Genomic DNA, 72089 nt, shown 5'->3' on the forward strand with positions numbered 1-72089 from the left:
GAGATCAAGACAACATAGCAATACCCCTATCTCAAACAACCTTTAGAAAAAAAGGCAGCTTCACATCATTGGGTGACTTGAAGGATTTCACATTCTCTTTCAGTTTTCAGAGGATACATCCTAATCTTTCCGTTGGTCTCGAATAACACTTTCACAAATCTCATTCTGTGCTCAAACAACCTAAACTAGCAACGAGGCGTGAGGTTTCACTAGCATAAGCCCACACCTGAGCTGGCACAGGGGCCGCACCTGTCATCCCCGTACATGGGAGGCTGAAACAGGAGGTTCGCAAGTTTGCCAGGGAGGGGTAACTTAATGAGATCCAGTTTCCAAATAAAAATAAAATCGGGCTGGGAGTGTAGCTCAGTGGGTCCAACCCCTAGTACCACAAAACAAACAAAAAAGTACACACTCACTCCCCCTGGGACTGGAATGCAAGAGAAAAAAAGGAAGAGAAAGTTCTCGATCCAAAATTGTGGGTTCCCGTACATAAAAGATATGCTAATTGTAATCGCATGCCATAATTCGAACAGAAGAGAAGAAAAACAGGAAAGGGTACACACGAAGGATTCACGTTCAGATCCCCCTCGCATTAACAAACCCACACCCCAAAAAAAAAAAAAATCTCCTTTAACTTCATAATGAAGTTTCTCAACCTTCTATCGGGGAGGATCACAGGGAGCAGGGGACGAGGCCAAAACCGGTTCCATTTTCTTTCTTTCAAAGTGGGCTCTCAAAAGAGGTTTTAAAAAGAAAAAGAACGTTCCAATGTATTCAAGAAGCCAGAAAACAAGCCATTACGACTCGCCTTACTACGTGTTCTATGAAAAATTTCTACCCCCACCGATTCCGAGCCAGGCACATTTAAGGACAGTCAGCAATCGCAGGGCAGGACGAGGACGGGACACTACCTGCGCGGTCCCCGGGCTCCTGGGAGGGCGCAGGGGACGGAGGGTGTCGCGGCGCCCGCCGAACTCGCAGGTCCCGTCCCCGGGCCGCCGCCACCTGTCACCGACGTCCCGCGCGGCCACACCCCCGTCGGGCTCGCGCGGTCCCCAGGGTCCCCGGCGGCGACACCGCCAGCACGCCCCGCCGGGCGCAGCCTGTTTACAGCGGCGCGGGACGCCCACTGCCGGGTCACGTGACGAGCGCCACGTCGTCACGTGGCCGCCACGGCGGCGCGGAAGCGTTGCCCGGAAGCGTTGCCCGGGTGACCGCGGAGCGTCGGGAGCGGCGGCCACCACGCCCCCTCTGCGCCACCTGTCGGTGGGAAGAAAACGGTGCTCCCGCCCGGCCTTGCCATCCAGGGCCCGGATGAAATGCAGGTGGGAAAAACAAATAAAACACAGAAGAGCAGTGCATCCGTTCACAGTGAGACAATAGATGTGGAACAAGACCCTCTAAGCCCATGAAGACTGGGAGAACCGTAACAAATATTTGAATGGCTGACTTTTTTCCAGATTTAATGAAAAAATATAAATCTGCAGGACCAATACATTCAATGAACCCCAAACACTTAGACACTTGGAGAAGACACACCAAGACACATGCTTAATAGCAGCGATAGGGAGAATATCTTGAAAACAGACAAAATGAAAAGACACTAAATACTCAAAGATACAAATTATAGAGGAATTTCTGTTGACTCAGTGAAAGCAAGGAGACTGTGGAAAAGCATCTTTAAAATACTGAAAGAAAAAGAATTCAATGTAGAGTTTTACATCCAGTAAAAGAAGTTTTCAGTAATAAAGATGAAAAATAATTCAGAAATATGACAAGGATCTCATCACCAGATATATATATTCACACACAACAAGAAATATCACTGGAGCGAGAAGGAAAACCACAACATGTGGGAATCTGGAATTTCTCAAGGACTAAAAAAAGCAAATAGCAAAGGTTGCTGAGGTGTGTGTGTGTGTGTGTGTGTGTGTGTGTGTGTGTGTGTGTGTGTGTGTGTTTTCCTGGGGAATGACCCACCCCCTTGAGTATGCCCCCTTGGGCATGCTAGGTAAGTGCTATACCCTGGCCCTAAAACAAGCTCTGGCAAAGAATAATTAATAAAGAACTAAGAGTAAGAAGCATTGCAAGGAGGGGGGAAGCACCATGTGGTGCAATCAAATAATCCTATAGAATAAGATTAAATAAACACTGATTGCCAACATGCTTAAATCAACAATTTAAGCTGGGCATTGTGGTGCATGCTTGTAATCCCAGTACTTGGGAGGCCGAGACAGGAAGATCACAGGTTCTCAGATAGCATCAGCTCCTTAGTGAGGCTCTCTACAATTTCGTGAGACCCTGTTTCAAAATGAAAAATTGAGTTGCGGGTATAGCTTGGATAGTATGCCCTAGAGTTCAATCCCCAGCACCACAAAAACATAACAAAACAAAACAAAAACAACTTAATACTGGAATTCTGGATGATACCAGAAGAGTAGAGTGGGGGGAGGAACAGCAGAGGAAAGTAATCATTTTTTGCCTTTGGTAGATAAATGTATCTTTATGTATGCATTTAAACATGAAGAGTAACTTATTAAAACAGCAAGAGGGAAATGTAGAGATTTCATCCATAGAGAAAAAAGAAGATGAAACAAGAAAATTCATTTAACTCAGCAGAAACAGAAATGGGGACAAAAATAGAAAGAAAGATTGACAGGATTTTTTTTTTTTTTTTTTTACTGAGAATTGAACGCAGGGGCATTCTACCTCTGAGATATACCACAAGCCCTATTTTTTATTCTTTATTCTGAAAGAGTCTCACTAAGTGCTAGAGCTAAGTAGCTGAGGTTGCCTTGTGAACCTTCGTTTGGTTCCCAAGTTTTGGGATTACAAGCGTGTTCCATCCTGTGGGGCTGGTGAGTATTTTTAATGTTGACAATATCAAGTGTTAGACAGAAGCTGTGCAGAGAGACCCCTCATATCCCAGCACTGGGAGTGTATATGGTTGCAGTCAATTAGGAAGCCAATTTAGGGTATTTATTAAAACCAAAGAATCTGTGTTTGTGTTTAAAGAGATTGAAGCCTATTCTAGCAGCATAACTTACAGCAGAGAAATCGTGACAACAGTCTAATGCTCCCCAATTAGCCGGATTCATGAACCACGCCATGTTCCCGCTACAGAATACTCTTCAATATTTAAAATGAGTAGTGTCGATTTATTTTTATAATATAGATAGGCATGTTATGAATGTTTTAAAATTCACATAATGAAAGGTATAAAGTTATTCTATATGTGTAAAGCCACATGAAACAAGAAGGTATATGTGTATTGTTATTGATATACCTATGTGCATAAACACCTTGAAAGAAATAAAAAAGATTAAACATCAAAGTCATGATTGAGATTGCTTCTGAGGAGGTGGAGGAGCAGATGAGCAGAATGTGTCAAGTTGAAAAGAGTTTGCAAGCCACATGTGAGGAATGTGGTATTCTTAGCAAAGGCTGACTACATTTTTGAGGAAACTAAAATTACTTACGCATTACTGGTTGGAGGACTCAGATGAGGACCAGGTTCTCTCTTTCCTGGGTGGCAGGCCTTGACCCAGATGGAGACTTGCTTATCAAAACCACATGAGGGCAGGTGGCCAGGGAATGGGCTATGTAGATTCCTGGCCTCCCTCCCTTTCATCTCACAGTACTCACCCAGCCAGAATCTTAGGGAAGGTGAGGAGCTGCCACACCTGGGCTGTGGGCTCATGGTCTGGCACCTACTCTAGACGCACAGGGACTGAGCACCCTGCTAAGCAAGCCTGGTGTGAGTGCTGGTGGGAGTCCTTCTCTCAGATGATTGGAGGGTTAGACTGAGATTAGATTTCAGAGAAACAGTGAGCCCTCTAGCCAGTAATCCGGTTAGGTTCTTCTCTGACCCCTTGAGCTATCTACATTCTGAACTCTGACACAAGACACCAAGAATGGGAGAGAATATCTCTCCTGAAGTTTGGCAATGAAAAAGAACAACTCTATCTCAGCTTCTCCCCCGCCAATTAATCATAGACTTATGCTTTTCGCTACCTAAAAGTTTTCCTTTGAGCCAGGCATGGTGGCACTCCCTTGTGATCCCCGTGTATGGGAGGCGGACACAGGAGGATCCTGCAGGTTTGAAGCCAGGCTCGCTGGCTTAAGAGACCCTGTTTTCAAATAAAAATATAAAAAGTAGGTGTCTGGGAGTGTAGCCCGGAGATAGAAGGGTTTCCAGGAATCCCAGTCCACCAAAAAAAAAAAAAAAAGTTTTCCTTTATTTTAAATCAGTACTGTATGCATCCTTCGGTTGGACAAATCTAATTAGAGGCATTGTAGAGTGATTTAGGGGAAACACTCAGATCAACAACAGCAATACTTTTTTTTTCAATTTTTTTTATTGGTTTATTGTGTTCATACAACTTATTGAGGTAAAAAACTTGTGTGTACAAACATGTACTCATCGCTGATTTAACCCCTACCCAACTCCCACCCCATTCCCTCCCCGTCCCTCCCTCCCTTGCTTGGCTTAGTGGTTGACTTCAATATGTTTAAGTACATTGTGTGTTTTAGAGATTTTCCTCTTCCCCCCTCCTTTCTCCTCCTTTAGGTTGTCTTGCTTGCTCCTCTATAGGATTTCCTCTTTCAAGAGTTCCTCCTATGACCCATTTCTCCCTAACTCTCACATATTAGGAAAAGCATCTGATTTCTTATTTTTTGTGACTGACTACTCTCACTTAGCATAATGTCCTCCAGTTACATCCATTTCCCTGAAAATGATGTAATTGAGTTTTTTTGATGACTGAGTAAAATTCCATTGTGTACATATCCCACAGTTTTGTAATCCATTCATCTGTTGATGGACATCTTGGCAACACGCTTGTAATCCATTCATCTGTTGATGGATCACGCTTGGCAACAGAGAGGAAAAACACGATATAAGAAACGACAAAGCTCTTTTGGGGATAAGATGTAAGGACTTCTCTGAAAGGCAACATGAAGTCATCTTCCAGGTGACAAGACATTAAAAACAGCAAGAGAAGAAATGTCAATGTCACACAAATCTAGCACTCCCCAAATCCTGCAGGACTCAAGAACTCGCTAGCTGAAATCACTGGCCTCCCCTTTAGCATGCCACAGATCCCCTGCCTGCCCCTTTTCAGGGAGTTACAGAGAATCACAGAACCTCTCCTGCACCTACAATCTCACCCCGAGAAAGGCTGCAGCTTCACGTCTCTTTTTGAGCCCACTCACAGCACTAAGTGGGAATTAATTTTCACACAGCCATCATTTCCAGGGAAGCATGCAGCAGGGTGCAACCACTAACCTCCAGAAACTCAAACAGGCTTTTCGAACAGCTGGGGCATAGTAGGGACTGGTATTCTGAAAGGAGCCAGGCCCTGACCTGGCCAGACTCAGGGGCTGTTTGCTTAAGGCTCAGGGTTTCTGATCCAAGAGATGTAACATGTGGCACCGAGGAGGGGACACTGGGGTAAGGTCGGCCTGGGGAGTCATGGGAGGAGCGGCAGAAGTGAACAGAGAGCTGTGGGGCCAGACAAGGATGTGGAGAAGATGAGGGTGGAAGGCAAGTTGAGGACAGGGCAGGGTGGCCCCCACAAGGAAAGAAGAAGACAGGAAGGAGCTGCTGCAGAACAGCCGCTTCCCACATTCATGGGGTGGTGGGGTGAAAAGATGAATAAACACAGGGATGGCAGGGGCAGCAAATGCTTAAAATTGGGGCTCCCAAGCTGGGAAGCTGGAGGTACTGTTTTCTATTTTCTGTCTTCTAATTTCTTTATGCAAAGTGTACTTATTTTTAGTTGAGAAAAGTCAGTTTGGCCTTTAATATGTGTAGCTTCTTCCTCTTTAAAATTTTGTTTTCCAAATAGCAACAATACTCCATTCTCCTGGAGAAAGCAATGACCCCATCACTGGCTATGGGGTCCCCTCACTTCTTTTTCCTGAAACTTCACATATTAAAGCAAGGCGAGGCCATGGAGGTGCGTGCAGACAGGCGAGGGGCGGCTCCTGGCAAACCCACCTGCAGGCATCCCCTGAGGCGGACCCCGACACGGGGGAGGTGGGGGTGCGCTTTTCAGACAGTGGAGAAGGACAGTCCAGGTCGCTGTCCTTCTCCGCTGAGCAGAGGGGCGCCCGCAGGGCCCTGCACTTGAGCTTGGCAGACGTGCTGTCCTCGAAGACGTCGTCATCACCCATGTCGTCTGAGCAGAAGCCCGCGCTCCCTGCCAGGCCGCTGGAGGACTTGGCGGTGTGTAGGTGGGCGGCCCAGCTCTCCAGCTCGTGGAACCTGTGCAGGCTGCTGGCGCTCGAGGCGCGGGAGAGTGAGAACAGGTATCGGAGCAGCCGCCGCCTTCGTGAGCCCACCTCGCCATCCACCTTCTCTTCCAGAAGCGGGGCATGCGGGCCCCCCTTGCCGGCATCCACCTCTGAGGCAAGTGAGCGATTGGCAGAAAGGGACGACACACAAGATGGTTTGGAGCTGCCAAGGGGTCTGCGGTTCAGCACCTTTTTTTCTTTCCAACGGAACCTGTTACCTTGGAGACAGGGGTCCTGAGGAAGGACCAATTTGCCTTCAGAACAGGTTCTTTCCACATAGCCGAAGTTTTCCCGAGCATCCCGGGCCCTCTCACCCACATCGTTTAGGGACTTGGAGAATGTTAGTGTTCTTCTGGCTTTAGTATCCTCCTCAGGCTTCAAGGCCTGGACCCATTCTGATCCGAAGAAACTGCTCTTGGATGCCTGCAATGTGTCTTTACAGATAACTGTCACAGTGAGCCCTTGTGTCAGAGAACTCTGGCACTGAGGAGCTTTCAAGACAACAGCAGACTGCACAGGACCGTGGCGACAACACTCAGAAAGCGCTGCACTGGAACTGCATACAGAACAGTGGGATGAAGCACAGAAGGTGACACATTTCAAAAGAGAGCAGACATCAAGTGGAGAAACGAGCTTGTGTGGTAATTCTGTGAGCAAACAGACATAAAATTTGGCCGGTATTCAGACTACAGGAAGCATGCTTGAACAAAAACCGAGAGCCCACGCACACTACTGCTCATCTCCAGGACGACACGCGCCACGCTGGCACAGGAAGCCAGGGTTACCTGCAGATGTCCTGGTTGGACGGCGTGACAGAAGTGCGAGAGAAGGCGGACACTGGAGCTGACGCCGAAGGAGGACTCCCAGCCTGGAAAGACACTCAGTCAGTGTTCAGGAGGGGCCATGAGAACGGGAAACACCACCGCCTTGTGCATGGAAGTGGGTGGAAAAGCCAAGCCCCACTGCTTGGCAAGGAACTCGTACTAGGTCCTGCAAGCCTAGGCAAAACACCTACAACAGCACTCTTGTTTCTCATCTGCATGTACTGTCCTTAAGGAGATGGGGGGGGCAGTATATGTCCCTGAATGTCCCTTTTCTTCTCCCCAAAACCTACTCGCATAAAAGGAACAATGATAGTGAGCCTGGACTGGACCTCCAGATACATCCCACCCTGAAGGACACTGGCTTTCTCTCCTGCACACTGGGAGGCAGGGAAGTATATGCTGCTGCAGGACAGTTGCTTTCGGCACACAGGCCAGCACAGTTGCTCCTTAGGAACCTGGCATGCAAGCAAACTGATGTTGATGATGTCCCTGCTTCTGTAACCTAACCCATGACATCCAACCCCTCCCTGTATAACCGGTGGGGATCCAGCACTATGGAGAGAGAGGGGCTCATCCAGGCAGCTGTTCCTACACAAAGAGCAGAGAGGGACAGAATGTGCTGCTTTCAGGCAAGGTATCAGAAGCACTGTGTGTGGCAGAGGTACACCTGTCTAGCCTGTTGCCACTGGAATTTCCCCTTAAACATTTCTCAATTAACTCTACGCTTCCTACACCATCTCTGGGTATCTTCCTTGGTCTCTCAGCAACCTATCCCATCACCCTAATATAACCGGGCTGTGAACCTGACACAGTGGATAAAAGTGTATCCAAGAGATACCTGAGACCACAGAGCATCACTTCCCAGCTCTCGCAGATTCGGTGGCTATGTGTTTCCTAAGCATCTAAACATACTCAGTTCATTGGTAAGCCAAGAAAGCAAGTACTAGAAAGTGCTATGCAAGTGTAAAAGACTTTTGAGGCACCATGCCTGCCAGCACTCGCTTCCCTCAGTGCTTCTTCACTCAGTTCCTAAGACAATCCTACTCCTGGCTCTACAATTTGAGGGCACTCTCCTACCTCACAACCTTAAGCACAGTGCCCATGTACTGGTCCATAACACCTCACAACTCGGTCACGGTTCCCTATGCAAAGGGAAATAACCTGACTACAGGGCCCCCAAGCCACAGCTCAGCCCAAGGCCTAGGAAATGTGAATTAAAAATAACCAAGAAAATTTACAAATGGCCAACAAATGTATGAAAAAAATGTTCAACACTATTAGCACTCAGGAAATGCAAATTAAAATGACTCAGAGATTCCATCTAATTAGTTAGGATGGCAACCATCAAGAATATAAACAATAATAAATGTTGGTAAAAATATGGGGAACTTTTATTTACTATTGGTGGGATTATAACTGGAGCTCAAAAGACTAGAAATGGAACTACCATATAACCAGCTATATCTCTCCTCAGCATTTTTCTAAAAGATTAAAGTCAGAATACTATAGTGATACATGAATATCCATGTTTATAGCAGCACAAGTGCGAAATTATAGAACCAGCCTAGGTATCCATCAACAGACAAATGGATAATGAAAATGTGGTACATGCATACAATGGAATTTTACTCAGCAATATTGAGGAACAAAGTTGTGCATTTGCAAAAAAATATATATATATATATATATATAATCTGATTGCATATTTCCTACACATATATACATATATATGTATACATATATACATATACATACATACATACATATACATATACATATACATATATATATATATATATATATATATATATATATATATATATATGTAGGAAATATGCAGTCAGATTAGCCAGTATCAGAAAATCAAGAGTTGAATGTTTTCTCTCATATGTAGAAACTAGGAAAAAAATAGGAAAAAAGGGGAGACTTCTGATAAGACAGACAGACCAGTAGAACAGTAGAAGACTGGCAGAGAAAGGCTGAGGGGGAGAGGACCGATGAAGGAAACAGTACAAATAATGCTACCCCATATTATGCTCACCTTCTCCAGGCCCTGCTCCTTGATTTAGGGGAGCTCTACCCAGCCCATCATTTTCTCGTTGAGGCCAAGGCCCACGTGCTCTGAGTACCACACCAGGATACTCCACCTGTGGGACCCATGGCACCTGTTCACCAGAACGACATTGCTGCTACCTACCCTGAAACCCTGCCCCACCATGCAGCAAATGCGCCATCCTAGAGAAAGCCAGGGCTGGGTTGCTGCTCCTTCTCCCAGTGTGCAAGATTAAACATCGTTTTAAGTCTCAATGATCTCAAGAACCTGAGCCAGGGAGTCCCCTGCTGGCTTGCTGCATGTGTACTCCAAAACCTCTCACTGTTACTCACAAGTACATCTTCTGAATCACCAAGAACCCACATCTATTTCCTAAACAAATGTGCTATGAACACTGGTCAAGATTCTTAGGAATCTGAAGTTTATCTGGAATCATGAAAATGACCTCCCTAAGCTGGGTGTGGTGGCACATGCTTGTAATCCTGGCATTCGGGAGGCTGAGACAGGAGGATCCAGGTTCATGGACAGCCTCAGCTACTTAGTGAGGCCCTTTGCAACTGAGTGAGATCCTGTTTCAAATTAAGAATAAAATATAGGGCCTGAATGTAGCTCAGATGTAAAATGCCCTGGGTTCCATCCCCAGTACTGGAAAAAAAAAAAAAAAGATCTCCCTAAAGTAGCCTCCATTAGCACCTTTCATGATTTTTCCTAAAAAAAAAAAAAAAAAAAAAAGGAGGGGTCTCAGGACCCCTGTGGACAGGGCGCTGCTACTCCCTCTGTGTCTCACAGGCCCAGCGACAAGAGCTACTTCTTCTCTCCCTGCAAGGAAGGCTCCTCCTCACTGGGCATGAGTTGGTCCCTACATAGCTCCCACCTCAGAGACATGGCAGGGACTGACCCAGGTGTGTCTGCACTGGCAGCAGACACCAAAGCTGCCAATATGGTGGCAGCAGTCCCAAGGAAAAATGGCCTCACAGCAGGGCAGGGAGAGTCTGCCACTGCTCAGTTTTTATTTAGGAAACAGGGATACTCTCATCACCCTCTACTGATGTTCCTGCACTAACTTCATCCTCTCCCACATCCAGAAAAATGTTACAAGCAACCCTCAGGGGGTCATGTCAAAGCCTCCACGAGACCTTCAATGACAGAAAAAAGTCTCTTCTTTATCAGATAATAGCATTTCAAGGATTTAGAAAGTGAAGAGCATTTCTGTTTTCTCTTACCTGTGAAAGCTAGGAAGAAAATAGGAAGAAAAGGGACTTCAGAAAAATTAAGGCAGAGATCAGTAGAACAACTGATCAGGAGAAGGGGATTGTGGGAGGGAGGTGGGGAGGACAAAAATAAAATTGAACTGGGTCCATATGTGAAGGTGTCACTACCAAGCTCAGTAACATGTAAGAAGAAGGAAGAGAGGGGAGCGGGCTGGGATGTGGAGGGAAAAACACTACATGCTGTGCACATGTGTTTCTATCACTCTATTTCACTGATATATAGTTAAAATACACCAATAAGAGGATAAAATTTCAAGGACATTTTAAAACTCTGCGTACTATTATTTTACATAAATATGAACTTCAACAAATGCTGACTTCCTTTCTAACAAGAGTAAAAAAAAAACATCCATCAGGGCTCTCAGAAGAGGCCCCTTCTATGACCAGGCAAAGAAGAGCAGATGTCCCAAGGCTCACAATCCATCCATGCAGAACCAGAGCAATTTTAAAGAGCTTGATTTGTTGTTGGTTTCGAGATGAGTAAAATCTACTAATTTTCAACAAGGATCTAGAAGGTCAGTCTTCTAGACCATAACAAAAAAACCCAGCATCTTCCACAGCTCTTGGGGAGGTCAGGGGGTGGGGGTATCAAAGGTCAGCAATTCAGCAGGCGGCTCCCCAGCACAAGACCTCGGCAACTCTCTGGCTCTTCCCGAGAACAGCGCGCAGGTGGCACTCAGAGCCAGGCTGGCCGCACTGCTGTGCCACACAACGCTGATCCTCAGAGCCAGGCTGGCACTGCTGTGCCACACAACGCTGATGCTGAGTGTCTGGCTCACCCTCCATGGGGTCAGATTACACAGGCTACTCAGAGAAGTTACAGCTGCCCATTATGAGAAAAGCTCTGTGTCCCAAGAAAACTGAAGCCCTCCGATTGATTCCTGAAGCTTCCTGCCGGTTCCCAAAAGAGACTTTCCAAGCATTAAATGAATGTAAGGGAGTCTCAAAATAAACTAGTTTTCATGAAAATCCCCTCTTGCTACGTTGTGATGAGTTCTACCAAAACAAACCTCTGGATTCTTTCCACGCCCAAATTCCAACTGGTGTTATTTGCCAGGAATGACAATTACTTCAGTCTGTTTTGCTAGAACTCGGTCTCTCTTTTTAAAGTATCTTTTTATTGGTCATTATACATCATAATGAGATTCCAAATGACAGAAACATGCACGTGCACCGCACTTAGTGTGCTTCCCTCCAGACTGCACCCTGTTCTCTCCTCTCCTCATTCCTGTTTGCAACATGGGTGCTATTTTGTGTGTGTGTGTGTATGTGTGTGTGTGTATATATACACACACACACATACACACACACATTATTTGAACTGCTTCCTCTATCGAGTCTCTTAATGCCTTTCCTATCAGATTCAGTTTTGAATGGTTTTAAGAAGGCACCAATGAAGACTTACTACAGAGCCCTGGGAATGGGCACCTCTCACTCCTGTTTCCTTCTGGGAGCACCTGCTGCCTTGGGGGATGATGACTCTCCTCAGCAGACTCCATACTGCCTCCTCCCTGAGGACGCCAGGTGACTTCTTGCATCACTTCCTTCCCTGGCTCCTTCCCAGACTGTCTCCTTCTTCCTTCTCTACCACCCCTCCTCCTCTTTTTCATATTTATTTATTTTGGTACTGGGGATTGAACCCAGAGATGTCTACCTCTGAGCTACACCCCCAGCACTTTTTTTTTCAAATTTTGAAATAGGGTCTCACTGAGTTGCAGAGGCTGGTCTTGAACCTGGGAGCCTACTGTCTCAGCCTCTCAAGTACTAGGATTATAGGAGTGTGCCATGCCCGGCTCCACTCCTCCTCCTCTTGTTGTGAACCCCATTGTACCTTCTTTTCGTGAGCCAGTAAAGCTACATGTAAACACTGGGGTCTCAGGCCCTCAGCCTGTGTAATGTTTAGCAGCAGATGCAGGACCACAAGGAATGGTCTGGTTGGATGAGCTTGTCTTTAAGCTGGAATATGAGAAGAGAGTTGATAAGAAGGGTAAGAGGCAAGCACAGCTCACATTTACAAGTGACCTCCAGTTATAGGACAGCAAATTGATGACCTAGTAGAAAATAAGACAACCGATATATAGAGGGCTCTCCAGCACAAAGAGATGCTTCACCTCACTCACAATGAAAAGTAACAAAAGAAATGCAAAAATTAAAATCAAATGGTGTACAAGGTGGTGGGATAGTGAGAGTGTGGGGAAACCGGAGTGCTTGCACATTGCTGTAAGACAGTGAGCGGCAGAGCCACCTTAGGGTGGAGGCAGCCTTTAGAACGAGGGCACGTTCACTTTGTCCAAGCAATTCTCCCTTTAGGGATTTTCCCCCCGCACATCTGCACCCATGGGCCAGGTGATCAGATCGACAAAGGAACACCCAGCTCCTGGCAGGGGCGTTGACTCTCCCCATGGACCCTTCAGGAGAGGTATGCCTCTTTTATCCTGAGCAAAAAAAAAAAAGCCTATGATTAATAGTTTAGGAAGTAAAACAAAACTACAGACAGACAACCAACTGTGACAACTGTCTAACTTCAGGATAACTGGTGGAAAAGCAATAGATTTGGCAGGTCGTGGCCTATACCTTAAAACACCAAATAAAAGAGTAAAAGAGAAGTGCTCAGAGTGCATCTGACATGCTAAGGAGGAAGTTCTGTCTCTGGGCTGGGAGTGAATGGATTCCAGTGTGAACCTATGTCTGACTAGAGTTCATGATCAAAGTAAATGCAAAGCCACGGTATGACTATTTCTACAAAGAAAACACAAAACATCAAAATTAGTCAAAGAAGGTGGTTAAATCAAGAGGTCACGCTACGCTGTCAACACACAGATGTGCAGACAAATGGCCCTGCTAGCTCCCAGGGAGAAGGTCTCTCCTCATCAGTGTGAGGCCTCTCTTGCTGGGTAAAAAAGCACCACAGACTTGGCGGCTTGGACTTCTCAAGTATACCATCACACAGCTTCAAGGACCCCAGAGTCCAGGCACAGAGTGCTGAGGGTCTCTGCTCAAGGTCCCCTTCTTCTTGGAGGTGCCTCATCACTCATTCAGCTTGTTGGCTGAATGCTGGTCAGTGCAACTTGACGACAGAGGGTCCTGCCCACTTGCCTGCCACCACTCAAGGGCCATGTGCATGGCCCATCACAGGACCCTTCCCCGTCTCTAGTACCATCCATCTCTCTGACTTCCCCATCTGCTACCAGCAAGAAAAAAAAGATCTCTGCTTTTCAGAGTTCATGGGACTCCACTGGTGTCTGTACCCTAAAATAATCTCTCTATTCTAAGGTCCACTATCAGGACACTCACAGGCAGTGTGGCAGGAAGATGCTTTAGAAATCCTGTTTACCAGACTGCCATGGGAGAAGACAGATGATGTCTTCTGACATCATCTGTCTGAAAAGATGGTCTGAGGAGTTTCCAGAGATAGGGAGTCAACTCAGGACCAGTGGGGTCTTTGACGTATATGACAGCAAAGAATTTCAGCTTGAGGTACAATAAAAGCACAGATGTTTCTTAGGGAAGTGAGGAGTACATATTCACGGGAAAGTGTGGCCATCTAGAGAACAAAAGGTACATTTAGGGAGTTCCCAGCTCTATTTCTTTTCTTTCCTTCCTTCCTTCCTTCCTTCCTTCCTTCCTTCCTTCCTTCCTTTCTTTCCTTTTTTCTTTCTTTTTTCTTTTTCTTTTCTTCAGTACTGGAGATGGAACCCAGGGCATCTGCCTCTGAGCTATGCCCCCAGCCCTATTTTTTAATTCCTTATTTTGAAACAAGGTCTCACTGAGTTGCAAAGGGCCTCACTAAGTAGCTGAGGCTGTCCATGAACTGCAATCCTCCTGTCTCAGCCTCCCGAATGCTGGGATTACAAGTGTGCCCCACCACGCCTGGCTCCCAGGTCTTTTTTAAAAGGACACTTGGCGGGGCAGGTATGGGAAGCTATGTGGGGATGACATCAATCCAGTGATCTCAGAACAGTTGACTGTAGCCTTGTCATTCTCAGGATTCTTTAGCTGACATGGTCTCCATTATCTGATCAGTAACTCTTGAAGGTCCTCTCAAATTATAGGTTTCTCAAAATATCATATCTCTTTGGTTAAACCATTTGGTGGGCCAACAGTACACAAGGCAAATTACAGATTTACCAGAATCTGGGAGTGACAGGTCTGGAAAAGTATTTGGCACTTTAAAATTATATTTCCTTCTTTTTCCTTTATGTCTCCTTTCTACCTGTTTTTATTTCTTCTATCCTACCTTAAGACCACCTTTTAATTAGTGCACCCTGCCCAAAAGGTTGATAAAGATTACTATCCTCTCACTCCAAACTAAGAGGCCGAGAGCTCCTGCTAACTGCCAGCTCAGCCTGATTTTGGTGGCACTGACAAGTGCTGCCTCGCGTGGCATTTAGACACTGAGACGTGCAGACCATGATCGTGTCTCAGCAAACTTTCTGCTTAGCATAGAAGTTACTCTGTTAAAACCAATATTTCAATCATGAGAGTCTGATTTCTATAAATACCCAGTTGTATTTGACTCTAAAAATGAGAATAATTATAGGAGGAGAGGCTACTCTGTGGTCGCTCTGATGGACACAACGTGGACTCTGCTGAAGGACTGCCAAGAACAAGCTCTCACAGAAGCATTTAATAAGACTGACCACAAAAGTAACAAATACAACATAGGATTCATGGAGGAGATGAATGCCCAAGGACACCCATGATAGATGGCTCTTATTAGCCTTGCCTAGCAGCGAGCAGCACTATCACTAAGTTCTTCTCATCCTTGGCCTTTCAGAGAGAGCTGCAATAGCAATGTATCTACAGCACAATGTGTGGCATGTGTCACCGCCCTGCTAGAGCCAAGCCAGAGCCCTAGGGCTTCTCAGGGCCGCCTTCCCTAATGGGTCTCTCATCGATCTCAAAAACCTTTTACTACTGTGACTTTTGCAAATACAATTGAAACGTATTCTCACTGCCAAGAGCTCTCCTTTGGACGGATTCTGAAGTGGGAGCTCATAGTGCTCCAGACTCCTCCCTGGAGCACACCACAGCACAGGGGTTCAATCACTGAAAAATCATGTCAACAATCCCCAGGCCTACTGCAGGGATCAAACAAAACCCAAAGAGACACAAACGCCACACACCATTCCACGTGCGCTTCATTGAGATGCTTCCACTCAGACCCCCACTGCTTGACAGTCCGGACGGGGCACTACAGGTTCTGTATCTGCTATATACAGATACATCCCCACAGTTGCAACCACCATCCACCCGCCTGAGATAGAGCTTCTGCCCAAGCTGCTCTTCGGCTGGGCTTGGCTCAAGGTAAATGGCATGTCAGAGATGAGACGACAGCCTGGAGCACAGGACCCTGACTTCTGGGCTCTTCCTCCAAAGCCATGTGAGGTAAAAGGTGGCCAATGAGCCAGGCACAGTGATGCACATCCGTAATGCCAGTACTTGGGAGGATGATTCAGGAGGATTGGAGGTTTGAGGCCAGACTCAGCAACCTAGTGAGACCTTGTTTCAAAATAAAAATAAAAGAAAATAGAAAGGGCTGAGAGCTGCCAGGTGTGGTGGCACACACTTGTAATTCCTGCACTTGGTAGGCAGAGATAGGAGGATCACACAGGTTCGGAGCCAGCCTTGCTGGCTTAAGAGACCCTGTTTCCAAATAAAAGTATAAAATAGGTCTGGGAGTGTAGCCCGGAGGTAGAAGAGTTTCCAGGAACCCCAGTACCACAAAAAAAAAAAAAGGAAAGAAAGAAAAAAGAAAGGGCTGAGAGCATAACTCAGAGGTACAATGCCCAGTAAGACATGGGCGCGCACGCACATGCGCGCGTGCGCGCACACACACACACACACACACAATGGCATAAGAAATCTGTCTTCTTTTTGAAGCACAAGCTCACTCACACAATCTAAAGGAAGGTTCAGAGACCTGCCTGAAACCTCCACACTGGCCTCCATCCTGGCTGTCCCTAGAGGGGCCTCTGTACTCCACTGCTAGCCAGTGGCCCACAATTCTCAGCCCAGGACCCCTACCTCCTGGTCCTCCAGAATGCTCCTACACCCACCTGGCAGGCCTGGGGCCCCCCACCACTTGCTGTCTGTGTACCCTGCTCATTTCTTCCACAGTACCATCAAGGTGTTTCTGGAACAATACATCAACTTCGTTTGAAGATGTGGAACAATACATCAACTTCGTTTGAAGATGTGGCTATCTAGCCTGGCACATAGCAGGTGTTAAATGAATACTTTTTGAATGAATCAAACAACTATATTCTGGGGAGACCGCCTCTAAAACAGTCTAAGGACTGCTTCATACTCTTTAAAACTGCTGTGCCCTTACCCAATGAGCTTTTGCACTCAATATTTACTGCATTAGGACATATTAAAACACAAGAGCATATTCCACTAGGGTCTGATGGAAAATGATCTCTTACCTATTGCTCAGCGTGTGCTCCTAAGAATGTAGTAGAAAAAACAAGGAAGAACTCAGTAGCATCATGAAACTCAACCCCCTACTTCCAGAAGATCCTGAGTCAGTCTTGGAAAACTGCTAGCCTATCACTTAACCCAAAATTAAACTGTAAGTAATAAGAAGAAAGAAATATGCAAAAATATGATCCTTTGACCTTATAGAAGAGGACCCACATAGCAGGCTTTGCTCCCTGGGCTCTGCTGGGATGCAGGCGGGGCCAAATGGTACCCATGATGCAGATGGAGCAGGCTGCTGCTGCCTGGTACTGCCAATCCCTTCAATGCAGTCCTCTTGCTTTTGTTGCATAAAACAAGTCTCTTGTCTTGGAGATAACTATTTTCTCCAGTATAAATTAAAAACACCCACTGTCTCATATGTACACCCAGGAGTCCAAGTAACCTTGCCTGTCATTGGTCAATTCTAGAAAAGAGAAGCCAACACTGGCCTTGACAACTACATCTGGGTGTGCCTCTAAGGAAAAGCAAGCCAGCAAGCTCCCTCCTGAGGTTGTCCATACACCTCACATAGGACATCCTGCTATATCTTATTTCTGTCTAAAGGAAAAATGACCAGAAACTATTCAAGGGGCCTAAGCAAGTAACTGCTCAAATTTATCAAGTTCTGTTTGCCTATCAGTACAGTAGTGACCTTCAATGCTCATTACAATGTCCAGTCTGACTTCTATCCAAGACTATTGCCAAAGAAGAGGTCTATCACTCATGGTATAAGAATACAATTATGCTGAGCTCTAAAAATTATTTCACAGGGGTGCCAGTCTTCGGTCAGAGCTGGAGAACCTGGAGATGGTACCTGCTGGGGGCTCCTACTGCTTTCTCTACGGGCAGGTGTACCCACCAAGATTTGCTCCAGCAATGATGTTACCTGGACCAGCACTGGACAAGAAGCCTTCCCTCAGGGTAAATTAACATAATGGGTAGAGTGCTGCGCCCATGCCCCACATGCTGCCAAGAGGCTTTTGAAAGCCCCACCTTTGGTAAGCATGGCCTTGGCCAATCCGGGGATATAAGAAAGTCCAGTTGGATGGTGGGTTCAGGCCTTCTCCTCGAGGAATTCCAATTTGTCTGTAAAGGATCTCAGGTCAAGGAACTCACTGGAATAGCTGTATCCACACAGCCTCATGGGCTCCAGACACCTGCAGTGGTCCATGACAGCCTTCACTGCCTCTCTGCTTCCTGGAAGCACTGAATTTCCCTGGGAGGGACAAGCTCTTTCTACCACAGTTTGCCTCCATCCTGGCTGGCTCCTGCCCACTATCTACCTCCTGCTTAAGTATCCCCTGCTTAGTCTGAACCACGCGTGGTGGCACACACTTGTAATCCTAGCATTCGGGAGACTGAGAAAGGAGGATCGCAGTCCATAGCCAGCCCTAGCTACTTAGAGAGGCCCTTTGCAAACCAGTGAGACCCTGTTTCAAAATAAAGAAAAAAATAGAGTTATGTGTGTAGCTCAGAGGTAATAATGCCCCTGGGTTCCATCCCCAGTACTGTTAACAAAAAAAAAAAAAAAAAAAAAAAAAGAAGGAAAATAAAGGTGACTGAACCACTTACACTTTGGTGATGAGAATGAGCCACTAGGAAACCCTGAAATCCAATCTAGATAAAACACTATGAAACAGACTGAGGTTTATTTCTATCTCTTCTCATCCTCTAACACCCAACCAACAAAAGGTAAACTGCAGAGGCATAAAGAAGGGTCTACTGGCAAAGGCAGCGAGGATTCTGTGTAGCAGAAAATGTGCCCCTGTTCTGACCTCCTTTCCTTTTACCTTTTATCTCAAGGGTATGAAGCATCTGATAAAATATGTCTGCTCCACTGAAGATAGGGTTTTTATACGTCATTGCCTAAAAGTAGCCACAAACAGCAGGTTCATTTGACACACATTGCAATAAGGCACTACATTCTCTACAACAAAGTTATCTTATGAAGGGTCCTGCCCACCTTCCCCCTGGCAGTACTGAACTGGTTCAGCCTAACAACTTTAACAGCATTCTAACTTTCTTAGTTCTGAGGGATACACTTTGTGACAAATCTCAAACTAATGGATTTCCTAGGAAGTTCTATGAACAGTAAAAATTTCAAGGAAGACACCTCCAATGGCCCCAGTAAGTGCCACCGAGTAAGGAACTCAGTAGCCACAGTTAAACACAGACAGAACATAATCAAAATGTGTACAAACAAGGAAGGAAAAGCTTCTGTCCTTGACCAACAGTAAATATAGTAACAGCCGCCACTAAGAACAGTTTGGGCCCCATCTGTCCAAGAGGTCACCAGGATCTGATGCTGTTTGACAACAGTCAGGTGTGTTGGTTCTGTGCAGTGAGGGAGCTGCCTGCTAGTTCTAGGACAGGGGAGGTCAGAGGCCCAGAGCTCACTCATTTCCTTGAAGCCTCATCTCTGTCCACTATTGTTCTGGGAACCCAATTGTCAAGAACAGAGACTGTGGGAAACATTCCAGATGCAAGCCATAGCACTCAACCATACCTACATCCACCTCAGACTGCCCTGCAGCACCTGTCTCCAGACACACTGCTGCTGAACAATATAAATAGATGTTCATGTTACTGTGGTTGGCTTTGTGTTACTTCTCGGTCAAAATCCTAAATGGGACGACAGACATTTCTGGTTACTAAGATGTCTTTTGCCTGATATGATTTTCTGGAAGACATGAAAATTTCCCCTGTACCTCACTTCTCCTGACACATACTCAAAACTGCCTCACTAGAAAAACATAATTGCCATACATCTTATATATCCCAGAGCAGATTACAGAAACACATCAAGAACCAGAGTCTTTAAATGACAGGAACACAAACACATGCAATAGGTGTAAGAATACAAAAGCCCCAAGGCACTGAAATAACATATTCTGTTGTACTCTACCTTAGAAATGTTGCTTGAATGACTCATGGAATGTCCCAAAGTCTTCTCATTCTGCAAGAAAACCAAACAAGTGTTAAATATCAAGCTTTGATAGAAATATACAAAGAACAACTCACTGGTCCCAAAAATCTTACTGACAAATTTTCCTGTAACTGGAATTTGAGATGCACAAACTACTATGTACTAGATGTGTGCAGCCAGATATTAGATACTGGAGAACTGGGAAAAATTAATAAAACAGTAGTTTATACCCTGAAAAAAATTATCAGGAAAAAACCCAAGAATTTCAAATCAACTAAAAATAATACCTGTCTTAAGACACACTCAGAGCCGGGTGTGGTGGCGCACGCTTGTAATCCCCGTGCTTGGGAGGCGGAGACAGGAGGATTGTGCTGGTTCGGAGCCAGTCTCGCTGGCTTAAGAGACCCTGTTTCCAAATAAAAAAATAAAAATAGGTCTGGGAGTGCAGCCCAGAGGTAGAGAGCTTCCAAGAACCCCAGTACCACCAAAAAAAAAAAAAAAAAAAGACACGCTCAGGTGTAGGTTCAGAGGTGAGAGGCCACATGTTCGGTGACACATGCTACAGTCCATGCTATGAAGAACCACTAAGTTTCACCTGAATCATACGGCTGCCAAAGTTCTGGGCACCCAACAGGAACTTCTCCGTGCTCACAGCTCCATCAATCTGTTCTTCCTCTTGGAGCAGAAATCTGAAGCTCTGCTGGCCCCTGCCCTCACAATCCTCTACATTCAGTCACAAAGTCTTGTATTAACTCCTCCACCTTGATGTCTCCCCATCTCAAACCTGATTTCCATCTTTATTATCAGTCCCCTAGGTTAGACTTTCTTCACTGGAATTCTTCCATCATGGTTTGGATATAGAATGTCCCCCAGAGAAAAGCTTATGTACTGGCAATGCACAGATGTCCAGAGATGAAATAATTGAATCATGAGGATTCTAAGCTTAGGGTGAACTAATCAATGATTTAAACAGATTTGCTGGATGGTACTGTAGGCAAGTGGAATGCGGCTAGCGGAGGTAGGTCATGGTGGGAGGGGTCCCTGGCCCTTTTCTCACCCTGCTTCCTGGCTGCCCTGAGCCTCTTTCCTCACCACACCCTGCCACCATGCAGTTTCTTCCGTGGTGTCACCTGACCATGAACTGAACCTCTGAAACCATGAGCCAACTGGTTTTCTCTTCTAAGTTTTTCTTGTCAGGTATTTTGGTCATAGCGATGAAAAAGCCAACTGATACAAGTTCCTACCTGGCAGTTTTGCTTTTATATTAATCTTCCTGATATATAAGAGTTATAGCATAAACTCTGTACTCCTCTTCCAAATTCATATATTGAAGTCCTAACCTCTAATAACTCAGAACGAGACTATATCTGAGGGGGACTTAAAAGCTGATTACATTAAAATGAGGCAATTTAGGAGATCCCTAATCCACTATGACTGGTGTCCTTATAAGAGGAGCTTAGGACACAGGCAAGTGATAAAGATCACATGAAGACATAAGAGAAGAGCCATCTACAAGCTAAGGAGAAACCTCAGAGGAAGCCTATCCAGCTGGTAACAAGCTCAGACTATCAGCCTCCAAACTATTAGTTAAGCTCCCAGTCTGAGGTATCTTGCTTTAGTAGTCCCAGCAACTGAATACAGTAATTTTCTACACTATGCCTTTCTTTTGAAAAGTAGACATTCTAAATATAAATCAAGAAGATGGATTCCTAAGAATAGTAACCAGTGGCATAAGAATTAATTAGATAAGGCTGAATGAACTGATGAGGTTGATTGTAATTTTTCTTGGGAATACTGTTGATAATGTTTGAATGTTCTATTTTCTAGACAGCAAAAAATTCTTATAGGTACTATATTTGAAATCCACTAAGTTCCTGGCTTGGATTCCTAGCCTTAGGAACACACATTAAAGAGGCTTTAAAAAAATACAACCTGAGCTTCCTCAAGGCAAATTGCAGCAAGACAAACTCAAGAAGGCCCATTCTTACTGTGCCTTTATAAAATAAAACAGGCAAAAACCAAACAGATGTTATCGGATGTGATCAAGAATTACTTTTCTATGAGGATTAATTTTTTGTTAGTGCTTTTATTGGTGAATTGTAGAGGTTCGGAGTGACACATACATGTGTGCAGGATTCCCACTCTGCCTCCCCCTCCCATAGTCTTTTACACTGATACAAATAACTTCATGTATGAATAAAGGACATTGGTTTTTTATATGAAAAGGAGAGCCTATAGAAAAAAAATGTGTTACAGTGGAAAAGTATTTGCTAGTTCTTTGTTGCAAATAAACTGTAGGTATCTGGTAGATATAAAAGTGGTGTCCTGTCTGAGAGTGATGTCAATTAAGTTTATCCCCATATGGAAAAACTAGTTGTGTCTCCACTTGTAATTCTTCCTTTTCTCCACCGAAATTGTTGCTCTGTTGATTTTTTTCCTTCAACCTGGTGAAACATTTGTCTACTACTCTCATAGCATATGAGTAAATTATATTTCTTTAGTACATGTTCATAAGTTGTTTTATCTTTTCTCATTGCAAGCTCATAGGTTGTTTTATTTTTTTCTCATTGCAAGCTCATCTTTTCTTGCTTCTTTTTCCTTGTGGTTAACACATATAAAGTTTACCATTTTTAACCGTTTTAAAGCATGCAATGCAGTGATATTTAGCATACTTACAATGCCACGCAACCATTATCATTATCTAGTGCCAGAACATTTTTATTATTCTAAAGTTAAACCCCCAAACTTTTTCTTTGGTGGTACTAGAGATTAAACCTAGGGGCATTCAACCTCTGAGCAATACTCCCAGCCCTTTTTAAAATTTTTTTGTTTTGAAACAGTCTTGATAGGTTGCTGAGAATCTTGCTAAGTTGCTGAGACTAGTGTTAAAACCATCATCCTCTTGTCTATGCCCCACTAACTCTTCAGCATCTGCTCATTCCTCTCTCCCCTCACCAGGCACCCGCTGATGTACTGAATTTGCCTTTTCTGGATATTTTATACAAATAGAATTATACAATAAATATGTGGGCTTCTGTCGCTGGATTCTTTCACTCAGCACAATGTTTTTAGAGCTCACCAATGTTGCAGCATACCTGAGCACTTCACGCCCTTCATGTTGAATATTCTATTGTGTGGATTCACTACATCTCGCTTACCCACTCATCCACAATGGACATTTGGGTTATTTTCCTTCTGGTTATTCTGAATAGTGTTGCTATGAACATTCATGCCCACATTTTTGCTTGAACATTTGGATTTTAGTTCTTTGGGTTTGTAAATCTAGAAATGGATTGATGGGTCGTATGGTAGGCAGTGCTGTTTAACAACTGGAGCTCCACCAAACTTCTCCATAGCACCTATACTACTTTTCATTCTTACCAGAAATGTGTGGACAAGGTCCCAGTTTGCCCACATCCTCAACAACGTTCATTCTGTTATTCTGATGACAGCCTACTTAGCAGGTATAAACTGGCATCTCTGCAGTTTTGAATGCATTGCCCTAAAGAATATGGATTTGCACTTACTGTTTCTGCTTGTTGGCCAAGACAAATTATATTTGACTACACAGATGTTGAGGAACCAATCAGCCATGTCCCTAACAGAAGTGCAGTCCTCACTTGTAAAACGAAACTTTTTGACTCATAAATTCAGGAATTTTCTGAGCCTCTCAACTCGTGGTTACCAGGGGCTGGGAAGGAAACAGTGGAATCAGTTCAAACACAGTTCTGTCAGAATTCAACCCTATACCTCTTCCTGGCAAGCACTAAAATGTCCCCTCAAGAGCTCACTTAATGTTTGGAGCCAATGCAATTGGGTCATGAGGGTTGCAATCCCAGCACTGGAGAAATCTACTGTAATGGATTTACCCGGAAGGTACCCAGCAGGCTGGTAGGGTGTGGCTGGAGGAGGTGGTCCCTGGGGCTGCCTTGGGGATTATATAAAGTTTCTCCCCCTGCTCTCTTGCTCCCGGTCCCCATGATACGAGTACAACCATGTGCTCTCCCTCCACCATGCTCTGAGATCTCTGGACTCCAGCCTAACACAGGCTGAGTCTGAAACCTTACATAAGAAAATAAGTCTTCTTAGCTCTAAGTTATGTGGTCAGACATTGACATTATAGCTGCAAAAATACCAGTGGATACAACAAATGGTATCAGAAGTGGGGATGTAAGACCAAATGCTTGCCATGCCAGCTTTCATTACTGTTTTGATACTATTCCTTTTTTCTATGGCTCAATTCTTCCTTTTGGAAATGTAAAGTTTTTATGTCTTGCCACTGCATATGGGATGCATGTAACTCGCTTTTTATTTTGATCTTGTCTTTTACAGGGACTCACTGAAGAGTTCAACTTGACTGTGGGTACTCTTGGAGAACACTAAACACATTTTGCATTCTGAGCTAGGAATGAGCTCTTTAGATGCTGGGGTGAAATGTTATAGTTAGATATAAAATGTACCCTAAAGAATTCAGAGTCCCTCCTCCCCCTGCTTTGTTGCTTTTGACCCCTGTGCTGTGAGGAGCAGAGCCCATGTGCTCTCCCGTCACCGTGCCCTGAGATCCGTGGCCCCTGCCTCATGTGGACTGAGCTTAGAACTATCAGAAAATAAATCTTCTTTCCTCTAAGTATTGTGGTCCAATATTTAGATTATGGCTGCAAGAATGCTGACAGATACACCTACCTACAACTGCTGATTCTGAGGAAGCCAGATTGAAAACCTCTTTAAATAATGATTTGAGGAACAGGCAGGGGAAGACAGAATGGGAAGGAATTCTACAGTCTCTCAAAATATGGGCATGTTAAAAAGTAGACTTTTCCAACTCATAGGGATTTTATGTGGTTTGGAGCTTTAGTTTCAAATTGTTTACAATTTTACTTTCTTGAAAAGAATAGAAAGGTATTAAAATCTTACTTTAAAAATATTGGTGTGGTCGGTGCAGTATACAGAATTATGTGCCCCCTAAATTCAAGAAATGGGAACTCTAAAACATTGTTGGTGAGATTGCAAATTAGTGCAACCACTTTGGAAAACAGTATGAAGAATCCTCAGAAGAATGGGAACAAATCTACCATTTGATCCAGCAATACCACTTCTGGGTATCTACCCAGAAGATAGGAAACCAAACCACCAAGCTAATGCATATGTATCTATGTTCATAGCTGTACAATTCACCATAGCCAAACTATGGAACCAGCAAAAATGTCCATCAACAGATGAATGGATTACAAAACTGTGGGATATGTACACAATAGAATTTTACTCAGTCATCAAAAAAACCCTCAATTACATAATTTTAAGGGAAATGGATGGAATTGGAGGACATTATGCTAAGTGAGATTAGTCAGTCACAAAAAATAAGAAATCAGATGCTTTCCTTAATATGTGAAAGCTAAGGAGAAATGGGTCATAGGAGGAATTCTAGATGAAAAAGAAAATCCTATAGAGGAGCAAACAAGACAACCTAAATGAGGGGATGGGAGGGGAGAATAAGTAAATTGTCTAAAACACACAATGTACTTAAACATATCAAAGTCAACCACTAAGCCAAGCATGGGAAGGAGGGATGGGGAGAGAATGTGGTGGGAATTGGGTAGGGGTTAAATCGGTGATGTGCACATGTACGTACACACTTTTTTTTTACCCCAATATGATGTATGAATATAATGCACCAATAAAATTTTTTTAAAAAAGCCTCAACTATAGCCATATGATCAAATTAGAGACATGAGCTTTAGGAAGTAACTGAGATTACATGAGATCATAATGGTAGGGACCTTAGCCCAATAGGACCAATGTCCTTACAAAAAGAGAAACTGACAACAAGGATGTACACACAGAGAAAATGCCACAAGAGGATGCAGAGAGAAGGTGCCACCTGCACACCAGGGGCAGCGCCCTCAGTAGAAACAACTGTGCTGGCCTCTGATCCATCTCTCAGAACCTTGAAAAAATCAGTTTCTGTTGTCAGAGCCTTAGTGTGTGGGATTTTGGTACGTCAGCCTTAGCAGGCTAATATAGCCAGCAGAGCGGACTCAAGAGACACTGATATAATCTACATTTCAAAAATAAAAGAAAAAGAAAAGTAGTTTTAAGGAACAACAAAAATGGCACACACAATATCATTCCATATGAAGTACAAACTTAAAACTTGGGACACATGAAGTTATTACAACTTTAACAAGAAATTTAATTTCAGGGAAACACAATCGTGTCACAAAAGGGGGGAAACCCTACAGTTTATAACACTGTATTTTAACAAAAGGAGTAAGGTAATATAATTAAAGTAAGGCAAAAAATGCAACAATTGCTTTTCCTAAGGAAAGCAATATAGTCCAAATTCACAGTAGTATGGTTGTCTGCTTCCGTACTTCTTTATGCTTTAATTGGACAATAATGAAGTAACAGGTGTCTAAAAAAAATAGATGACCAAACACATGACCCTAACAGCTAACTCCTTGTGCTGGGGCCACTCCTGCAACCTCTGGATTGGGGCTTCTCCTTTATTTGGTGGGCTTCTGGAGAATACCTCCAGATTCTCTGCAATTGCAGATGTGGTGTGACTACCCAGAGTATGCTGCCTTGCTTAGCACCATACATGCTCGAGTTTAAGACTGATGGAAGTACAAATACACACATTTAGGGTTACCCTCTGACACAGACAAATAAAATGCCTTCTAAAATCTACACAAAAAAGCCAGGCATAGTGGTCCACACCTGTAATTGTTGGAAGGCTGAGACAGGAAGAATTGCAGGTTCTTGGATAGCCTCAGCAACTTAGTGAGACACTGTTTCAAAATTAAAAATTATAACAGAGCTAGAGGTATATCCCAGTGGTAGAATGCCCCTGGGTTCAATCCCTAGTATCACCACCACCAAAGGGGGGGGGGGGCATGAACAGAAAGGTATGGTGGCATCTGCCTATAATCCTTGTACTTGGAAGGCTGAGACAGGAGGATCACAGGTTCAGACTGTTTCAAAATAAAAACATAAAAAGGGCTAGAGGTATATAGCTCAGAGGTAAAATGTCCCCAAGATTAATCCATAGTATTCCCCCAACACACAATGTAGATAAATGTGGTATGATTAGAATCATAACCTACTAGCAATACATAAAAATTATTTTCAAATGCATTTTCTGAATATGAAATAAGGTTCTGCTGAAGACAAAGGTCTTTGGACTACTGAGTTTTTAAAAAAATATTAACTATATAAATAGTAAAATGAACAGATAAACTTCTGCCATTTAAAAATGATGCATCCAATTAGTACACAAAACCTTGAAGCTGAAATACTAATCAGAATGTGTTTGCTATAAAAGTTGCTATAGAAACTATACTACTACTTCCTGCAATGCTATATGAATACCAAGCTCTGTCCAGAGGCTACAGAAGTCCTCCGCACAGAGTGAGGGACATTCAGAAGCAGTTACTGACAACCTACTATGAGCCAGCGGCTGCTCTAGGCCCTTGGAATGCTGAGTGAGTGAGGTGAGACCCGCTCTATGCAGTTTCAGAAGCATGCTGCAGGAGACTGTTGTCTTCCCAGGCTGGTGGAGAGCTCACAGAGTCTATTCTAGGTGTAAAGCGGTAAATGATAGTTACTAACAAGATAATGTATCCAATTTGGCTCAGATTCCTTGGTGCTCTGCTTCTTCTCATCTTTACTATTTTTGTGTTTTATAGCTCAAGAGAATCTTACAGTCTCAGCAAAGTTTTTAAAAGAGAGAGTATCCATACAAAAGCAGACAGACAAAGCAAATGGCTATGTCAGAACGGCTCTGCCAAATGAAATTACAAGTCTGGCTTTTACTTACACACACACACAGTAAACAATAGCAACAAACAGAACAAAGACCCTTTGTTCTGTCTTCTATACATTTTTCCATCCTATGAGAAACTAAAAGATCTTTCCAGAATGAATGTTTCAGCAGAAAGAATTGAGATAGTTTCAGAGAAAATGCTTTCTGTAGAAAATAGCAAAAGAGCCTGCAGCTGTACTCATTCAAATTATGAAATAAGTTGTCTTTCTCAAGATTTTCCAAAGCCATGATTCAAAAGTCCATGATTTAAAATCAAATGGGTAACACTACATCAATAAAAAAGATATTTTTTAGAACAAAAGTAAGATGATATCATTAGCATGCTATAATATGTGCATTTAAGCTTATTGGCTTCAAAATAGTTTCCACAATTTCAAGGAACACTTTGGTTAAAAACAATGTACACCCTTTAATACGTGCACTGCCAAGATTCTTAGATGGGGTATCTCTATAGAGACTGCTTCATCTATTTGTTCCAGAAAGCCTAAGGGCATCCCTCAAATCTGGAAGAAGCCCAGCACTGCTAGCAGGGCATTCTGCCTACCTGAAGCTTCATTGTCCAGCAGGAGTGCATCGGTGTCTCCTCAGTGCTGCAGTCCCCCACAGCATGGCGCCTGTGCTCCATGCTGGGGATGGGCTCTGCCTGCCCTGCAGCTGCCTCCCCCTAGCAGTGAGCAGAAAGGCATCCTTGTAGCCACAGGATATGTGGGGCTTGCTGGGGCTGGCCCCAGGGCAACACTCCTGGATCAAACTGGACTACTTCCTCCAGCTGATTTTCAAGGGACAGAGGTAGCGGATGAATAATTCATGACAAACCGATTCCAGCAGCCAATTTCCCTCTGCTCTGTGGTCTCCCCACTGCAATATGCAATGTCAAGACTGTAAGCCATGCCTACTGGCAGGCAAGGAAGGGAAGTTCAACTCTCCAGTCAATGACAGGAAATGTTACTGGATGTTTGCTCTTCTTGTATGCTAACCTATCACCCAGGCTTACTCGGGTTAAGAAAAAATATGGAAAAAGTAAATAATTAACCACAGATGTCTGGGAGAACAAAAAAAAAAAAATCCTTTTCTCTCTAAGCCTATTCCACATAAGGACTCTGGCTACAGGAAAAGCAGCACAGTGCCTGCAGGTCAGTATTTACATTTAGCAAAAGACCAACGCCTGCAAAGTTAAAAACAAAAAACAAAAAACAGGCTGGGGGAGGGGAGCTCTGATGACCAATGCCAGGAAACAAACTGCTTCAGAGGGGAATGTTTCTGCTATAAATAAACCTTTCATCTTATTGGTATTCTAGGAGGCAGATGAATGTTCATTTCCCTCGATGTATCCACACTTCCACAAGTGCAATTTGAGCAGTCAATTCCCTGCAACTAAAGGCTCAATTCCAGGAAGAAGCTGAGCCAAAGACCAGAGACCCAAACTCCTCCCATCTGGCCTCTGCCTCTACAGAGCCAGTCACCTGTGATATTCCCCCACCCCCCGCCGTTCCCTGCAGCCTTCATTTTCACCTAGCTTCTTTGGTGTTTCTTTTTCTTCTACACTACTAGAAATACTTCAAGCTTTTGTGTGCCCAGTGAGATAATTGGGGGTCATGAGTATTTGGTTCCTAGCCACTTCTAATTTATATGTTGCTTCTGCACATAATGTTTTCTGAGTCTCCTTGCCCTGAGTCTCTCTTTTCCCTTCATTTTGTTACTTTCTTTTCTTGCACTTATGAGTTTATGTGTTACACCACTCAAGTTTCAAAACTATTCCACAGTACTCAGGAATTCTCCTGTTTTAAAGGGAAACTGCTGCTTCCAGAACGGACTCTGCATCCGACTTTGGCACACCCTGTGCCTTTCTGTCTGTGTGGAGGTCTCCCGGTGCTTCTCACTGGCTCGTGTGTCACAAGGACGCCGTGTGCCACTGTGTGTCTGGAAACCTTCCCCTTGCTGCTGCACTGTGAGTTGTGAGCTGGTATGGCCACTCTGATTGGGGTTAGATGGGATCTCAGTGTGTTTTTGATTTACATCTCCCTGACTGCTAACAATGTTGAGCATTTTTTCATGTATCTACTGGCCATCTGTATCTCTTCTTTTGTGAAGTGTCTATTCAATTCAGTTGCCCATTTCTTGATTTGAGTTATGCTTTTCTAGTGTAAAGCCTTTTAAGTACTTTGTATATTCTAGATAATAATCCTCTGTCAGAGGAATTACTCTTCTCCCATTCTGTAGACTTTCTCTTTAGATTCTTGATGATTTCCTTGATGAGTAGAAACTTTTTAGTTTGATGCCATCCCACTTATTCTTATTTTAATTTCCTGAGCTTTGAGGGGTCCTGTGGAGGAAGCTTCTACCTGTGCCTATATGTTGGAGTGTTGAACTTATGCTGTCCTCTACTAGCTTCATAATCTCTGGCCTAACTCACACGTCTTTGATTCATCTTGAGTTGATTCCTATGCAGGGTGAGAGGTAAGGATTTAGTTCCATTTTTCTACAAATTGCATAGGCAGTTCTCCCAGAACCTTGGCCACTTGGTCACTGTGAATAATGCTGCAGTGAACATGGAGGTGCAAACATGTTTGGCATAATGGCTTCCTTTCAGTGTTGAAAAGGCTGTCTTTTCTCCAGCATATGTATTTGACCCCTGTGTTGAAGATCAACTGACTGTAAGTGCACATGCACAATTCTATCCCATTCCTGGAGCCTCCTACTCTCTAACGCAAGCATAAGAGAATAAGTGTAACATCAAATGAGAACCTCTTCTATAAGAAGGGCTTAGCCAACTGCTGATTAAAATTTCTTAAACTATGAGCCAAAAATAAACTCTTCTTCCTTTTAAGCTGTTTATCTCAGTTAACTAGCTACAGAGACAGAAAGCTGACTAGCACAATTTAAGATCCTTCCATAGCTATTTTAAAACATACAATAATATGATACTATAAAATCAAACAAACCAGAACTTACTTCTGCTATCTAACTGAATCACATCTGCCCTTTTCCAACCACCCCCACATCCCGGCCTCTGGTAACCACCATCCTACTCTACTTCACTGAGTTAGCTATTTTTAGATTTCCAATTTAGGTCAAATCATGTGGTATTTGTTTATCTGTGTCTGGCTTATTTTACTTTACATAATGCACTCTAGATTTATCTGTGTCACAAATGACAAAATTTCCTGGGTGTTTTTTTTTATGCTGAATAGTATTCCATTGTGTTATACATCAGAATTTTAAAATCTGCCTATCTGCTGATTCAAGCTTAGGTTGTTTCCTCATCTTGGCCACTGTGAATAATGCCAGAATGAACAGGGAGGTGCAAACGTCTCTTTGGCATAATGTTGTAACTTCCTTTCAGTGTACACCCAGAAATGGGATTGCTGGTTCACACACTCATTCTATTTTTAGTTTTTTAAGAAGCCTCCATACTGCTTTCCAAAATGCTGTATTTATTTATAATATAACCAACATCGTAAAAGTTTCTTTTTCTCCGTATCTTCACCAAGATTTATCTTCCATCTTTTTTATAACAGCCAATCTAATAGGTGTGAGATGGTATCTCTTGTGGTTTAATCTGTGTTCTCTGATGATTAGAGATGTCGAGCATTTTTCATCTATCTTTTGGCCATTTCTAGGTCTTCTTTTGAAAAACGTCTATCCAAGTTCTTTGACCATTTTTTATTAGGCTTGTTTCCTTGTTACTGAATGTTTGAATTCCTTGTATATTCTGGGTATCAGCACCTTATCTGATGTATGTTTTACAAATATTTTCTCCTAATCTTTGGGTTATCTCTTCACCATTTTGTGGGTTTTTGTTTTTTATTTTACTTTTTTATGGTGCATTTTATTTATACATCATAATTGGGGCAAAAAACTTGTGTAGACATAAATGCACACATCACCCTGCCAGCCCCCACCCAGTCCCCACCCCACTCCCTCCCCCCCATGCTTGGCTTAGTGGTTGACTACGATATGAATACGTGCATCGGGTGCTTTAAAGGGTTTCCCTCTCCCCCCTCCCATCCTCACAGTCAGGTTGCCTTATTTGCTTTTCTGTAGGATATCTTTTTTCACCTAAAGTTCCTCCTATGACCCCTTTCACCTTAGGTTTCACATATTAGGGAAAACATTTGATTTCTAACTTTTTGTGACTGACTAATCTTGCTTAGCATAATGTCCTCCAGTTCCATCCATTCCCCTAAATGCTGCAATTGTGGGTTTTTTTTATGGATGAGTAAAATTCCATTGTGTACATGTCCCACAGTTTTGTAATCCATTCCTTCCTCTGTCCTCACCATTTTGTTTCCATTCCTTTGCAGAAGAAACCTTTTAGTTTGTTACAATTTCATGTGTCTGTATTTGCTTTCCCTGCCTGTGTTTTTGGGGTCATTTTTTAAGAAATCACCTGTCATGGAGTTTTTTCCTCACTTTTTCCTATTAATTTTATGGTTTTAGGCCTTACATTTAAGTTTTTAATGCATTTTAACTGATTCTTATACACGGGCTATAAGTGGCAATATCTCCAAGTTGTAGTAGTCTTATCTACATTTATGTTTCAAAACTTATATGTACAAAAGGAAACTTAGAAGTTCAAAGCCATCAATTGAAACTTAATGCTCAGCAGTACCACTCTCTTTATGTCTAGAAAAGCATCAGAATTTGCCTCTTCACTCTCAAGGAAAACAAGCCTTTACAGCAGAAAGCAATCATTTAGTTAAGAGGTCATCTTAGACTCTTAAATGGCACGTGTGCTACATATTTCCTATAAATTGGGAGACATCCCAGGACTTTACCACTGTCTGTTTTTTAAGACTGTGATCACTGTCTTTTACCAGGTAGAAAAAACAACCTCAGAAACAGATCTGAAAGAGCCACTCCAGGGCCCAAAGGAAAGCTACAGATACAGAACAGCTACCAATTACCACAGTAAGTCTGGTTTCCAGGGGTGAGAAATGCTACTACGGCTTGAACGTGGTGTGACCACACCAGAACTCATGTTGTGGTGTGGACCCAAATACACTGGTGTTGACGGATAAGTGGAGCCTTTAGGAGTGTTCTGTGCTGCTAGGATGAATATGGCTCCCATGAGGGAGGTTAGCGGTCATCAGAGTGAGTTGCTACAGAGAGTCTGGCTCCTCCGGGACCTCCTCACTTGGCTCACCCACATTCAGCTTTTCTGCAGTGAATGGAGCAGCATAAGGTCCCCAACAGAAGACTTCTGGCCTCCAGAACTGTAAATGAAATAAGGCTCTCTTCTTATAAATTACCAAGTCCCAAGTGTGCTGCTATAGACATATAAAAAGGATGAACACAAAAAGCCTCTTGAGGCTCTTGCAGGTGAGGTAGACAGGCGGCTTGAGAAGCTGTGCAAATGGCCTCAGAGTTGGTGATGCCTAACCTGACAGTAATCTGGAACAGAAATGTTTTAAAAATGCATATTCAAGATGCAAAAAGAAGCCAGGAATGGTCTAAAAGTGGTAACCAGAATGCTGAGTGTCAACAAACTGATACATTAAACAAGGAATTTAAAAATTTTTTTAAGTATACTTTTACTGGTGCATTATAATCTCGTGTCATAATGAAGCTCAGGTTGATAAGGACATAAATGCACTAAGCACTTGGTGGGCTTCCCCCAGCCACCAGCTCACTCCCCCTCCCCTTACCTGTACATGATATTGAGACTGGCATTGGTAACTTTGTGCATGTACATAAGCTCAATGGAAATGTTTCCTTTACCAATTCTCCCTCCCCACACACCTCCATCACCTCAGTGGGGGTTTCCCCATTATCTACAGTCCCTCTTATATCCCAATGATTACTCTTTAGCTTCTGCATATAAGAGAAAACATGAACCTTGAATTTCTGCGACTGGCTAATCTGAGCATAATATTCTCTAAATCTATCCATTTTCCTGCAAATGACCTAATTTTGTTCTTCCTCATGGCCGAGTGGAATTCCATTGTGTGCATATCCCATAATTTCATAATCCATTCATCTGTTGTGGACACATAGGTTGGTTCCATAATTTTTCTATTGTGAATTGTGCTTCTATAAACATGTATATGAATGTATCACTGTAATATTCTGATTTCAATTCCTTTGGAGAGATACCCAGAAGTGGTATAGCTGGATCATATGATGATTCCATTCCAAGACTCTGAGGACCATGGTGTCTGCCCTAATTTGCAATCCCAGCAACAGCATATAAGAGTTACTTCCCTACATACTTACCAGCATTTGCTGTTTGAATTCTTGATGATTACCATTCTTATTGGAGTTAGATGGAATCTCAATGCAGTTATTTTTTATATGTGTGTTGTACTGAGGATTGATAATTCTACTTCCAAGCTATATCCCTAGTCTATATTTTATTCTTTATTTTCAAAAACAGGATCTCACTAAGTTGCAGAGGACTTCACTAAGTTATCTGGGGCTGGCCGTGACTCTGCAATCCTACTGTCTCAGCCTTCTAAGTACTGGGATTACAATTGTGTGCCACCACTATGGGTCTCAGGGTAGTTTAGCATTGCACCTCCCTGATTGCTAATTATATTGAACATTTTTACATATTTATTGAACATTTGTATTTCTTCTTTTGTGAAATGTCTACTTGGTTCCATTTTCCATTTTTGATTGGGTTATTAGGAGTTGTTTTAATATAAAGTTAGTCATATATTCTAGATATTAGTTCTCTACCAGCAGAGTAGCTGATAAAGATCTCCCATTCTGAAGGCTCTTTCTTTACACTCTTGATGGAAGAGTTTACTGAACAGAAACTTCTTAGTTTAATGCCATCCCACTTATTAATTCTTGTTTTAGTTTCCTGAGCTTGGAGGAAGTTCCTACCAGTGCCTGCATGTTGGATTTTTGTTCCTACACCCTCGTCTAGTCATTTCAATCTCTGGTCTAATTTCCAAGTCTTTCATCCATCTTGAGTTAACGCTTGTGCAGGGTGAGAGGTTGGAGTTTAATCCCATTTTTCTACAAATGGATAACCAGTTTTGCCCACACCATCTGTTGAAAAGGTTGTCTTTTTTTCTAGCATATGATTTAGGTACCTTTGTCAAAAATTAACTGGCTGTAAATGTTCCATTGGCCTATACATTAGTTTTTGTACCAATACCATTCTGTTTTTATTAATTTGAAGTCAGGTATTGTGATGCCTACTACATAGTTCTTCTTGCTGAGAATTGCTTTGGCTATTTTGGGGTTTTTTTCCATATAAATTTTAGGAATTTGCTGGGCATAGTGGTGCACGCTTGTAATCCCCACACTTGGGAGGCAGAGACAGGAGGATCGCGCAGGTTTGAAGCCAGCCGTGCTGGCTTAAGAGACCTTGTTTCCAAATAAAAGTATAAAAAATAGGTCTGGGAGTGTAGCCCAGAGGTAGAAGGGTTTCCAGGAACCCCAGTACCAACAAAAATAAAAAATAAAAACAAATAAATAAATAAATTTCAGGATTTTATTTTTCTATCTCAAAACAAGGAATTTTTATCCTAAAGAATAAAACTATAGTTCCTGGAAGCAAAAAGTAGATCTGAGCAATAGGAGAAAGCTTGAGACAGGTTGGTTTTTTTTGTGTGTGTGCGTGTGTGTGTGTGGGGGGGTCTAGGGATGGAACCCAGGGGCATTCAACCTCCAAGCTACACCCCTTGCCCTATTTTTTATTCTTAATTTTGAAACCGGGTCTCACTGAGTTGCAGAGGACCTCACTAAGTAGCTGAGGCTTTCTGCGAACCATGATCCTCCCGGTCTCAGCCTCCCAAATGCTGGGATTACAAGCGTGCGCCACCACACCTGGCTGAGACAGTTTGTTTTTATCAGACCTTAAATCTCTAGCAACCAAAAAACACAGAAGAACACTCTTTGGAAGTAGAAGGTCAGGACCATGGTAAATACTCTAACAGGGCCTTCAAAACGAGCTGGCCCTTATGGTACAGAGTAGGTTCAAGCACTATACTAGAAGCCATGTTAGATGATGGAAAATTCTGACATATTAAAATTCTAGGTTTTTCCAGGTTCCTAATATTACACATTTATTAATTATAAGAGAATAATTCATCTGGTAGAGGAAAAAACAATGATTAAGAGGTAAAAGCATGGTAAATGTGCTTCAAAATACTGTTATTTCTTAGACAATTGTGAGGCTGACTTCTGAGGAGATGTCAGACACAGGTGAGTATAGTATTAACTGTCAACATTTATTTATCTACAGAGCAAATATAAAAGTGTTTATTTAACTATCACCCTGATGCCTAATGGTAAAAAATCCTCCTGTTGACCTCAGAAGCAAGAAGATGAGGCCAATAGTGGCCAGAAATAGCACAGTTTATAAACAAATGAAAGAAAAATACCACTTTCACTGTCCATGCAGCTTACTGTTTAAATATGAGCTAACCATGGAATTACCTTTTCGTTTATCCCTTTTCCAGAATACCACAGTGTATACTAGTTCTTTCAGAATCTCAGTTTAAAGGGGTGGAGAGAAAAAAGTTTAAAAAAATGTATTTTATGGAGAATCAGGCCTGATTAGACTTCACCAATCCAAGGTGGTCATGCTCAAGTCTTTGGTTTGAAAAGGAGACATGGGGGCGAAAGGCAGAGAGCAGGGCATCTCCTCAGCACATCCATGGCAACAGTGGCCTGGCTCCAGAACCAGCACCTTCCCCCTCAGTCAGCAGTGCTGGCTACAGAAGTGGCAGATTTTTCAGCCATGGTGAAGACAGATGTGTTTTATAGGAAGTGGCAATAGCAACTTTTGGACTCGTCAGCTCCTGAACTCAGCAGAGAAGTCTTCCTGGGCTGGAAATAAGCTCTTCCTAGAGACCAAGGAAAGGTTAGCTACTCTCTATGCATCTGCGTCTGTGTTTCCTCTTCTTAATCTAACTGGAAATGATGCTGTTCCTAACAGTAGATCCTAAAACTCTTATGTGTTCACAAGAAGATGAAATGGACATTATTCTAAAAGAAAAGTAAATTACAAAGAATGTCAAATGAAAAGTGTACTTCCAAACACTGACTTAATGGTGAAATGTAAAACTTTTGGACTTTAAAAATTTATTTACTAATAATTCTATGCTAAACTGTACACAATTTTTTGCTGACTTTAAAATGTTTATTCTTAGCTGGGTGTGGTGGCGCACGCTTGTAATCCCAGCATTTGGGAGGCTGAGACAGGAGGATCATGGTTCGTGGACAGCCTCAGCTACTTAGGCCCTTTGCAACTCAGTAAGACCCTGTTTCAAAATAAAGTATAAAAAATAGGGCTGTGGGTGTAGCTCGGAGGTAGAATGCTTCCAGGTTCCATCACTGGTACTGGAAAAAAAATTTATTATTTAAAAAATCAGTTGCTTTTTATACATCTACACAAAGTTCTTAATATTTCTCTGGCAACTGAATATATGGAATTTTACAATATAAAAAGTTACCTTTGCCTAAGAAATAGTTTTTACTGTGTGTACATGATTGACTGACAAAATTCTCTACCATCCAGCACCCTAAGTAATTGATTAAATAAACTACCTCATATTACAGGATTTCCAAAAAGAAAAAAAGAAAGCTATAGACAGACAGACAGACACACACACACACACACACACACACACACACACACACTCACTCACACTCTGTGGCTCAAAACACAGTATCATGGCCCTATCTGCAAGAAACTTGCAATAATTGCCAAATATATTTGGTGATAAAAAATTCTTTCAGTAGCTGGGCGTGGTGGCACACGCCTGTAATCCCCACACTTGGGAGGCGGAGACAGGAGGATCGCGCAGGTTCGAAGGCAGCCTTGCTGGCTTAAGAGACCCTGTTTCCAAATATAAAAAAGTAAAAAATAGGTCTGGGAGTGTAGCCCGGAAGTAGAAGGGCTTCCAGGAACCCCAGTACCACCAAAAGAAAAAAAAAATCTTTCAGTAATGAAAAAAATACTTATAAGTCCCACTGAAGTACTGCTTTAGCTTAACTATACATAAGAAATTACTTAACCTTCTACTATTCCAAATATACTTAGTAACTGCACTGTATCTCTGAAATTAAGCAGAAAATAAACAAACAAATGAAACCCAGCGCTGGTGACAAATATACAGCACATTCTTTATTCTTCACAAAGACTGAAAAAAATTTTCAGGACCATGAAGAGCTAGAAATTCACCTATTTTCAAAGACTTGTAGACTATGCAACAGCTTTGTTGTCTTTCCTATATTCAAATTTTTCAAACTCCCTGCCCCCATGACTTCCTCTGACTCCACCACAAAATCCTCGAGGAAGCCAAGCATGGTGGCGCAGGGGACCCTGTTTCCAAATAAAAATGTAAAAATAGGTCTGGGAGTGTAACCCGGAGGGCTTCCAAGAACCCCAGTACCACTAAAAAAAAAAAAAAAAAAAAAAAAAAAAAAAATTCCTCGAGGGATAGTAAAGGTATTACCTCTGCCATCACCACGCCCTCTGCCACCATGGAAACCAAGACCTCCTTTGCTTTGGTACCCTCCACGGCCACAGTTTGGGCAAAATGGGATTCCAAATGTATCAGCATTTAAAAGTTCTTCAGCCCAGGTCAGTCTTTGTTCCCCATTATCATCACAAGAAATGTTATCAAAGAAAGATTTCATCTTATATTAGGTCCAAGTGGATCTTCATTTTTTTTTTTTTTTTTTTGGTGGTGGTACTGGGGTTCCTGGAAGCCCTTCTACCTCCGGGCTACACTCCCAGACCTATTTTTACATTTTTATTTGGAAACAGGGTCTCCTAAGCCAGCACACGCGGCTGGCTTCGAACCTGCGCGATCCTCCTGTCTCTGCCTCCCAAGTGCGGGGATTACAAGCGTGCGCCACCACGCCCGGCCAAGTGGATCTTCTTCATCAGCATTTTCTTCACTGTTTTGGGCTATCAACTCCTGAGTCTCCTTTACCTTCACCATTTATAGGCTTCTCTTGTTTCTCAAGTTTATCTTAAGTTTATTATGAAAATCTGTCAATTTCCTTGTTAAATTGTGCATTTGCATTTTCAAAGTCAAAGTCTTTTCAAATTTCATAGGACCATCTAAAGGAATACCAAATCTTCCCCTGACACCTCGGCGACCCCTGCACCCTCTGCTTGGAGCAGAAGAACCACCTGGAACTACTTGTCTCTTGCTATCATTTCTGAGTTGCTCAATTTCTGGTCTTGAAATTTTGTGGGCTTCTGCTCACCTGTGTTCTTGATTCTCTATTGCTTTTTGGCTGGTAGATGGCAAAGGCCTCGTTGAGGCAGGGCTCCTTCTCCCAACAGGTGCTGGAGCAGGTAAGTGGGCCGAGGTGGTCTGTACTGCTTGTCCCATGCCATGGTTGGACTTTTTCTCAAAGATCTGAGGGCTTGAACGACCCTGAGATAACTGTGTTTTTATAGCCCTTGTATGCTGTGTAAAGGCAGAACCAATTGCAAAAGTCGACTTTGAGATAATGTGCTGCTGTTTGATGTTTCAGTTCCAAACGATGTCAAGGAGCTTCCAGAAACACCAACAGCACCAAACTGCTGCCCAACTAATGAAGTTGGACTGACAGTATGTTGGCATCCTGCCAAAAAAGATCCATAGGAACCCAGGATTAGAATTAAGAAGTAAATTAACCTAAGGATTACTGAAAAATAGCTGGGTCCTGAGGCAAAGAACATTGTGGGTTTGGTGGCTCACAAACAGTGAGGTCTTTAACATCACTCCCACGGAATATAATGTGTTCAAAAACATCATCTCAAGGTGGTATTGGATGATCTGTTGGTCTGTCTTTTGTACCAAAGGATCAAACTTTGGCAAGGGCCACAGTGGAGTTCTCGGTGTCGATGGTGTAGAGGCTATCCTCGTAGTAGATCTCCACCTTGGAGATGAGGCTGATCTTGCTGCTGATGTAGGGGATGCCCCCGCTCATGGTGCCACCGCTGCAGAGCCCCAGATCCCACACTGCTCCATGGCACTGCACCAGCTCCACTAACCTTCCCACCCTCCCACCCCGCCGGCAGCAATTCACAGGATGATTTTTAGTATAGGTCTAACTGGAATCAAACAATGTATTTCTTTGTATTTGTGATATAACCACGACATCAAGTTTCCATATGCAGACCAGAGTCTGAAAAGCAATGGATCAATGTCCATAAAACCCTAAAAAAATACTCCTCTTTAAGAAACATTTACTAAAGTGAAGTGGCAACAGAAATCCTTTTAAAAATTACAAAACCTTCTACTTATTCATCAACTGTAATGACTAGTATATGAAAGTCAACTCTCCAAAGAAGACACAAATTGTAGACACAGGCTCATGCAGTAGGTGCTACAAAAAGAATTGAGCACAAATTCAATTTTGGGATAGCAAGAGACAAAAGTGGGATAAGTTTTTTCTTTGCAGTTCTGAAAACAGGAGACAAGGGGACAGAAAGAAAGGAGGGGTTCCTCTGAAGAGCTGCTTTCTCATCTCTTCCTCAAGAACCTTCCGAGCATAGGAGGTTCAGAAATCATACTGAAAGATTTGAGGTTAAATTTGTACCAGGAAAACTGGGGGGGGGGGGGGATGGGCTCCACTGGTCACAAATTTACCTTCTAACCAATCATGATGTCACATTTCAGGCCTTAGAAACCTATAACCACTGCTCCCAGCACCATGCCGGCAGCTGCCCATGCTCTCAGGGCCCTGCCAGCTTCTGCTTTCAGTGCAGTTCCACCTCTGCCACACAGTGGCCTGTGACTACCAGTGTTGTCAGGTTTGTCCCAGGCACTCGCTTCTTTTCCATCAATACCAATCAAATCCCTAATTGCATAAATAAAACCAGTCAATGCCATTTATTTAAACCTTGAAGACCCTACCACATAGATCAATTCAATAAGCATTTATTGAAAATCTACTTACAATGAAATCTGTCATCGGGTATATATCTAGAAGAATCTCCCTTTTTGGCCTAAAATTGGACATTTTCCTTTCTCTGTTCCACAGAGTTTGTATAACTTTCTCATATACATGCTGCTACAGTTTAAATGTCTATCTGCCCCAAATTCCTATGCTGGGATCCTGGTCCCCAAAGCGACAGTATTTGGTGGTGACACATCTGAGAAAAACTGGGTCCTGGGAATGGAGCCCTCACGATAGGGTTAGTGCTCTTAGACGAAAAGACACAAGGGAGTTTGCTTCCTCCTTCTCTCCTCAGTAGGCGAGGACATGGCAGCTAGGCTACTGCTCAGGTCAGGAAGCGGGACCCCGATCTCACACTTCCAGTTTCTATAACTGTAAGACATCAATGTTTGCTGTTTAAACCACTTGGTTTGTGGTATTTTGTTACAGCAGCCAGAGCTGTCCAACATATGTACCAAGAAATCTCGGCCATCTGTTGTCCAAATTCAACACTGCAATGAATGATGAACAGACAGTTTTGGGGTGGTATATATTAAGCACCCAAGACCAAGGTTATGTTTAGTTATTTTAGAAATCTACTCCAAGTATTAATTTAAATAAATCTTCCATTGACAGAATATGGGAAAAATATTTCAAGGTATTCTTCCATTTATTTCAGTAAATAAAATCCTGAAAATAACATGACATCCTCTAATTATCTACCCTGCCACTATCCTCAGCCAGCATTTCAACCAGCACTGGTCAAAACATAAATGAAGAATATGGAAACTTTGTTCAATTTATACCAGAATTATTATTTTCTGCAGTCCATGTACTTCAAGATAATATGACAGATGTTTTTAAAGCTGCTTTATGGAATAAGAGAAAGAATCATGTAACATCATATATAATAATTCACATTCAAATGAGACATTATTTCTTAGTCATGGGCAAAGATTAAGTTTAACCATAAAATAGAAATTCTCTAAGAACTAACTGGCAAATGTTTATACAACACGCTGTGAAGGTAAGAGAGAAAAAGCTGGGCGGCACCTCCGATTACTTCATGTCCCTCCCTACAAGCATCCACCACACCCAATGGGTCAGGAAACTAAATCTCCCTTTCTCCCCATTACTGCTATCCCAGATAAGGTCAATGATACCTTTTTCCTGGGCCAAGGATCTGCAGGGATCAGCCTGTGTGCCAAAACCAGCCTTTACCTGTTTTTATTTCTTTTGTTTGTTTTGGCGGTGCTGAGGATTGAACCCGGGACATTCTACCTCCAAGTGACTCCTCCAGCCTGATTTGATTTCTTATTTGGAAACAGGGTCTCACTAGGTTGATGAGAGTCTCACTACTTGCTAAGGCTGGCTGCAAACCTATGGTCCTCCTGTCTTAGCCTCCCAAGTACTGGGATTACAAGTGTTTACCACCATATCCAGCTTCTGCCTGATTTTTAAACAACATTTTATTTGAACAGAGTCATGCCTACATATTTACACATTTCTCCACGTGTTTCCACACTATAGTGACAGAGCTGAGTAGCTGTGACTGTCTGGCTCACAAAGTCTAAAATACAGTCCTATACCACACAACTGTGTAAGATCCTATCACTACTGACATTTTGCCTGTCTTAGTATATTTAAATCTATTCTATGATGTTTGAACAATGATGAAATCACATTACAAGCCCATTTCTTGGAATGTAGAATGTATCCCCATCAGTAAGCAATGTATGACTAGATTTACAATCTAGCTCTTTGCAGGAAATGTTTGCCACACATGGACTCTGTAAGCTATTAAATAATCCTCTAACTAGTTTTCCTACAAATTATCAAATCCATTCTTCAAACTCCAGCCTCAGTGAGTTTTACAAACAAAAATATGATCATTCATTTCTTGTACACAGAAAAAATAAAATTTCTTAAAGTAACTTCCTGCTAATTCTTCCACCTCCTATCTTGCTACTTCCCAATCTGACCTTTATGCTCAAGTTACTCTGTTTTACTCTCCTTAAATGTACCTTGCTCTAATCTTTGGGCATCCAGCATGAAGCATCTCCTCAATCCAGGATGCTCTACCTTCTCCCTTTCTCCTAACCAACTCCAGGTCACTGTTACAGCTTACCACACACATGCGGTCTTCTCCAGAAAGACATGCTTGATTCCTGGCCGTGAACCAAGAGTCCTGAACTTCCTCCAACATCAACCTTATTAAACTCATATGATATTTGATGGTCAATTCAGATCACAACCAGTATGAGGGCAGATGGGCTGTGTGGTATTTAACATGGTGCCCTCTGAAACAATCAAAGCATTCCTAAAATTTTGTTCCAACAAATATATGCTTTGAATCATATTCTGCAAATTCAAAGAATATTATCCTGGTTATTTACTAGACATAACCAGGTAAACTTAACCAAGATCTGAAAACCTAGAACCCTTACAAAAGACAATTGCTGCTGAGGAGAACTATTTGCGTGCCTCAGAGGATATCCCCAGGGTAAACTGTAATCTTCAGAGCTAAAGTAAAATTCTAGATCATATTTAATACAATCTTAGTAAGAACAACAAAACCAAAAAAAGGGGGGGTATTTTCTCATTACCTGTTCTTCCTTCTCCTTTTCTTTGGTCTTACTTTTGAAGACTTTAGCAGAGGTGGCATCCCGGGGTGGAATGGCAGAAATCTGATGCAGTGGCATGCTCATCCCAGCCTCCCGTCCAGTCTCCCTCTCTACAGAAGATAGTCTCTACTGACAGGGTCATTTTGGGCCATGGACTTTAAGCTGAGGGAAGTGAAGAAAAACATAACTGGGCTAAAACATGTTTCAAAATTTCCAAGAGGGAGATTAGCATTTTATATTTATATTTAAATAAGCTTCAATGGCAGATGGCACTTCTTCCCAAACTGTCTAAAAAGTCAAAGTAGTTCCTATCAAGATGAGAGTTGACTTTGCAGAAATTTGACAAGCTAGTTCCAGAATTCAGGAAAAAACAAAACAAAACAAAAATACAGACTAGCCAAAGCAATTCTCAGCAGTAAGATCCATGGACACAATACCTGACTTCAAATTATACTACAGAGTGACAGTCATGAAAACAGCATGGTATTGGCAAAAAAAAAAAAAAACAGACAAATAGACCAGTGAAACAGAATAAAAGATGCAGAAACAAGTAGACACACTTATAAACACTTGATTTTTTTTTTTACAAAGTTGCCCACAACATACACTGGAAAAAAGAGCCTTTTTAACAACTGATATTGGAAAAACTGGTTATCCATTTTGTAGAAAAGTGGAATTAAATCCCTACCTTTCACTCTGCACAAGATTCAACTAGAGATGGACGAAAGACCCTCCTGTCTCAGCCTCCCAAATACTGGGAGTACAGGCATATGCCACTATGTATGGCTTAAAGAACTCTCTTACAATTCAATAGCAAACCCAATTATAACTGGTTACTCATTAGCCATCAGAGAAATACAAATTAAAACATGAGATAGCATTTTACTTATGTACCTAATTAAAGATAAATAACAAGTGTTGGCAAGTATATGGTGATACTGAAGCCTGATGCTAGTAGTAGGAATGTCAGCAGCTGCTCTGAAAAACAGTCCAAAATGTTAAGCATGTTACCATATGACCTAGCCACTTCGCTCTTAGGGCACACACACCCAAAAGAAATAAAAACATCTACCTCATTCATGAATACTGCACAAAATACTGATTACAAATGTTCACAGCTCAGTACTCCTAATAGCCAAAAGGCAGGACAACTCAAATGTCCATCACCTGACAGATAAATATGTGGCATTATCCACTCAATGGAATCACATTCAGGAATAAAAAAAATAAAGTACAGATACATGCAATATAGACGAATGTTGAAAAATATTCAGTGAAAGCCAGTCACAAAGGCTCATATATTATGACAAATTTGCATGAATGTCCACAGTAGGTGAATCTATAGAGACAAAAAGTAGATTTGTGGTTGACAAGGGCTGGGGTGGGAAAAGTTTCTTTTCAAAGTAATGAAAATACTTTAAAATTGGCAATGTTGATGGATATAGTAAGTCTTGAGTACACTGAATGCTATAAGGATATGCTTTTTGGGTTTTTTTAGATCTTTTTTTGCAGCCCAGGGGCATTCTACCTTTGGGCTACACCACCAGCCCTATTTTTTTTTATTCTTTATTTTGAAACAGGGTCTCACTGAATTGCAAAGGGCCTCACTAAGTTGCTATGGCTGTCTGTGAACTGCAATCTTCCTGTCTCAGTCTCTCAAATGCTGGGATTACAAGCGTGTTCCACCACACCCAGCTCATAAGGGTATACATTTTAAGTAACTAAACTGTAATGGATGTAAACTATATCTCAATAAATCCGTTTTTTTAAATGTGCAAATAGTTAAAGTGGACTAAGAAAGTCAGGCATGGTGGCATATGCTTCTAATCCCAGTACTTGGGAGGCTGAGACAAGAAGATCACAGGTTCAAGGACAGCCTCCCAAATAGTGAGACTTTCATCAACCTAGTGAGACCCTGTTTCAAAATAAGAAGTAAAACCAGGCTGGGGATATAGCGCAAAGGTAGAATGCTTCTGAGTTCAATACCCAGCACCACACACAAAAAAAGTGGACTAAGTAATAAATCCATTTAATTTTCCTTTGTGCTGTCTTTCACATATACACCCAGATGACATGGGATGGCCATTGCTTCTCTCTCACTCTTCTATTTCTGAGAGATAATACCAAGAGCAAAACATCAACAGTCAGAAACTGACATTCAAGTCCTCATACAAATGGAGAGACTTCTAACCCCATACCTCCTGCCTGTAAAAGCCTAGAGTATAGCCAGTATTCAGTTCACAGGGCTGCTGTGAAGCTCAAGACTGTGCCATGCGCACATGCGTATAGGCTCTCCCAAGGGTGCACACCAGCAGGGTTTGCCAGGCATTTGCAGTAATGTCCTCTCACTGTATCACAAAGGCCTATTTGCTTTATCTTTTCAGTACTATTTTCTATGCCCTTATGCCTCAGTCTAATATAACACTTGGCCAGCTGGAACCTTAAATTCTTTCGGACATTTATTTGGACCTTTCGAAAAACTGAGGGGAACCAAGGATGGTAATGCCACCCCTTTAAGATGAGCAGGAGGAAGTCCTGTTGACAACGAAAATCAGCATGGCTCCACAACTAAACTGTCCTGTGCACTTTCCAGATGGCCAAAATAAACAAACGATTCTGCTTATTCTAACAACGCTGTAGACAAATACAGATAATGACACGGGAGCCAGAAAACTAAGAAGCCAGGTGCAGCCTCCTATGAAATGATCACCCACGAAAAAGTCCACCATCCTCCCTGCACCCTTGCTTGTACTTTCACGGTGCTAGATCCCAGTAGCACCCTGCTCTGCACCCCAGCTTCTGCCTATACATTCACAAGACAGGGATGTACCAAAGAGCAAGGGTAACAGGGGCATGTTCAATGTGCACACACTTGAGCCTCACACGACTGTAGGAAACCCAAGGTATGTTCACAGTGAAGATGGGGAGCCACCACCGTACAGGACTAAGACCTGGTCTCCCAAGAAAGACATGCAAAATCAGCCATTTTTGCCATTAGATGCCACAGGTGACAAAACCTAACATCACTATAGAGTTTCAAAGCCTTTGAGAAAGCAGCAATTAGAATTCCTAATAACATTAAAAAAAAAATCTAAGCTGGGCATTGTGGTGCACGCTTGTATTCCTAGTACTGGGGGAGGCTAAGACAGAGGATTGCAGGTTTGTGGCTAGCCTTTGCTACTTAGGCCCTCCACAACTTAGTGAGACTCTGTTTCAAAGTAAAAAATAAAAAAATTAAGGCAGGGGGTGTAGCTCAGAGGCAGAATGCCCCTGGGTTCAATTCAGAGTACTGCAAAAGAAAGAAAGAAAAGAAAGAGAGAGAGAGAGAGAGAGAGAGAGAGAGAGAGAGAGAGAGAGAGAGAGATCTAGCTCAAACCAAAATTTAATATGCACAGCAAAATTCTTAAGAGACCTTTTAGCAGGAAGATCCCAAGCAAGGACAGCCTGATCAACCTGGTGAGACAGTTTCTAAAAATAAAGACTATGGATGTAGTTCAGTGTTAAGAGTGCTTGCCTACTATGTACAAAGCCCTGGCTTCAATCACCAGAACTGTAAATAAAAATACATATATATATATATTGGTTGAACTAGTTTGCATTCCCACCAACAGAATGGATAGCAAAACTGTGGGAAATACACACAATGGAATTCTATTCAGCCATAAAGAAGAACAAAATTATATCATTTGCAAGAAGATGGAAAGCCCTGGAGAACATTATGCTCAGTGAGATCAGCCAAGCACAGAAGGAGAAGGTACATATGTTTCCTCTAATATGCCCAAACTAGGAAACACAGAGGACACCAGTGAGACTCCAAATATTGGAGGGGAAATACTAGCTAAGTTTGAATGGTAAGATAGGAGAGGAGGAAGGCCGATCTTGATTAATGAGGGTCTACACCTGAACATGTGTAAAATTATGAATAAGACATGTTTAACCTGGACAACCATTGGTGGGAGGGGGGAAGGGAAAACGGGGGTAGGGGGAAGAGGGCACCAAATATAGTTTAAATGTATACTATTTATGTTCAATAAAAAAATTATTAAAAAAATAAAAATAAAAAATAAATGTACATCACTTTCAATATGTTCCACTTATAAATAAAATAAAATATGGAAAAAAATAAAAAATACATATATATATATTATTCTAATTAAACTAAAAAGCAAAATAAGCACATTGTCACTACTATTTTGTGTGTGCGTGTGCGTGTGTGTGTGCGTGTGTGAGACAGACAGAGACAGAAAGAGACAGAGAGAGAGACACAGAGGAAGGAAGGAGAGAAAGAACCCAGGGCCATTCTACCTCCAAGCTACACCCTAGCCCTATTTTTATTTTTTATTTTGAAACAGGGTCTCACTAAGTTGTAGAGGGCCTCACTAAGTAGCTGAGGCTGGCTGTAAACCTGATATCCTCCTGTCTCAGCCTCCCCAGGACTGGAATTACAGTGTGCACCACCACACCCAGCTATCACGGCTATTTTTAACATATGCTTAAATTTCTCTGCAAATATACAAAAGAAATCTATACACACATGTGTGCACACTGAGTTATACAGAAGAGTATAGTAGCAAACAAAGGGAGCAGCCCAAAATTATAGGAAGGAACAAGTTATTCAATAAGTAGTACTGGGATAACTTTGTTAACGATCTTAAAGGGGAAACTATCAATTTATACCCACACCTCATTCATCAAAATAAATTCTGACAAATATAAAAGTTAAATATAAGCACACACAGAGAAAACATTTTCAATTACACCTTTAGAAACTAAAGGGAAAATGACTTTCAAAGCCTAGAATTAATGTTAAAAACCACAAAGAAAAAATAGTTTGTTGGTATAACTCTCTAATGCTTCACTTGTGTATGGATGTACAACGATTAATAGCACTAGCACATACAGGAAGTGAGGAGCAGGGTGTGTGTGGAGGGAAATGCACCAAGATACTGTTGCATACAGAAATGTATCACTTGAACCTTACTATGATGTGTAACCACAATGCACCAATAAAATAAAAAGTAAATAAATTAGACAAAGGGAAGACTGGAAAATGTGTAGTATACGAGACAGAAAATTAATCTTTTTCACAGATGTGTTAATAAAAATAAAAATTTAAAAACCATTAAAGCCTCATAGATGAGGACATAGGAATAGCCACTTCATGAATGAGGACAGAGAGACAATAAAGCATCTGGTTTACTCTCCCAGAACATTACTGACATCTTCATATCAAGGAAAGGCAAACAGCTCACAGAACCACATTTTCCCCTAACAAATTCCTACAAAAAACATGGTAAAAACCTGTCAGCTTAGCCTGTGTTCTCACAGCCTTCTGTGAGAAGCTCCAAAAACAGAGAATACCCACTGGAGAAATGGCTGAGCCAAAGGGCCCACAGGCCAAAAAGAAGCTTCTGTTTGGTAAGCTTAGCCTGAAAAAGCATGCAAAAATCAAGAGCCCCAAGATGTTCAAACTAAGTAACTAAATTGGGGAAAAGCTATTTAAATTGTAGTATTTGTAGAATCAAGGAAATAGCATGTAGTAATTATAAGCAATAAAGAAGTGTAGAGAAGCAGGTGATAAAATTACACACACATAACTGGGCGTGGTGGCGCACGCTCGTAATACCCACGCTTGGGAGGCAGAGACAGGAGGATCACGCAGGCTCGAAGCCAAGCCACGCTGGCTTAAGAGACCCTGTTTCCAAATAAAAAGGATAAAATAGGTCTGGGAGTGTATCCCAGAGGTAGAAGGGCTTCCAGGAACCCCAGTACCACCAAAAAAAAAAAAAATTACGCACAAACATCACACAATATTCATAATAAATATTATAATGACAGCAGTTGAATGAAGCAGTATGTTTTTTTTCACTTCTCTGATTTTCAAATCTTTAGTAATGAGACATTAGTTTTATAGTTAAATATATATATATGTATATAGCCGGGTGTGATGGTGCACGCTTGTAATCCCAGTACTTGGGAGGCTGAGACAGGAGGATTGCACAGGTTCGAAGACAGCCTCAGCTCCTTAGTGAGGCTCTCAGCAACTTAGTGAGACCCTGTTTCCAAATAAAATATAAAAAAAAATAAGTCAGGGATGTAGCCCAGAGGTAGAGGCCCCCGGGTTCCATCCCCAGGACCACACACACAAAAATAAATATATATATATGTATATATAGGTATATATGTATATTTAACTATAAGTATATAAATAAATTAAATATAAAATATACACTTAAACACGTAAATATATATGCTCCGTACTTATAACAAAGAGCTGAAACGATTCCACACAGGTTGGCAATCATCAGCGTGTCGTTCTCCCTAAGTTGACCTTTTGTGAGGAATGTGTGTCTGATGGCCTCACAGAATGCAAGTCTAGCATTTCTACTCATGTAAAGGAGGAGGACACAGATGGTTTTCACTGTAGGATTTTCTTTATGTTTCTCTTCCATCTTTCCAGCATCTCTTCTAATGTTTTTGCACAGTGCTTTCCCTTAAGAAAGGCAATGTGCATCACGGAGACACTGTCATTCTTCATCAAGTTCTTAGGTCATTACCAAAGTTGCCTACCTTGTAGACTACATTACTTAATATTTTACTTACATTGAGACTAATTTTAGTTATATTCATGCCATACTTTCCACAAAATGCAAATGCAATGGACTGGCCGTTACACAACCCCAGACACAGATGGAGCGCGGAGCATGAACTCGTAGCAGGAATCCAGCATTATGCCACAGCAGACAAGGGAAGCTTGGTACCTGCCCACTGTTCAGAAATTTGAGCACTGGCCCACTGCTCCCCGCCCCCTCAGCGTGTGTATCTCTGGTGCTATGCTAGAAACATATCTGTGGCAGGAACCATTATCTTTTACAGAATGCAGAAAAGAATAATGAACAAGAGCTGTTCGTAAATGTGGTTTTCTCTTACTCATGGTTATAAAAGAAACTTCTTGTTCTAAAATAGTGTAGAAGCCTTCATTCCACCAGAGGAGAATGAACTGTTCCTGCTTAATAGAGTTCCTTGTGTGGGAAGTCCACATATAGAGGGTTTGACTGCGAGTTTGCACACTTTGTCTATTTAACAATATATTGTAAAGTTCCTCAATTTCTTTCCACTGATCCTACAAACTTCCAACCTTCTCATGAACCAGGTAAATTATGTTATGTGATGCAAAGCCGGGATTCCCCAGCTCTAGGAAAATACCTGGGGCTCGGCAGTGCTTCTCCCCTGGCCACACAGGGCTCTATCCTATCTGCTAGCTTCCTCCACCCATTATTTTCACTTTTGGCTTCCTAAAGTCTTCAACATCAGTTCTTCAAGAAAAATGCGTGGAATGAGTGTCTTATGTCCCTAGGTGATGTTATAAAAAATGAAAAAAATCAATGTCACTACACAATTGTAAGTGTGCTTTATATATCTCTCATCCCTAAAAACAAAATAAAAATACTTTCAATGCTACTACCCTCCTTCTCTCTATAACCAGATTTTCTCAGATGTCTATAGTGACATCTAAGTGCACAATACAGTTGTACTGGCTCAGCAATCTAATCTGCGTTCCTCTTTCAGAGAGATGGTCCTTAGCCTTTTCTACTTTACTACTCTCACTCAGTAAATAGCTCCAAAAGAAATGGACCCAAACAAAAACATACAAAAAAGAAAACTAGGAGAGACAAGGATTTTAAGTTTTTTAACTCCCTTTGAATAAGTCAACCAATATCCTCTCAGAGGTACAAATAATATGAAAGAGGAAAAATAAGAAACACTCTTAGAAGTTAAAAATGACAACAAAATTAAAAGTCCAATACAAGGAATAGAAAATTAAATCACCTAAATTGTCAAGACACAACAGAAAACAAGAGACAAAGATGACAGAAGAATCTGTGAGACTAAAAATGTCTGCAGATCAGTCCTGGAATTCCAATATCTGTCCCAAAAGGAACTCCAAAAGGAACACAAAGGAGCAGGGAACACAGAGGGAGGGAAATCATCAAATCATCATAAACAATACAAGAAATTCCAAAGACAGAAAGACACTGGTCCACAGACTGAATGGCCTAGTAAGTACCTGGTACAATGAATTTGTAATACAAAAAAAAATCCATGTCACCATATTTATACTATCATAAAGTTTTGGGGGTTTTTTTGTGGCACCAGAGATTGAACACAGAGGCATTTTACCTCAAAGCTAAACCCCAGCCCAATTTTATTTCTTATTTGGAAACAGAGTTTCACTAAGTTGTGGAGGGCCTCACTTAAGTTTTGGAGGCTGGCTTTGAACCTACCATCCTCCTGTCTCAGCCTCCCATGTACTGGGATTACAAGTGTGTGCCACCACGCCTGGCTAAGTTCTTTATTTTTCTTTTATTTTGTTCTTTTTTTTTTTTTCAGTACTGGGGATTGAACTCAGTGTCTCCCACATGCTATGCAAGTGCCCTACCACTGAACTTTATCCCCAGGCCTTTTTTGGCAGGTACTCGGAATTGAGCCCAGGGGCACTTTACCGCTGAGCTACATCCACAGTGCTTTTATTTTTTATTTTGAGATAGAGTCTTCTTCAGTTGCTCAGGCTAGCTTTGTGTTTATGATCCTCCTCCCTTGCCTTCCCAAGTAGCTGGGGTTATAAACCTGTGCCACACACCTGACTCCCAGTCCTTTTTAAACTTTTATTTGATCAAGGTCTTCCTAATTTGCTCAGGCTAACCTCAAACTTGTGATCCTCCTGCCTCAGTCTCCTAAATACTGGAATTACAGATGTGTGCCGCCATGCCCAGCAATATATTATCATAAAGTTCTAAGATAGCAAAGATAAAAGCTTTCCCACAAGGGTCGGTGAGACAGTTCTTATGTTACAAAGGGATATGAATCAAAATGAAACTAGACATCTCAACAAATGGCAAAGGTATAATATTTTCAAAATTCTGAAAGAATAATTCAACATGGAATTCTATGCCCAGCTATCAAACAAATGAGAAGGGAGAATAATGGCATGTTGGGGCATGAAAAGTTGGAAAACAAATTTCCCAAGCTTTTTTTTAAAAAGAAGTCTTGGAAGATAAGTTCTAGAGCAAAATAAGAAACTAAACTGAGGAAGTGAAAAACAGAGTGCAAAAAACAAACATTTTAACTTGGAAAAAAGCACAGAGCAAAAGCTACACAACAGCCAAGAGAGAATCAATAGAGAGTAGAGCAGATGTTATGCGGCACTTCCAAGGCAGGTCTATAGCATAAAAGACGTCTCAAGTGGAAGATGGAGTGACAGATACTATCATGGACACCTAAGAAGAACTGAGCATATGTATAACAAAAATCATGCAAGTGAAAATAGGAAGCAATTGTCAATACAGCACACTATAAAAGAAAAATATAATTACTTGGCTCTAAAATAAATAATACTTCACTACTGATAATGGTGTGAACATTATAATGATCTAAGTAACAATGTGACATGGACTTCATGAGGATGGGGAATAGGGACATGGGGTATAAAAGGAAGTCAACACATAGTACATAATAGTCATGAGTTAAAAAAAAACAGTATAAGCATATTATTTGAAAACATGGAATAACCATCAGAAGAAACAGCTACAGGTTACATGCAGCAGGTGCATACAGCTAGGATCAAAAAGCCAGTAACACTAACTACTTGGTTTAAAAAGACTGGAAGCTTCATATGTGCTGATGGGAACCCTTTGAAAAATGGTTTGGCAGTTTCTTAAAAAGTTAAACTTGGCTGGGCGTGGTGGCGCACGCTTGTAATCCCAGCGCTTGGGAGGCTGAGACAGGAGGATCGCACAGGTTCGAATCCAGCCTAGCTACTTAGTGAGGCTCTAAGCAACTTAGTGAGACCCTGTTTTCAAATAAAGTATAAAAATAGGTCTGAAAATATAGCCTGGAAGTAAAAAAACCTCTGAGTTCCACCCCCAGTACCACACACACACACACAAAAGTTAAACTTATCATATGACTCAGGTATTTGAGTCCTTGGAGTCAATACAGAGAAATGAAAATGTATATTTACATAAAGTCACACAGATTAACACTCATAACACCATTATTCCTAACAGCCCCAAACTGGAACTATCTCAAATGTCCATCAGCTGATAAATGTCTAAACTGTGGCCCATCTATATAAAGGGATACTCTTTCATAATTAAAAAGAACACAGCAATGACACATGCGATAATGTGGCTGACCCTCAAAAAGCATGCACTTTGAAAGAAGTCAGATGTAAGTAACAATATACAGTATAGTTCTGCTTTTATGAAATCCCTTGAAAGGTGAATTCCTGGAGACAGAGCAAACCAGTGGTTGCCTGCTGTGGGGTAGGTGTGGGCAGAGCTGCACATGGGCACAGGGGAAGTTCTGGGGTGATGGAGACATGGCAAAATGGCTCACAATGAGGAGTGCACATGTCTACATTCACTGCCCTCACCGAACAGTACTCTCATGATGGTGAATTCTCTGGTGTCTAAGTTACACCTCAAGACGCCTGTTTGCCAGCCTACGGGGGCTGGTATGGTGGGACTGCTCCTTTGGTGCTGCTCAGCAGCCATGGCGTTCTTCCAGTCTTCTCCCAGTTCCCAGCTCCTTCCCACTGTAGGGCCCTCCTTTCCTTCATGATCCAATCACCCCTTGCTCAACACTCCAACCATTTTAGGGAAGAAGTTCCACTCTTATATCTCATCAGAGCATCACTGAAGAAACTCTACATCAGCTGTAACGATCACAGCTGGAATTTCACATTTATCAAGTTCTATAATTAATGGCTTTCTCCCCTACTGGGCTGCATGCTCCCCAAAGGCCAAGATTGCTCACCATTCTCTCTCTCTAGCCCAGAGCCTAGCAAATAAAATCCATTCAATAAGAACAGGTTGGATCAACCTCCCTTAAACAGTATCCTCAAAATGGCAGGAAATTTCATTTGCAACTCAAACTACTTACCAACCCTGTTCACTGTCTGAAATACTGCCCACATACCCTAGTGGAAATTTAGGACAGTCTAAGAAAATTTCAGTCTTTTTACAACCTGGCACAATTCATTTCAATTTTGAAGAAACCACTGACCTTTAAATATCTTCAGTATAGTCGGGTGTGGTGGCGCACACTTGTAATCCCCATGCTTGGGAGGCGGAGACAGGAGGATCGCGCTGGTTCACAGCCAGCCCCGCTGGCTTAAGAGACCCTGTTTCCAAATAAAAAATATAAAAATAGGTCTGGGAGTGTAGCCCGGAGGTAGAAGGGCTTCCAGGAATCCCAGTACCACACACACACAAAAAATCTACAGTATATTGACCACAGCATACGGTTCAAAATTATAATGGAATTCCAATAGAGAGAGGGGGGATCTAAGTATCTTTTAGATGTAATTTTAAATTGCCACAATTACAAGTTTTTTTAATTGCTGAGAACAGCTCTTTTAAGATAGGGGGAAACTTAAATTTCATACGTTACAGATGAGAAATTTCAAACCTTGACTCAAAAGTCCAATACTGGATGAGTACCAAGGTACTGAGCCACATCTACACAATCAAACAAGGGCACAAAACACAGGTCAGCACCAGTCCCACTCACAAGACTGCTGGGGAGCAACGCCTTGCCATACAAAGACTGCCTTACTCCTAACATTTGCCAATATGAAAACCAAAACTAAACCTCACAGTTCTGAGGAATTTCAGGGAAGATAATGGAGTGATACCATAATACACTCCAGCTGAAAACAAACTCCTTTGTTACTGAGGCTTTTTCTGTGCTACAACTTGGATGCTGAGCCCCCTCCCCAAAGGCTTGGTCCCCAAGATGGCACTAAGATGAGGTGGTGGGACCTTTAGGAGCTGGGGCCACTAGGAGGCCTTTAGGTCATTAGAAGCATGCCTTTGGAGCGACAGTTGGACCCAGGCCCTTCCTCCTTCTTGCCGCTGTTTTCTGGCCATGACATAAGGGGATCTGGCACTGCCACATGCTCCCACCATGACATGTTGTCTTGCCACGGACCCAGAGCAACAGGGCCACTGACCAATGACTAGAACTTCCAAAACTATGAGCCAAGACAAACCTTTCCTCTATGTAAGTTGATATCTCAGGTGATTTGTTATAGTGACAGAAAGCTAACACAGTCTAACTTCAAGAACAATAAGCTTATTAAAATATCAAAATTAACCAAGAACTTTAAACACAAAAATAAAGAAGTACCTAACTGAAAATACATATGCAATGGCCCAAAGTGAAGAGATCATAAATCATACAAATATATCCTACAGACTAAAGCATGCTCAGAAAGCAATAAGACTTAAATGCTTAATTTTTTAAGTCTCCTAGAATTCTGAGTATTACTAAAGGTAATAAGGAGTAAAATCAGTATTCAGTAAAAGAATACTATCTAAGCACTGTTGAAAATATATGGAGAATGAAATTCAAAGCATAAATGGCTAAAAGCATAGAAATACCATCTGTGAGTAACAATGCTGGAGGAGAAAATAAGAGATGAGAATACTGGCAAATCCTAAGCACTTCACACTGACATCTGGCAGTGCCAGGAGGCAGGGAGAGTTTACACCATTTCACATATTTATAAAAGTTGATCAATTTGCCCAAGACTTCACAACCACATACACAGTAACCTCAGATGTTTGCAATGCCCTGAGCTGATGGAAGGTGCCAACACAAAGCTCATATGAAACTAGACCATGACTGTGCCCACATCACCTGTAATGCCAGGTTCCCAATTTCAGAACTGTTAACACACAAATGTGCAATCCAGAATTTACTAAATATGATAGCTTTTGAAAACTTACAAGGTAAGACTAAAATGCACACTGGGTCTCTACTTTGGAAAGAACAACAGCAACAACAATAAAATATCTGCTATGTTGTTGATCCCCTTGGAGTAGAGTTTCTATAACTGCCATAGATACAAAATGTAATTCACAGTTACAACATTAAATGGTGATCCGATATGCTTTTTGCTATCTGGAGATACATTTGGTCAAAGCAATGGTTACTACTTGCTAAAAGTTCAATATGGATAATAAACTAGAATTTCTTTTTTATTTTTTTATTGGTGCATTATAGTCATACAGCTTAATGGAGTACAAGATGGTAGAGGCATACATGCACACCACTCATTTAGCCCTTCCTCAATTCCCACCCCATTCCCTCCCCACTCCCTCCTTCTCATGTTTGGCTTAGTGATTGACTTTGATATGTTTGTGGATGTACATTAGGGAATTTCCCTCTTACCCCTTCTTCATCCCCTAAGTTAGGTCACCTTATTTGTTCATCTATGCTTTCTACTTCTTCATCTGGAATTTCTCCTATGACCCATTTTCTCCCTAGCTTCTGCATATTAGGGAGAGCATCTGATTTCTTACTTTTTGTGACTGACTAATCTCACTTAGCATAGTGTCCTCCAGTTCCATCCATTTCCCCACGAATGACATAACTTTGTTTTTCTTTATGGCTGAGTTAAATTCCATTGTGTACATTTCCATGTTTTGTTCTTCTTTATGGCTGAGTAAAATTCCATTGTGTACATATTCCATGTTTTGTAATTCATTCATCTGTTGATGGACATCTTGGCTGGTTCCATAGTTTGGCAATTGTGAATTAGATTAATATGAACATAAATGCATATGCATGCATTAGTTTGGTACTTTGGTTTCCACTCTTTTGGGTAGATACCCAGAAGTGGTATTGCTGGATCATATGGTAGGTTCATTTCCATTCTTGAGGATCTGCCATACTGTTTTCCAAAGTGATTACACTAATTTGCAATTTCACCAACAATGTATTAGAGTTCCCACTTTTCAACATCCTCACCAGCATTTGTTATTCGTGTTTTGAATGATTGCCATTCTAGTTGGAGTTAGGTGAAATCTTAGAGTAGTTTTGATTTGCATCTCTCTGATTGCTAATGATGTTGAACATTTTTTCATACATTTATTGGTCATTTTAATTTCTTCTGTTGTGAAGTATCTGTTTAGTTCATTTATCTATGTCTATATAGTTCATTATCTATTTTTGATTGGGTTGTTTTCTTAGCTATGAGTCTCTTGAGTCCTCTATATATTAGCCCTCTATAATAGGAATAGTTAGCAAAAATTTTCCCCCATTCTGTCGGCTCTCTGTTGAGGTTCTTGTTGGTTCCCTTTGCCGTACAGAAGCTCTTTGGTTTAATGCAATCCCACATACTGATCCTCCTTTTAATTTCTTGTGCTTTTGGGGTCTTGTTGAGAAAGTTTTTACCTGTGCCTATGTATTGAAGTGCTGGACCTGTACCCTCTTCAGGGAGCTGTAAGGTCTCTGATCTGATTTCTAAGTCTTTGATCTATCTTGAGCTAACTCTTGTACAGGGTGAGAAAGTGGGGTTTATTTCCATTTTTCTGCATATGGTTAACCAGTTTTGCCAATACCATTTGTCAAAGAGGGTATCTTTTTTCCAGTGTATGTATTTAACCCCTTTGTCAAAAATCAATTGGCTGTAAGTGTGTGGATTTGTTTGAGTCTTTTCTGCTGCATTGTCCTATGTGTCTGTTTTTGTGCCAATATAATGCTTTTTTATTACTATGGTTTTGAGGTATAATTTGAAGTCAGGTATCGTGATGTCTCTTGCTTGGTTCTTGTGGCTGAGAACCACTTTAGCTATTCTGGGTTTTTTTTGCTATTCCAAATGAATTTAAGCACTGATTTTTCTGTCTGTGAGGAATGATCTTGGTAACTTAATGGTGTTTGCGTTGAATCCATAGATCACTTTTGGAAGAAGAGCTATTTTGATGATATTTATTTTGCCTATCCAAGAATATGAAAAATCTTTCCATCTTCTAAGGTCGTCTTTGATTTCTTTTTAAAATGTTTTATAATATTTTATAGAGGTCTTTTACCTCCTTGGTTAGGTTTATTCCTAAGTATTTTATTTTTTTGTGGGATATCCTGAGTGGAAGTGTCTTCTGTATTTCTTTCTCATTGGATTTATGGTTGGTACACAAGAAAGCTTCTGATTTTTAAGAGTGATTTTGTATCCAGACACTGCAGAATTTGTTGATCAGTTCCATAAGCTTCTTGGTTGAATTTGTTGGCTCTTCTTAGTATCATGCCATTCATAAAGAGTGATAGTTTTAGTTCTTCTTTTGCTACTTGCACTCCTTTGCTTTCCTTCTCTTGCCTTATTGCTCTGGCTAAAGTCTCAAGTACTATATTGAAAAGAAGTGGTGATAATGGACATCTTTGTCTTGTTCCTGTTTTTAGGGAGAATTCTTGCAGTTTTTCCTATTTAATATGATGTTGGCTGTGAGCCTATTGTACGTTACCTTTATGATGTTGAAGTATGTTGCTTCTATTCCAATTCTCTGCAATGCTTTTAGTATAAATGTGTCTTGGATTTTGTTGAAGGCTTTTTCAGCATCTATTGAAATTATGATTTTCGTCTTTGGTTCTGTGTATGTAATGAATTACATGAATTATTTTTCTTATGTTCAACATAAGACTTGCAACCAGACTTGCATCCCTGGGATGAACCCTACTTGGTTATGGTATATGATTTTCTTGAAAGCAGACAGATTGAAGACTGAAGGCCAGTGGGTGCACAATAGTTAAATAAATAGGTTTAAATAAAGCAGTTTACCTTCCATAATATGTGTGGGCCTTATTTGATAAAAAAAAAAAAAAGACCAACCTCCCCCAAGAAAAAAAGGTAATTCTGCCAGAAAACAACTTTTGGTCTCAGATGCCCAAATCAATTCTTCTGGGGTCTCCAGTCTGTCAGTCTGTCTGCAGATTCTATGCTTGCCTCTACAATAACATGAGCCAACCTACACTAAATAAACTAAAATGAAAAAAATATATGTTACTATATGGACATGGTTTACACAAGAAGAATTATAACTGTTCAACCCATACAGAGTCAAAGATGACTCTGACCCTAGTTGCCTCCAGCATCTCCCACTACTCCCAGAGCAATTCTTTGGTGGCAGTAACTGTACTCTTGGATGCTTCCAAAATCAAGTTATTCTGTTTAAAATGAAATCCATATATATAGTGGCAAAAGCATGTGTGTTTATGTATTATACGTGTGTGTGTGTGTGTGTGTGTGTGTGTGTGTATGTATGTGTGAGTGAAAGGTATTTGTTACAGTACCATTTGTAACAGCAAGAAATAAAGGGCAACCCAAATGTCCATTAACATGGGACTAGTTGTAAAATCAATGATACATTTACACAAATATGCCACAGCAGCAGAAGAGCAGAAAGAATCTCTTGTACTACCATGGAGTTGTCAACAGGAAATAATAGGAAGACAAAAAGTGAGAAGAAAATCAGACAGTGTGCTACACTCACCTAAGATGGGACAGAAACATGTAGGTGTGCATGTGCAGATACACACATGCGCACACACTTGCTTACATGTTTTAAATAGAATCCTCAATAAAATAGATTTTTCTGATTCTGTCTTGTTCTACACACTTGGCTCTAGAACTACGTACATGTTTTCCATAATTATTTCTTTTTAAAAACCTGTTACAATGTAGATCTAGAATGTACCCCTCAAAGTCTCGTGTTGACAACGTGATCCCCAATGGACCAAAGTTCAGAGGTCAAGCTTTCAGGCAATGATTAGATAACATGGGCTTTGATGTCATCAGTAAATTAATAATCCATTCTTTGGATTAATCTATTGATACCTGAATGAAAGCTGGGAAAAGGGCCCTAGCTGGAGGAAGTAAGTTACTTTGGGTATGTTCTGGAAGGATTTATCTTCTCCTGGCCAGCTGGCTTGTTTCCTTCCTTCCCTCCTCTTTCTTTCTCCCTCCCTCTCTCACTCGCCTATTCCTGGCTGTCATGGGTGAAAGAGCTCTCCTCTACCAAAATATTACATAGCAATTACATAAACACACAAAATTCTTCTGTCAATTAGAAATTTTTAAACAATTGGGGAAAATGCTTTTAGTTCTAAAAGTATTTCAGTAATCATGGTAGTAGTAATAATAGTAAATACTGGTAACAACATTATGAACCAAGATTTTCAGCATGAGGTACAAATAACATCAAAGAAGTTTAATAAAATTCTCAATTCTTGCTGGGTGTAGTGGCGCATGCTTGTAATCCCCGCGCTTGGGAGGCAGAGACAGGAAGATCGCGCAGGTTCGAAGCCAGCCGTGCTGGCTTAAGAGACCCTGTTTCCAAATAAAAAGTATAAATTAGGTGTGGGAGTTTAGCCCGGAGGTAGAAGGGTTTTCAGGAACACCAGTAACACACACACACACACACACACACACACACACACACACATTCTCTATTCTTAAATTTGTATCTAAAAAACAGTATGAAACTCATGAGATAGTTGTTTGTTTGTTTGTTTGTTTGTTTGTTTGTTTCGGTACTAGGGATTGAACTCAGGAGCATTCTATCTCTGAGCTACACCCCCAGCCCTATTTTTTAGTCTTTACTTTGAAATAGGATCTAAGTTTCAGAGGGCCTAAGTAGCTGAGGCTGGCTGGCAACCTGCGATCTTCCTGTCTCAACCTCCCAAGTACTGGGATTACAAGCACCACAACCACCACACTCAGCTGAGATATTTTCTCTTTAAGACAATAGCAATGTATGTCTTAGCTATGTCCTCTGAAAAAGCCTACCAGCAACCACTAACCTGTGGCATCCAGAATATGATCTCTAAATACAATTTCCCAATGAAAGGATCCAGGGCTGGCTGAAGAAAGGGCTACTTCCACATAGAGAGGTGAAAATGTGCAAAATGAACCTGGATTTCTTATCACACCAAACAGAAAAGCTCTCAGAGGGAGTCATGCCAAAGTGAGCCAGGAGCTAACCTAAAAATATGCTCCAACTGGCCAAAGAACGAACAATTTGATCATCAATAAGAATAACTGAAAGGAACTTAAGTGTTAAAAACTCATGTGTTGCCGGGCGTGGTGGCGCACGCTTGTAATCCCTGTGCTTGGGAGGCGGAGACAGGAGGATCGCTCAGGTTGGAAGCCAGCCACGCTGGCTTAAGAGACCCTGTTTCCAAAAATAAAAAAGTATAAAATAGGTCTGGGAGTGTAGCCTGGAGGTAGAAGGGCTTCCAGGAACCCTAGTACCATAAAAAAAAAAACCCAAAACAAAAAAACCTCATGTGTTCACACTACAATTTTTTAAAATAAAAGAAAATATTTACCAGCCACCTCCAGCAATGTTAAGGACATTCCAACCCTTATAAATAAAAAGAATGATTCATTTAATCCGTCTTCCCTATATAAACTATACTTCTAAGTCACAAAATATTTTTTAAGAAGAAAGCTAATAAGCACTCCAGCTAATAAACAGAGTAATAAAATTAGAAGGGCAACAGTATGCAGCACATAATTAAATAATGAAGCTATAAAAATTATAAGTGACTATTACCATTACAAAGAAAAAAAAGCCAGATAAACAGACCATATTCATGTGTGTATATGTGTGCATGTATGTTTTCTTCATCAAGTGACAAAGTCTCACTATGCTGAGATAGGGTCTCACTGTGTTTCCCAGACTGGCCTCATACTCCTGGGCTCAAAGGATCATCCTACCTCAGCCTCCTGAGTAGCTGGGACTATAGGCATATACTACCACACAGCTTATGAATATTCTTGAAACAAAAATGAACCTAAATCAGATCAAGACTCCAAAACTAACATTTACTTTATAAAAAATATGGAGAAGAAAAAATGTTAAATGATGCCAACTGGGATATATTCAGCAAAACTCATAGTATGAGCAATTACACAGGATAAATGACATGATTTATTCAGTAAATACACTTCCAGAACAAAGAAAACATGTAAGAAATAGGGCCCAGAGGTGAAAAGAAACATGTCAATGGAATGTAACGTTGGACCTTCTTTAGATCCTGAACACACAAAGAAGTGTGAAAGAATTTGGGGGTGAGAGTTGTACTGTGATTAGTTCTAATAAAACAACTATCTCTCAGTGAAACTGCTGAAATATTTATAAACACTATCACACAACAAGAATGTGCTCCAAAAATGCAGTGGGACGGGGACATGAGGAAACAAGAGGCTGCCAGAGGATGCCAGGGGGCAGCAGGTCCCACTGCTCCTCCACTTTCCTAAACATCGGGAACATTCTGAGGTTCTAAAAATTTGCTAAGTGACTATACATCTGTATGTTTTAAATTATTAATAAAATGTCCATGGTATGTAAAGTGTTTTCAGGATTGCCTGCTCAATGGGAAGAGGTCTTTTCCAATTCTTTCAGCAAAGCAGCAATAGCTGGAATCCTTTCCTTATCTGTCCTCTGGGATTCACAGCCCTCAGTTCTCAAGTGATCAACTAAAGCAAAGCGCCCTACGTGAGAAGGGCTTCAGAAATGCTGAATGAATTCCAATCCTATACATTACCCCAGCCCTAATCTGCTGATCCAATTTACAGGGAAGGAAGGGTCTCGGGACACAGTTCAGAGGTAGAATGCTTCGCCGAGCATACACATGGCTCTGGGTTTGATCACTGGGACTACAAAACGTACTTTAATTAATGAAAAATAAATTTAAAAATGGAAGAGTAAACAGAATTAACTACAAAAAAGGGGAAGAAACTAGAATCCTGCACTTAATCTTTTAAATCTATTTCCACAAAGGATGTTATTTTCGTGTGTGTGGTAACAAAACATGTAATGAAAGTTTACCAAATTATGTTTACATCTACAGAGTTCAATAGTGTTAAGTATATTCACATTTTTGTAAACTGGATCTCTAAAACTCTTTCATCTTGCAAAACTAAAATTATATCCATTAGCCAAGTGTGGTGGAGCACACTTGAAATCCCTGCTTGGGAGGCAGAGACAGGAGGATCCCGCAGGTTCGAAGCCAGCCACGCTGGCTTAGGAGACCCTGTTTGCAAAAATAAAAAAAATAGGTCTGGGAGAGTAGCCCAGGAAGTAGAAGGGCTTCCAGGAACTCCAGTACCACCAAAAAAAAAAAAAAAAAAATTTATATCCATTAAACAACAAAGATAGCTTTCTCTCTTTATGTCTTTATTTTGTTTTCTTTCTCTCTTCTTCCTTTTTTTGTGATGCTGGGGATTGAACCCTGGGCCTCCATATTCCAAGCAAATGCTTTAACATTGAGCTACACCCCCAAAATGCTTATTTTCCACACTTCCTAACCACTGTCTAGTCTAGCCTACACACACCTCTACCACAACAGCACTTAAAGCATTCCTCTGCTGACAATATGCTTTGTAGATCACTAGTACAATGAAAATGAGTCCCTTTGGGAAAAAGAGCAGTCTGAAGTATGGCCATGAACACAAAACCCACATGCACCTTGGGCAAAGGAAAGGCCGGGGCCGAGATGTGGCTTCAGGGTCACTCTAACTGGGAGTAAGCAGCCACGACAGGAAGAAGCAGGCCCATGGCTACGAGGACACAGCACCAGCTACTGAAACAGTCCTCTCATCGCTTCCTGAGTTCAACAGAGGCTCACCAAGTCCTAAAGCAGCCAGAGTCAAATCAACCAACCCCTTTCATCAAGTACTTAGGAAAGCCTTGCCTCATTCAACAGACTTTTAGGTCTTCAAAACAGGCCCTCAAAATAATAATAACAATCTAGCTATAAGTTTGTTAATAATAACTCAGCATAACAGATAAGAAAAATGATCAGTGAAACTTTTCTACTGGTTCCTAGTTCTGATTAACTATGGTATTAGATGAACCCTCAATCACTTCTTCTTCAAAATCATTTTCATACAACATTATTTTTCAGAAGCTCAATTCCTAGTTGAGCCTGCACTGGGACCACTCCAGGAAAGACAGGGATTTATACAGGACTGGGATACAAGCAGGATCTGGCCAACTGAAGACCTGTTTACAAAAAAAGATCCAGAAATCTCATCGGCAAGAGGACACTCACTCTAAGGCAGGAGTCGGCCTTGATAGAAGGAAAGTCACAGAATGTGGCTGTGCACTGGAGCAGTGTGGTCCCCTTTACTCACATCATCCCTCATGAAGTGAGGGCTTTATACTGAGTTAAGGATTCTTCCAGGGAAGGCTGTGTAGAACAACATTTCAAGGGATTAGTGACACAGAAAGAAGCAGCTGTTAGCCACAGTACCGACAGTAGCATGGGTGATAATTACCATCTGAGCAGACAACACACAATGTTTGCAGTGACACAGAGGCCCCATTTCTGACCCCAGGCACAGGGGTGACAGCTCTCAGAGCTGCTTCTAGCACCAGCAGGCTGTGTATGTGAGCAAAGACTCACAGGTGTGTGTCTGTGTGTGTGTGTTTGTGTGTGTGCATGAGAGAGAGAGAGAGAGAGAGAGAGAGAGAGAGAGAGAGAGAGAGACAGAGACAGAGAGAGACAGAGAGAGAGAGAAAGAGAACCCAAACTGTTAACAGTGGCTGAAAAGCACTCAGGAGGAAGTAGGTGTAGAATCACCAGAGAACTTTCACTTTTCTTTACTTAACCAGTTTTTAAAAAATTACACAGTACCACAAATTAAACTTACATTTTAAAGAAATAAATATACATAGCACAAATTGATATCTGAAAGGAAGAAATATATGGTGAAATTTAATATAGAATTTATAGCCAGGCATCATTTCGACACTTCTCATCTCTTTAAAAATCAAATATTCCAGCTGGGCATGGTGCACGCTTGTAATCCCTGCACTTGGGAGGCGGAGACAGGAGGATCACGCAGGTTCGAAGCCAGCCATGCTGGCTTAAGAGATCCTGTTTCCAAAAAAAAAAAAAAAAAATATATATATATATATATATATATATATATATATATATAAATAAGTCTGGGAATATAACCCAGAGGTAGAAGGGTTTCCAGAAACCCCAGTACCACCAAAAAAAAAAAAAAAAAAAAAAAATTCAAATATTCCAAGTAAATTTATCTTACAAAAGCAAATGTGTGGCTTCAATGTAATAATTTGTGGCAATTTCAGTGTTCTGCTCATCTGGAAATTAGAAGTTAGTAAACACACCATAAACTTCATAAACTGTCAAAAGTAACACATTTGCCAAGCACAGTGAAGGCACACTTGTAATCCCAGTATGTGGGAGGCTGAGACAGGAGGATTGCAGGTTCCCAAACAGCCTCAGCTACTTGATGAGGCTCTCTGCAACTCAGTGAGACCCTCTTTCAAAATAAAGAATAAAAATAGGGCTGGGGGTATAGCAAAAAGGTAGAATGCCCCTGGCTTCAATCCCAAATATGCAAAAAAAAAGTAACACATTTAAACAAGCACCAGACACAGAACCAGGACCTGGTTGGAGGCAGGTTTGCTATCAGTGCTGGCAACCTGTGCAGAGACACATTTACAGAGCTCACCACACCACAGGCCACCTCTGCACATAAAGCAATCCTCACAGCCCACTGAGCTAGATAGATCCTAAGGGGACACCAAGATGCAGGACTGAGGGCTGACGTGTGAAGGCCAGAACAGGTGGCCAGCAGCAAGCCCCACCACATTCCAGGCTCTGAGTCAGCAAGCCAGCCGTGAAGACTGGCCCAGCCTTGCACAGCTACTGTGGCTAGCACAGCTGCTCATGTCCCTCTGCTGCCTGTGTTTCAACTTAACATTCTAAAAGAACAATGCTGTAATGAATGTGGGAAGTGTCTGCAAACTGCACAGTTGTATGCAGATGACAAGTTAATGCTCTGCCATCCACACACATGCTAGGATTTTTTTCCATTTGATTACATATAATGAGTTTTTAAGAAATGGTTCCTAAAGCTATTTCTTGTATTACTAATTCATACACATAAGAATTTGTTTTTACTTAATTGAAGATGTTTTTATGAATATTGATATTTCAATAAACTGGACCATTAAGTCTCTGAGATTAAAAGCTCTATAAAAGCCGGGCGTGGTGGCGCACGCTTGTAATCCCCGCGCAAGGGAGGCGGAGACAGGAGGATCGCGCAGGTTCGAAGCCAGCCGCGCTGGAGTAAGAGACCCTGTTTCAAAAATATAAAATAGGTCTGGGAGTGTAGCCCAGAGGTAGAAGGGCTTCCAGGAACCCCAGTACCACCAAAAAAAAAAAAAAAAAAAAAAAAACAAAACAACAACAAAAAAAAGCTCTATAAATATGACTGCAAACCCGTATTTCCTCCTTGGCTAGAATCCCAGAAACAAAGAAATTCCAAGTATGCATAAGATTAGATAAATTTCACACAAAAATAAATAGCACAGACATTTTTAATTCACTGAACATTTCTATCACTGGTTTTTAGGCTGAAGGGCTTTTATTTTTATGCCCCTGTGCCTCTAAGAGATATTTTAAACAGACTAGAAGTACACATGTGAGGCATGCCCTCCTTAGAGACAGCAATCACCTTCCTGCCACCAACATGCAGACAGGCGTGCCCAAGAAAGCCAGGTGCTGCTGGGGAGAAGCTCACGTGTGAGACAGCAGGTGAAACCTAGACACATTGGGCCAGAATCCACATCAGGAACTAGGCACTTCCAAGAAGACACACCTGAAAAAATGCACGAAGAGGAACAATCCTCAAATATTCACAAGCAAGGCCACGGACATCAAGAGGTGAGAACCACAAGCAGACAACACAAAACACAGAAAAATAATGTGAGGATGAGAAAGCCCCTGGCCACAAGGGGACAGGAGGCCGGCGTGCAGAGGAGAGGGCTGCAAGGGTAGCATGGCCTTGCCCGGGACCCTGTCGAACAACCACTGCTCGGCTCACTTCTTCAAGCAAGAAAATAAACATTCTACTCCTAAAACGAGCACTGAAGTAAATGGCTGCTCCTTAAAATAAAAATGTCTCATAAAGATACCTACAATGCTAAGGTACACTTAAGAAGACAAGAGAAACCAGGTCAAGAGAAAAAAGCAACAGAGTCCCTTTCCCCATTCTTTACAATAAAACCATGCCAATGCATGCAGGCAAGAATTTTCCTCTCCATGATGAAAGAGCACCTCATTCCAATGTGCTAAGAAATGATTAAATAAACAGAAAGGATCCAAAATAAAGCTCATTTCAGTATTTTTTTTAAGAGTTATGTACATTTTACTTGTTTCCGACTTGTTTGGGATATTACTAAAGGTGTCAAAGCAGCCAGGCATGGTGGTGCATGTCTGTAATCCCAGCTACTCAGGAGGCTCAGAATCGAGGATTGCCAATTTGAGGCCAACCAAGGCAATTTAGGCCCTGTTTCCAAACAGTAATTTTTCAAAGAGCCAGGGATCTATGGTTCAGTGGTAGAGCATCCCTGGGATCAATCCTCAGTACTCCCAAAAGAATAATAACTAAAAAGGGGTCAAATGAGCTACTGATGCTAGTGGCAGCCGGCAAGTGGAGAGGACAGATGTGGAGACAAAGAATGGCAGACTTGATTACAGATACAGAGCAAACTCTTCTCTTGTGGATCTAAAATAATGACATCTTTGGTCTTCAGTAAAACCAGTCTTTCTGTTCAATGCATACAGTGGTTACAGTTTTACTCAAAAGCAGCATTTTCTCTTGGAAGGTAAGTGCACAGGAAGCACCATCTAGGATCAGGCACGCCCTGCAGAGCCTGCAGCAATCACTCCACACACTTTTGAGCATCCCCAAGGATGCTCGTCTTTTCCCAGTCAGAGTCCACATTCTCATTCTGTGCTGGCCACTCTGTGCTTAGGACACAGAGCTGCCAGCAGCTGGTGTCAATATTGTCCTCAAAAAACCTCCTGCATCCTGAAGAATGTCCACCAGCACTGAACATGAGCCTGCCTGCTACTGCTGCGTTTCAGTTCCTGCAAATCCAACTGACTGGAAACTTCCTAAAGCCCTTCCTCAAGGTGTTTGCAATTCTCCAACAAGTATTCCACATTATAAATAAATGGCAAGAGCAGGGTGTGGTGGCACAGGATTGTAATCCCAGTACTTAAAAGGATGAGACAGAAGGATCACAGGTTCGAAGCCAGCCTCCACAATTCAGTGAGACTCTTAGCAACCTAGCAAGACAGAACAGGGTGTGTATCTTGAGGGTAGAACACCCCTGTGTTCAATCCCTAGCAAAATAAATAAATAAATGTGAAGAAAAGGTTCCCAATATGAAATATTTCAAGCTTTTTTTTCTCAGACAAAGGAGAATCTGTAAGCACCTTTATCATGTGGACAAAATCACAGCCACTATGATATGAAAGCCATGTGACATCACAGGAAGCTGCTCCTAGTGTCATAAGCAGCTATGCAAGTGCACCATGCCGGTCCTTTCCCTCTTCATGATTCTGAAACTTCAGCCTGCAGGAAGCAAGAAGGTCTATGGACTCTCGGGAGCACAAGTCCTCAGTAGGGGTTAATCTAAAGTTGAACTACCGAGCATTGGTTTTAGAAGGACATTCTTCCTTCTCAATCATGAATATAAGGCCCAACTGGATAGTTGATACTGGTAATCTATAGTAATATATATCCGCCAATTGGTGGCACCATGACACCTGGAAATTCTGTGTCCACTGCAATGTAACATGATGCAATCATCATGTCGGGACCATCCTCTTCTCTTCCAGGTTGCCAGTCTAGACGCCACAGCTCATCTACCTGTTCTTCACAAGTGCTGTAGGCATCCTGAAGACATCTAAGAAGCTGATCTCATATTTGATGTGATCCTGGCCTGTGGGGACCCAAGCATCTGGCAGGCAGGATAGCCTCCCTGGTGGCAGGAGCCCCTGACCCACAGCCTTGTATTACCTTTGATCAGGCAAGATCCATCCTCGCTGAACCGCACTCTTGAGACTCTGTTGTAATATAGCTTAATCTGGGTATTTTCCCAAGACTTGATAAGATACAGTCTGGTTCAAATACTTGGTCTCAATTCCATATAGTTTAATTTCATCACCAATCATGTTATTCGTGTCTGGAAAACTGCAATAATAGTAGTGAGTAATGTACTTACACGCACTGCTGTAAGTACATTGCTCACTACTATCATTGCAGTTTTCACAAGCACGGTGTCTAGGATGTGAGATGGAGAGTTCTTATCTACAATATCACTAGCAGTTAATCCAGAAATTTAAACCCAATAGGAAGCTTTTGAATGAAATGGTGGATTAATCATGTGTTTACTTCTACTCTTCCCCAAAATACCAGTAGAAGTGTGGTTAGAGGGATTTTAAAATACATAAAACCAGGTAGAGAAAGAGTGAGAAAGGAAACAAAGCAATAGAATCGCAAGAGTTGGAAAACAGGGAGCAGGCAAGAACTCTGGTAACTGACTCAGCAGACCCCATGCAGCACCAAGAGGGCTGGCAGGAGGGAAGCCAGGAGGCAGCTCAAGAGGGGCTGGGGCACTACGGTGAAGTTGGAATAATAATAATAAAAAAAAACAGCTGATCAGTTGATTGTGAGGTAGTTCTTGCTCCTCACACAACACAAGATGCCTATATTTAGCACTAGGATTCTGCTAAATGGCCCAAGTCACTCAAGACAAAAGCATTCCCTATTCCTTGGTAGAGTACAGTAAAATAATCTCTTGAGAAAAAAAAATCTCCATTTGAGGTCATCAGAACTATCAGAGACCAAATATGAAAAAATAATAAGCTCATAATAAAAAAAATTGCCATATACATAGAGAAGTCTTGATGAGTGAGAGTCAGCAGAAGGAAAACTACAGATACTGCCCTAGCCTATTAGAATATTAAATAACTACATATAAACTACTCAAATAAAGGAATTCTGAGCCAAGTGTGGAGGCATTATATACCTATAATTCCAGGACTTTAGAAACTAAGGCAGAAAGATCAGCCTCAGCAACTTAGACCCTATTTCAAAATAAGAAACTAAAAGGTCTGGGGGTATAGCTCAGAAGTACTAAAAAATTACTCAAGCTGATCAACTCAAAAAAGAATAAAACACTGCTTTTAGAAATTAAAAATTTAGCCATTTAAAAAAAAGCCAAATGTGTTCAACAATAAGTTAGATATACCCAAAAAAGGATCACCAAACTAGATGCCATATCTGAAGAAATTAATTACCATTAGGAAATGTAAGATAGTATAGAGTCACAGAAAGGCATTAAAAAATAAGCAAACAGGAACTCACAAATGGCTATATAAGTTCCAGGACAATACTGAGGATAAAGAGAAGTAATATGTGAAGAGATAGAAGCTAAGAATTTTAAGTGACAGATCAAAGATTTGATTCTAAATCCAAGATACATAATATGTACTAAGCAGTATAATTTAAATAAAACTGTACATCTTGGCACATTGAAGTAGATTGCAAAATAAATCCAAAGGGAAGACTTTAAAATGGCCAGAGAGAGAGAGCATATCATTATGATTGGCTCTGATCCAGAAGTCTTACCAGCAATGACAGTAAAATGCTGTCCTCACAGTATGGGAAAAACACAACTGTCATCTATCACTGTTTGCTCAGCAACACTACCCTTCAAGAATGAAAGTGAAACAAAGTGAAATAAAAACAATGAAACTTCAAGAACAGAGAAGAATAAAAACTAAAATTAAAAAATCCATGGCATGATTTTAACAGTACACAAAATGACCAGGTCAGTGAACTGAAAGACCAAGAGAAATTATTCAAACTGAAAAATGAAGGAAAAAGATTGGAAAAAAATGAACAAACTCTCTTAAATCCTTGAGATAATAGCAAGCAGTATAACGTGTATATAAGAGGAGATGTGTGGGGGAGTGAAGTTAAAGCAGAAAAAATATTAAAAGAGACAATAAACTCCCAAGATTAACATAAAATACTAACATCTAAGCCCAAAAAGCTTGGTGAACAATTAGTAGGACCAATATAAACACAAATGAACCTCAACACATCACAGATAAACTGCTAAAACAAAAAAAAAAATCTTGGAAGTAACTAGAAGGAAACAACAATATTAATGATGGCTGATTTTTTTATCAGAGAAAAAATAAAAAGCCAGAGGAAAAATGCAACAATATCTAAAATAAATAGGGCCTAATTAAAAGAATAAAATTAAAAGAATAAAAAGGGCCTAATTAATAGAAAACTATCACTCCAAAACAACTAAAACACCCTTTAAAACTAGAAAGCAAAACATATGCAGATAGGCAAAACTAGAAAAATGTATCCCCAGAAAATGACATCAGATTAAACACTAGGATCTACCAAAAGACATGAAGACTCCTACAAGTGGTAAGTATGTAGATAAATATAAAGAACAAAAAGAGTTCTTACTGGGAATGGGTTGGGGATGTAGAGCAGAAGTATAGTGCTTGCCTCGCATAAATGAGACCCTGGGTTCAATCCCCAATACTGAAACAAAAAAAAAAAAAACTCTTTTAATTATCTTATAATGTTCCCTTAATTTCCTTAGAAGGCACTGGCTACTTAATACTAGAATAACACATCATGGAGCTTAGAATATAGTTATAAACAAAAAACATGTCAAGCATAGAATAGTAAATAGGGTGGAAATGGTACTTCATTATTGCAAAGTTCCTGCATTTTGAGGGCAAGTGGGTATAATATTAACTCTTAAGTAGATAAGGGTAAAGCCAGGCATAGTGGTGCACGCTTGTGATCACAGTATTGGGGAGGCTAAGACAGGAGGATTGCAGGTTCGTGGCCAACCTTAGCTACTTAATGAGGACCTCTGCAAGTCAGTAAGACCGTGTTTCCAAAAAAAGGATTAAAAAATAGGGCTGGGGGTATAGCTTGGAGGAAAAATGCCCCTGGGTTCAATCCCTAGTACCTCAAAAAAAAAAAAAAAAAGTAGACAAGGGTAAGTTAAGGAGGTATGTTCTAACTGCAAATGTAACCACTAAGAACAGTCATTAAATGGAGTACCCAAAAATAGTCAATAGTCCCTAAAGAAATGAGAAGAGTGCCAAGCAGACACACACACGCACGACCTTAACTTCAGTTCTCATTCACGGTAGTTACGCTCCATAAAAATAATCGTGAACACTGACTTCACAAATATGGAATTGCTGGCTCCTCAGGGAGGTGTGAGTTAGTTCCCTGTAAACCT

The 72089-nt window shown here is 41.4% G+C and overlaps 1 protein-coding gene and 1 pseudogene across 2 annotated transcripts; both read right to left on the reverse strand.

Moving 5' to 3' along the window:
- Positions 1-5895: 5895 nt before the first annotated feature.
- Positions 5896-43206, reverse strand: LOC308262380 (uncharacterized protein; the record flags this gene model as incomplete). The annotated part of the gene is made up of 4 exons (XM_080694802.1): positions 5896-6853; positions 7083-7165; positions 19813-19863; positions 43105-43206. 4 exons carry the CDS (start codon positions 43204-43206, stop codon positions 5896-5898), a joined length of 1194 nt encoding a protein of 397 aa, XP_080550928.1.
- LOC308262620 (protein LSM14 homolog A-like) lies at positions 37821-39547 on the reverse strand (annotated as a pseudogene). The gene is made up of 3 exons: positions 38467-39547; positions 38014-38257; positions 37821-37906 (listed from the first exon to the last, which is right to left on the reverse strand). The product of its transcript is annotated as a protein LSM14 homolog A-like (transcript).
- Positions 43207-72089: the final 28883 nt, after the last annotated feature.

The sequence above is a fragment of the Muscardinus avellanarius genome (assembly GCF_963383645.1).
Source record: "Muscardinus avellanarius genome assembly, chromosome: 4".
Classification (NCBI taxonomy): domain Eukaryota; kingdom Metazoa; phylum Chordata; class Mammalia; order Rodentia; family Gliridae; genus Muscardinus; species Muscardinus avellanarius.